Source organism: Neoarius graeffei, chromosome 2, assembly GCF_027579695.1.
Source record: "Neoarius graeffei isolate fNeoGra1 chromosome 2, fNeoGra1.pri, whole genome shotgun sequence".
In the NCBI taxonomy this organism is placed as follows: domain Eukaryota; kingdom Metazoa; phylum Chordata; class Actinopteri; order Siluriformes; family Ariidae; genus Neoarius; species Neoarius graeffei.
Window position 1 is genome coordinate 82,540,315 of NC_083570.1, and position 72,089 is coordinate 82,612,403.

Sequence of the window (72,089 nt, forward strand, 5' to 3'; positions counted from 1 at the left end):
AGAAAATGAAATATTTAGATAGGTTTTGTTATATCAGAAACATGCAAGTAAGCTGTTGTGAAGGACATTTATCCATGTTTAAATTCCCCCCTTCCAAGAGTGGGACACAAATGGCACTCCACTTATACACACAGGGTGGAAGAAAAGGACTCCTACAAGGGCTTTTAGCCTCCTAAATGGATTTGAGTTGGAATCCTGACAGATGGTGAAACCCTTAGGCCCTGTCCACACGGCAACAGATTCAGGTGAATCCGATAAAATTTATCGTTTCGGCCTGGCGTCCACACGGCACCGGTGTTTTGGGTGCCCCAAAACGATATTTTTTGAGAACAGTTTCCAGAGTGGAAAAATCTGGCAACGGCGCCATTGCGAAGTCGTCTGGATGAGTAGAACGCATTTGTTTACGATGACGTCGCAACCACATGACTAGAACAAGCAGCACTCACTCATTCACGCCGGGTAGAGGAAGGGGTTTATGCGCATGTGTCCTACTTCTTCTATTGTTCTGGTGTCTCCGATGGGACCGTCTTACAGCGCACGTAGAGGTGTGGCATGCGTATTGCATCGTTTTCAGCAAGCGTTGCGTTGCCATATGTACCTGATATTTTACTGATCCGTTGCCCATGTGGACACGATATTTTTTTTACCCGCTAAAAAAAAAAAAAATCTCGTTGCCGTTGTCATGTGGATGTAGCCCTAGTTGTATAGTTCTACACTGAACCTTTAAGGGTTCCTCAAATACACAACCAAAGGCCCCATAAACAGGATATCATCCGAAACACTGATCAGGATTAATCAATCCTTTACTTGGTAACACTTATGGGCAGTGCCCATAAGGCTCTAAGACAAAAACATAAACCTGCATAAAATCCTTATACAGCTGTTTTAAAAAAAAAAAAAAAAAAAACCACACATGAAGTTGGGACAAATCTCAAAAGCATGATTGTGCTATGGTGGTGTAGTGGTTAGCACTGTTGCCTCACAGCAAGCCTAACCCGCATGTCTTTGGACTGTGGGGGAAACCGGAGCACCCGGAGGAAACCCACACAGATACGGGGAGAACATGCAAACTCCACACAGAAAAGCCCCCATCAGCCACTGGGCTCAAAGCCAGAACCTTCTTACACTAAGGAAAGTAATTCTTCAGTGGTTCATGTATTCTTTGGAGAGTTAAGTGTTGGACTTTACCAGCAAGACTTAGTTTTTTGCTATAAGGATGTCTGTATCTCAGTAAGGTTCAGCACAGACCTTTAAAAGGTTCCTCCAGACAAAGCTTTAGCATATTAGACTGCACACTAAGAATATTAAAAACCCCATTCAAATGCTCTTTTAAAATGTTAAGCTCTTAAATGTTCTAAAATATGTCGACTTGGAATCCTCTCTGACAAAGAGGCACTTAAGGTTCTGCACTGAAGTTTAATGGTTCCTACAAAGAAACAACCAAAGATCCTTTAAGAGCTGTAGATAAACCTTGATTTAAAATAAGTTTAAGCTTTCTTCTACTCTGAGCCCTTTGTAAGAGAGAAAGTCACCACATGGCTAAAAACATGTTAACCGTACGACTAGTCTGGAATGCATGAGAACACTTTTCTGATGAAACCTTGGCAAAACACAGCAGTATCCATGAAGAACATTCACCTGGCTACAAAGCTGTTAGATTGTGCTGTGCTGAGCTAAAGCACCAGGCCTGCTGACAGCCCATGACCAAAAAGGTGTTGTTTCAAAGCATTGACCAAAACAGCAGCCGTGTTAACCGTGAGGGAATCTTGGCTGCCAGATTAAGCAATTGAGACGCATCTTGAAGAATGTCAGATCACATTCCATCCACACCAGTGGCGAGAAGTTAGAGCAGCCCTCACAGCCACTGTATCAGAGGCCTCAGTGCTGAGATTCTTAACATGCTACAGTATAGCTGGAATCCGGCTTCATGGAAATCTCAAGTACAGTTTTTTTTCCCCTTCATGAAGGGTGCAGACATTCCTCATCACAGAGCGAAGGTCATAGGGAATACAACAAAATGCATACTGTCAAGTTACATTTAAAAAACATCCACACACACGTAGCAAAGTACACACTGGATCACATTACACAATGTTTAATAGAATACTCTTGACTATTTTATACAAATTGAAAACAAATATTGCATTAAAACCCAAGACAATCCCCATAAGGCCATTGCTAGCAGACAGTTAATACTTGGGCAGTGGCTTTAAGATCTGCCCTCTCTCACGCATGAGCAACTTAAAAAAAAAAAAAAAAAAAAAATCTAAGCATGAAAATCACAGAACAAAAGAAACCTCGCTGAAAAGCCAGACCAAAGTAAAAGTGCTTCTTGTTGAAATGTCAGTGTTGTCCAACATGAGTGATCAGCACTTTTTATTTCCCACGCTTTTTTTTTTTGTGAGATCTAACATTGATGTGCAAAAGAAAGCCATGAGGCCAACCGTCGCCTGCTGCTTTTCACCCAAGATCCTGATCGAACAAAATGAAATAAGAAAAAAAAAAAAATCCCATCACTCTGAATACTGTAGCAAAATAGCATTGGCAACCTTTAGGCTTATGTTTAAAGCAAATATAAAAGAAAACAGTGCTAAACCTGAAATTAAGGAGGAAAAACAAACAAACAAAAAAAACCCCACAGTGGCCACATAGACTGAAAATAAGATTAAATGGTAGAAGAGTCAGAGCAGGAGTGATGCTTGTTCTGGGTCAGCAGAGCTAAGATCAATATGTTAAGAAGCATACACCGAGTTTATAAAAGTACCCTCCACACTGGCATCAATGCAGCTCTGCAATCAAGTGATTGCTCCGTTCTGTTGACACTGATCTAAGCCTTGAAGGCAAACCTTCGCTGTTTTCAGTTACACTACTCCATTTCATCTAGCGACATGAGGCTAGACATGGAGACTTCCCAAAATTAACACTGACTTGACTGTGCTGTAACAGAGAGAAAGGTTTTATTATAAGTTACCTATCAGCAGTTTCATGCTTGACAAGAACCACTGTACTGTAACTACTGTTAAATTAAAAACAAACAAACGAACCCTGAGTGATCTACAGTGTGAAAACAGTCAGGGGTGTTTTCATAATTCTGCATGTCACCAACCATGGAACAGTGACAAACAAGTGAGAAAAGGTAACTATTCTTGGGGGGGGGGGGGGGGGGGAAGAGGAAACACACAAACTCTTTGCACAAAACATCCAGTCAAATACATAAGAGTTTACAAAAGAGGCCTTAGATCAAAAAGAGTGGAGTGCAGAACTGCTATACATGGTCACCTATATATATTTTTTTGAATGCTCTATTTTGAACACAGAGGTAACCTCTGTGTGGCGTAAACATAAATGATCATGCATTTCCTACATGGTGTTTGGATTTCTATTGCATTGTTTGAGGGTATATGGCAGGTCCAGCAGGGGACGAGATCACTCCGGGGCCAGCTCTGCTCTCACTGCTGCTTACACTCTTCTGGCTGAGACGCTTTCTACATACACATACAAAAAAAAGTCATTATGAACATCCAACTAACCCCACTGATACCCCTTTTCCACCAAATCAGTTCCAGGGCTGGTTCACAACTCGTTCAACTTGCGAGCCAGCTGAGAACCAGTTTGCTTTTCCATAGCTCACGGTGCTAAGGGAAGCCACGTCATTACGTCGCTGTATACGTCAGTTACGTCGCTACGTTTGCATAAACCTTGGCGCGAATATCGAAGCAAAAACAACGCGGAAGAAGCAGCAGCAGCAACAACAATAATAAAATGACTTCGCGTTTGTACAGCTGCTGCTTCTCGTCGCTTAAAAATGGCGATCTTTCGTGGTCTTCTTATTGTTGTTGGTCTTAACAACTCCGCGCCGCCCCCCCCCGCTGACGTAAGCGGTTCTTTCCTCTGGCCCAGCAGAGAGTTGGTGCTAGCCTGGAACCGGTTTTTCTGGCCCCAGAGCCAGTTCTTTGTCAGTGGAAACAGAAAACCCGGCTCCAAACTAAGCACTGGCCCCGAACCAGCCCTGGAACTGCTTTGGTGGAAAAGGGGCATGAATGGAAGAGTATGATGGAAGAGGAGAGCAGCACATGCAGGGGAGATTATAAGCTTGGGATACTGAAAAACCACAAAGAACTGCAACAGAAATAAGTAGCAGCAGTAAAATGCAGAGTGGATGCAAATTACACTAATGTGATGCTTATTCTGAGGAAGCAAATTAAAAGGTCTGAGGAAAGAGAGGGGGTTACAAACATGGAGCAGACAACGTGCTGAAACTAGCACCCCTTACCTAGGAATGCATGGAAGTGTAAATGATTCATGCCTGCAATGAGGACAAAGGGGATGGGGAACAATCAGATTACGCACCATACATGCATAATTCAGTGTCAATCCAATTATTAACCAATCAGAAGCAGATTAGTCGAGACGCATGCTGGGCTGTTCAACTCGAGACTCCAAAGTCACAAAATCATGAAACAGGAATCATTTCATTTATTTCTTCAATAATGCCCGTAAAGTTTACATAGCACAAAACACTTACGACGGCCAGAAAACGTAAGGGAGTCTATTCATGTATAAATGTGTGACTGGGCCAGATATTAGAACAGGATTCTCAAACTCAATCGCTGTGGGCCACATTACACACCCAACCCCCCACACACCCCAGTTGATTTTTTTTTTTAAATAATGGCACATTCCAAAGTGTTTTACAAGTTGCTGTGGTACAAGTGTAATAAAAAAATTTAAATAAAAAAAAAAATGATTACATACTTTATAATGACTAATGCTGTGCAAGGTCTATGAAACAAGTTAGTTCCTGTTATCACTTGGGTTACAGTAGCTATAAAACAAACAAACAAACAAACAAACAAACATCACGCACACCGCAGCCTCCGTTTTTCCTCTCTTGGGGGGGGGGGGGGAAGCAACTTGTCATGATTCCAAGAAATTTTTGAACCGGCATAAAATTTAGTGACTGTTACGAAGAGCTAATACTTGAAACTCCTTCCATAAATCTTAAAACATCTTACACAAATTGGTATAATTCCTACAGAAAGGTAATAAAAACTACCTAAAACGCTGAAAAATAGCATGTGCTACCTGTCCCCCGCACTCTAACTTTATACTTAACTATGAAATATTATGATTAAAATCCTTCAGAAACAGTATTTCTTTTGCACTGTTGTGTGACTCCATATCCTATCCACGGTTTAAATATATTTTTTTCATAAGAAATCCACAATATCTTAGTTAATACACATTTTAGTCGTGTGCCTGGGTTTTCACTCAGTCCTGTTACCCAAACATTACCCCATCTGACAAATTTGGAACATTCCATAAATCACATGCTCAACAGGAAGTTACATCAGTTGTCTCTTCTGAAGGCCATGGGAAGACCAAAAGTTAGTTCTCTCATTTACTTTTCTGTATATTTGATTTTTTAACTTTGACTGATTAGGTCAATGTCAACATACTGTCCTGTTACTTAAATTATTTCTTAGATGATATTTATTTTAAAAATACAGATTTTTGGTAAAATCACTAGAAATGTGCCAAGTGTGGTCATGCTATTAGTGATGACGCCATGTGGCTTAATTCCATGTATTAGCTAATCCTAGGCTAAAAATGGGGGGTGTTGTTATTTTAAGAATTTTGACTTTTCCATGTTCCCCCCCCCCCAGAAATATGGAGATGGTCCATCTATGTGGGAAAATGTCAAATTTTATTAAATTGAACCTTGCTAAGCCCCCTGTACATACCCTCTGAAAGTTTCCATTCTTACAATATGACAAAATGCATTACAGTGCTGTTTGATATTAGAATGCTGCTTTTTTTAAATGTGTTTTAAAGTTATCAATGAATGCGAACCTCTTCAGGTATGACACTAGGTACGACTACAACATTTTCAGTGCAGATGATCATTATTTTAAGGTAATAAGCTTAGTGGTAAGTAACCTTGCATTCAAGTAAATTAAACACATAGTAATTCTGCTCTTTTTCAGCAAGTTTTAAAAAGTTATTGATGAATGTCACACTCTTCAGTAATACCTCAAATATGAACTATTTTTAAGCACAGAGGATCATTACTTAAGGTTACTAATTTAGTTTTAAGAACCAGGATGCACAAATGATTCATATCTGAATTATATCTCCCAATGTATTAAATAATCATTATTTGTATTCTTGCAGGTAAATAATCACTGACAAATCAGTGCAAACTATGTAATTCTCTACTGATTGTCAAAATGGACATTTCAGACACAATTTCTGCCACATTTCCAGTGCCTTAAACAACTCTTTTTGTGAGAAATGTTATTACTGTGATTTTTGATGTCATATTTAAGAGTTATTTCCGTTAAGGAATGCTTATATTAGTGAAAAAGGCGGTTTTTGACTATTTGGAGGGGTTATTAACTTCAGAGGGATGTACAGGGGGGTTAGCATTTTTCAGTTGGCCAAATATTGGTATTTCCATACTTGGATAGATCATCTCCATATTTTGGAGGGGGTAGAAAATTTTTGGTCTAACACCCCCCCCCACTAAAAACTCAGTCCTGTTACTTTCAGTCCTGTTACTCATATAAAGAGTATGCAGCCATCTTTGACTTCCAAACCTTGTAAAAAAAAACAAAAAAAAAAAACGTAGCCTGAGGTTGACCAATACACATTTTAAATAGTTAAATGTGTGTGTGTTATTATAATTACTGTTGAAAAGATGTAACAAATTAAGTTTAATTTGGGAGTGGTACAACAAGCAAATGGCACCCATTCAGTGGAATGTCCCTTAAGCAATTTCTGCTCATCAGTCAGGTTATCATATTCAGCTTCGTGTTATGTTAAAGGGCTGATGACACGTTTTTGACATCTTTGGCGATGTTTTAACATAAAAAGTAATTCCCGATGATCCATATATTAATTCACGAAGGCGCCTATTTTACAAGTTATGATAAAAAAGGCGGCTATTTGGGCAAATTTGACAGGGCTGCAGCACCCAGGAGACGAAGGAGGAGGAGGAGCTATATGACGTCAGAGAAAGAACCTTCCTCCTAACTTACCAGTTTGTTGTTGATGCGACAGGTGTTCAGTTTGTCATTATTATTATTATTATTATTATTTTATATATATATATATATATATATATATATATATATATATATATATATATATAAAATAAAAGTTATGCCTTCGCATTGTGTTGCCGGCTTTTGCTCCAAAACCTACAAGGATGGGGTAAGTTTATTCAAGTTTCCCAGAGATCCCGAGCTGCATGCGAAGTGGGTGAAGCAAGTCAGGCGCACTCGTGACAAGTGGGAGCCCTCACCAACATCTGTCCTGTGCTCTGAACACTTCGATTTGGATTGTTTTGACACCCTTCCCAGCTTAAAAGAATCTCTTGGGTGTTCAGTTCAGCACAAACGTGTGTTACTACCATCAGCCGTGCCTACACAGTGTTGCCAGATTGGGAGGTTTCCCGCCCAGTTGAGCGGTTTCAAGTGCATTTTGGTGGGTTTTGAACATATTTTGGGCTGGAAAACGTCAGCAGTATCTGTTGCCAGATACTGCTGACGTTTTCCAGCCCAAAATATGTTCAAAACCCACCAAAATGCACTTGAAACCGCCCAACTGGGCGGGATTCCTCCCAATCTGGCAACACTGCCAGTATTCCGGAGGGGGTCTACTAGTAGCTATGCCGGATCCAAACAGTCCTCCTGTCAGAACATGTGTTGTGAAACGACATAAGATAAAGGTACGTAGAGCTATAGATTCTACATGATAATCATAAATGTAATCATAAAGTCGGCGTGATATCAGTCATGTATTTGCTTGTGAAAGCTTGCGGCTTTCATGTAACTGCCGCCTAGCAACGAGAGGCAAAGGGTAAAGAGGGTAGGCTATCAGATTCTATTCGGAAGAGATCAACACAATTCTAGACTCCCAGAGGAGGAAGAGCTAGCACTAGAGTTCACCAGCGTTTTCATGCGCCATTTCCATTGAGTAGAACCAGAGTAGAACAGCCAGTGAACCGCAGCGTGTTCTCCCGCTGACGTCACAACATGGCCGCGAGCCACGGACCCAGTTTTCTTGCGCTGTGCAATTAAAAGTTGGATATTTGCGTAACAACAGCTTCTTTTCACGTATTTATAACAGAAATCTAACATGTTTGCCATGTTGTATAGTTTATTTAAGAAATTGCATAGAGTCATGTTCGTGTCATCAGCCCTTTAAGGTAAAGTCTTTCATGACAGCCATAGCTTAGAAATCTTAGTAGCTCACTGGAGGGTGGAGAGAGCTGCGAGGTCTCAGTGCTGTTTTGCTCCTGTAACTGACAAAAACTTTGTTTTTGGAGACAATTATAATAAGGGAATAGTTCTGTGGCTTTTCCTACATCTACACAGGCCAAATGAAATGATGGCTAATGTGCTGCACTACGTTTGTCTCACAGGCTTGAGTTGTGCACCAGAAACACTTAATAGTTGTGCATTTCTGTCAAATTTGAACTATGGCCTCAGTCTCATGTTTCTTCTTATCACTGTTGAACAGCCCAGACCCACAGTGATCAGTGTGCTTGAGACAGTATCATTCAAAAGTCAATCATTAAGTGCATTTAGTATAAATACACAGGTGATTATAGAAAATCGTGTGCTGATTATCGAGAAATAGTCCCAATTTCTCAACCAATCCCCTCAAGCGACTCAGCAAAATGGCGGCCAATCACCGTGAGGAAGAATTACAAATTATGAAAGAGATGCTGTTCCTAAAAGTACTAAAAGACGCTACAAAGTTTGGTCTAAAACTATTCAAAGGTAAGGTGGTATTGCGATTTATTTTACTGATTTCAAAACAAAAGTATTTTACGTGACTCGCATAGATAAGTGACAAGTCGGCGCCGCGCCATTATTACATGCCACTTTTCACATTTTAAATTAATGATTTTTTTTTCCTAAATACGATTTTTTTTTAAAAATAACCACCTGTGTATTTATACTAAAACAATTATCCACCTCAGGCTCAGTGAATATTGGTGAATAATAACCTCAACTTTGTCTCGGTTATTATTTAAATAACACTAGCTGGTGTTGAGTGGTATATCAGATAGATTCCATTCACTCATCTTTGACTTGTTCAATATCATGCTAGCTGAATTGAATATATATCTGATATACCACAAAAAAAGCCAGCCAACATTATTACACATGCACATTCGATGGAACAATTATAGATTTTACAACAAGTTTATTTACAAATTGTCAGTTGCTCACTAGCACAGAAGTTTTACACGTAATGCGTATCCTATGGTATTTTCAATTCACTGCGATAGTTTACTGCGGGTGCTGCCGGTGAATAAAGGAATGCTTCTGCGCATACGCAGCAGAAAACTCACTGGATATTTGCATCAGCTCTAACGTGATATGTTGTCTTGACAACCATGCAATATACTAAACCATATTCAACGCTCAATCTCCATTTGGTAGAGTGATGTAATACACGTAGGATAAGCGATATGCTAATAATATTGCATGCCATCAAGCCAAATGAATGAAATCTGCTAGAACACGTTCTTATTCCATCGAATAAGTGTCCTGTATGAATAATAAAAATCACCAATATTCACTTCACCTTCAGAGAATAATTGTTAACTGTAGACGGATGCCAAAGAATTCAGTAAAACACAGATATGAACACTAACTGTAGGGTCAGTTTCGCCTTCATCTTCCTCTTCACCCTCTTCATCAAGGTCCTGAAACACACAAAAGCAGCTCAAACCATAGTCATGCAGATCTCTACTGCATTTTACTGATGAATATTTGTTGCGGATTTATACAACTAACCTCCTCTTCGCCTTCTTCAACATCCTCCTCTTCAAACTGCACCCACACAGACAGAAAAAAAAAATACAAGTCAGCAAGAGGAATTAATACAACACTTACATTACACACAATCAGGTCCATAAATATTTGGACACAGTGGTCCATAAATATTTCAGCTGTCTGTAGTGTATTGGAGTTGAAATTAAATAATTAATATGAGCTTAAAGTGCAGAGTTTCAGCTTTAATGGCATTTACATCCAAATTAGTGTAGGAACTACAGCACTTTTTATAGTAAAAGTAATTGGACAATTGACCTCTCAGCCATTCCATGACCAGCTGTGTGTTATTCCTTCATTATTTTAACTACAGGTGAACAAATAAAAAAGGTACAGAGGCCTTTCAGTTGTGGCATTTGGAATCGGTTACTGTTAGCTCTCATTTTGAAGTCCAAAGAGCTGTTGCTGCCCGTGAAGCACACCATGATTAGGCTGAAAAGTCAAAAATGAATCCATCAGAGAGACAGCAAAAATATTAGGTGTGGCCAGATCAACTATCTGGTACATTCTTTAAAAAAAAAAAAAGGCCCTGGTGAGCTCAGTAGCACCAAAAGGCCCTGAAGAGCATGGAAAACACCTGTGGTGGATGACAAAAATTCTTTCCCTGGTGAAGAAACAAAAACCTTTCACAACAGCTGGCCAGATGAGAAACACCCTTGAGGAAATATATACAGTATATAAAAGTACCAGTCAAAAGTCTGACCACACCTCCTCACTCATTCATTCATAGGGTTTTCTGCATTTTAACCATTTCCTACATTGGAGAACAATACTGAAGGCATCAAAACGACGAAATAATTACATATCAGTTCCATATGTTACGTGGTAAACACACAAAAATGTGTTTCATATTTTAAGATTCTTCAAAAGTAACCACCGTTTACCTTGAGGACACTTTGCACACTATTGGCATCATCTTAACCAGCTTCATAAGGTCATCACCTGGAATGCTTTTCAATTAACAACCATGCTTCATCAAAAAAAAAAAAAAAGTTAATTAATACAACTTCTTGCCTTCTTAATGCGTTTGAGATCAAACAGTTTAAAAAAAAAAATAAAAAAAACACCACAGTAAAAAGCCCTATTCCACAACTATAGACCCTTTTCAGGTCACGTGACCTTCGTAAACGCGACCACCATTTTGGACATATAGCAGACTTCGGCTCGAATTGGTTTGAATGAGAAGGCGGCGACAAACGGAGAACATACAAGAAAAAGGAGCGAGATGCAGAAAACACCTTCGCTATCCAGCGACGTAGGGCATTTACAGGGCGAGCAGAGGGAGAGGTATTTTCAAAAATTGAGGTTAGCAGGCTTAGAGAGCGATGTTTACCATCACACTGCCCTGGCACTGTGTACAGTTTACCTCCTATGGTTTGTGCACTCACTATTTGCCATTACTTTCTCCAACCGTTGTTACAGATTACAGGGAACGGCCTGGATTTAAGAGACAAATACATGTTCCTCTTGTTTTGAACACTTATTTGTAGGCAGTGCTTAATTTGTAAAGTGGGAGGTCCCGGAGCGCAGAGGATGAGCGGCTCCGGTGCGGAAAAAAGAGGGGGGGGGGGCGGCGCTGCGCTTCTGGGCATGTTTTGTAATAACACTGCAAATTAAGTTCATCTGCAGATATTTTGTGGATGTCGTTTCATGAGAGAAATCACCAACAAGACAGATATCAAAATCAGACATTAACACTTGCATTTTTTATTTAATTATTTGTTTTTTTGTTACATAGTCAAAAGAGGTGTCGGATCACCGGATCCAGTGTAAATAGCTGCCGGAGCCAACGCCCGAGGTTCCGGAGCGTGCTCCGGCTTGCTCCCCCTCAAATTAAGCGCTGTTTGTAGGACACTGCCTCTGATCTGTCCTACAGTCTACCAACAGCAAAGGAACACAATGCTAGCTAATGTCGTTAGCTAATAACTACTACAGAAGAACAAAGAGGTTACAGTGGGTTATTTTAGCCTATTTGGTTACACACTCGCCGCCACAGAATGTTAACAGCAATGTAATGCCTTTTCTGGCTAATTTTATTCGTCTTATCTCCAACAAAGTGGTCACTACACAAGCGCTGGTATGCCGAGGGCTGCCAATCTTTCCTGTTAATGGCCGCTATCCATCTTCTCCGTCGGGATCCGATAAAATGATAAACCTTGCCTTGTTTGCTGATGGTTACTACATCCAGGTGCACAACAATATAGTGGCATGATGGAAGTCTTGCTGAAAATAAACACTTTCTTTGCTGCCGTTCCTCAATGCTGGCTGTGGTAAACTACTGGTAGTACATGTCCAAAATGGCGGCCGCGTTTGTCGTGACGTCGCGTGAAAAGGGTCCATAGTAATCCATATTACATCAAGAACTGCTCAGCTAAATAAAGAGAAACGGCACCCATCCTTACTTTAAAGTGCATATCACGGGTAAATTCAGGAGCAAGATCAATGTAATTCTCCTATTTTATATTAAACTTTGGTCAAATATCACATTTTGTGCAAATTTTTTTTTACCTTGTGCAATACCAGAAACATTCAGTTGAAATCAAGCCATTTGAGGCGAATTGGTCCGCCTCTGAAAAAATTTGGCATTTGGATTTCCCGGGAAACATTGATTTTCGTGATGTCACGTGCGGGACGCCTCCCTCTGAATCCTACGTCAGCGCTGGTTTGTTTATGAGAAAATGACCTGGTGGTTTCCTGCAAATTTCTTCAACGTTATCATGTAATTATTAAAATGGTTAACAGATGTATCGTAGGAGGGTGTAGCAACACCAATCTTGATGGGATTAGTACTCGTCGTTTCCCACATTGCACTCTGGTGACAATTCCATATTTCAATGCAAAATCGCTAGCTGCTAAACTTGGTCTACACAGGCTGTGCACTGAAACCGTGCAAAGCTCTCACGGCCTGCTGGCGCTTCCGCAGGTGACGTCACAATTCTGGCTCCAGACTCCCTTGGGATTTTTCCAGACGCATTTTGTTTTATTTTTTTCTGCTGTAGACAGATGGCCTTGTGCAAAATTACCCTTCTGGATGAGTGTGTAAAGGGACATACTTTCATATAAATAAAAAATAAAAAAAAAACAACAACCCAATTTGGTCCAGGATATGCACTTTAAGACATGAAGTGACTTAATTAATAAAGAAAAAAAACACTGAATTAGGTGCGTCCAAACTTTTGACTGGTTCTGCATATCCATGTCAAAGTGAACAATCAAGAGACTTAACCAGAATTAAGACAGACAGACAGTTTGCCACAAGATGTAAACCACTGGTAAGCCTCAGAAACAGGAAGATCAGATTAGAGTTTGCCTAAAACAAGCGTAATCGTGCTATAATCCCTTCACTCACCTCGATTTAAAGCGGACAGACTGAACTCGTGTTCAGGATTTAATTTCAAGTCCAGTATACTGTGGTAGACAGCTAGATATTTTTGGATCTGACTGTATATCAAAATGAAATGCATGATCACATTTGAAAATAATTTTTTGCAAGTATGAGCCTCTGAAAGGAAACAAAAGAATGAAAAAGGGGGGGAAAAAAAAAAAAATAATATATATATATATATATATATATATATATATATATATATATATATATATATATATAAATAAATAAAAACGACACTAGATGATTTAAGAGTGTTGACGTACGCTTTCATCATCTTCCAAAGCCTCTCCTGTGAAATACAACACCGCTCTGGGGATGATCCGCTCTCTGAAAAAATGACCGATCTCAAAATCTGTGGCAAGAGTGAAGTCCAAATCCTCATCCTGAAAGGAAAAAAAAAACCCACACACAAAATATAAATTAAAAAAAAAATTCCTCAACACCGCATAGAATGAAAGAATAAATAATGTATAGAATTACAGCATAATGCCTATACGTATAAATTAAATCACCACAATAAATTTAAAAAAATTGCACAAAAGTAAATATTTCAAGTAAATGCACACATTCCATATTAAAAAAAGGTCTTATTCATCCCATTTGTGGAATCTGCTCAGCCCAACTTGAACGGCGCTCTGCTTATTTACTCACTACAGGAAATGCTGACAGGAAAACTGCAGTGACGCACAAAACTACGTTCCAACAATTCTAACGAGAAAAAGAGATAGATGCGCTGTAACAGCTGCGACTGTATGTAGGATGAAAAGACGCAGTTAAAGTGTCTTTACGGTAATGATTGCACAATGCTTGGTTAGTCTGCTGAGCTAATCTCCAAGCATGTTTACAAACAGTGGAGGACGAACACTCAAACAGGACAACTGCAGGGTCAACTCACCATTCCATCTGGAGATACTGGAAGAAAGAAGAAAGGAGAAATATATTAACATATACTTAAACACGCTGATATTTTTAAGCTTTTGAGAAACAAAATTACAGAAATAAAAAAGGAAAATCAGCTGAACGAAGAAAAAAAAAATCTCCCTTTTTTTTTTTTTATCCAGGTGCTTTTATGAACTGAAAATGGCAATCATTCAGTCTGTTAGTTTCTGCTATGATGACTAGTCATGCTCCACCACCACTTAAGGGCAAGTTAAATGCCACACCTATGAAGAAAGTTACTTTTCTTCCCACCAACACACACACACACACACACACACACCCTGTGGCTTTCATCAGAAACATCATAAACCTTTTAACAGGCAGCACTGCATTCTTTCACAACTAATGGCACTTGGGAAATGAGAAGATGAATGAATGAATGAAAATGACAAACGTTAGCTGAGGTGAAAAGGAGGTGGCACAGAAGGAAACGTGTCATGTGTTTCTATTCACGACTAACACCAGGTAATGAATGACTACACTCATCCAGTGATCATTCAAAAGGAAAAAAAAAATTATATACATCACATGACTGCACACCTGACTTCTCCAGTCAAACCTCAGCAAATGAATTATTAATCATCCCCCCCCCCCCAGTACAAGCAAATTCCACCAGCTTTTCTTTAGGCCTCATCAATCTGGGGGAATTTTTTTTTCCTCTTCACATTTCTGGACTACATGATCTATGCATCTGTATCATTTCTACTACAAATATATTATTTAAAATTAATGAACCTCAACAGAGTGTAGCCACAAAGAGAGGTCACATGCCACACTGTTCCGCTGCTAAAAACAAACACATAATGACACAAATATCCAAAGCTCAAAATGCCAGAAGCAAATGGATTTTCCATGTTGGCAAGCAGCCACTTAGGATTAATGGGTGCTTATTTGTAAGACTAAAATATAGCTTGTGGAAATATTTATTGTAACAAAGAAGCATTCTTGCTTTTCTGTTTACAGACTCCTCATAACATAACTCATCTCATCTCATTATCTCTAGCCGCTTTATCCTTCTACAGGGTCGCAGGCAAGCTGGAGCCTATCCCAGCTGACTACGGGCGAAAGGCGGGGTACACCCTGGACAAGTCGCCAGGTCATCACAGGGCTGACACATAGACACAGACAACCATTCACACTCACATTCACACCTACGGCCAATTTAGAGTCACCAGTTAACCTAACCTGCATGTCTTTGGACTGTGGGGGAAACCGGAGCACCCGGAGGAAACCCACGCGGACACGGGGAGAACATGCAAACTCCGCACAGAAAGGCCCTCGCCGGCCACGGGGCTCGAACCCGGACCTTCTTGCTGTGAGGCGACAGCGCTAACCATTACACCATTGTGCCGCCCCATTTTAAACTCATTCAATGCAAAACAACTCAAAAACAAGGTGGTCTATAAATAAAATCAACTTGGATTTAATGCGTTTTATTTAGTGGAAATGTCAGGATCAAAATGCTCTGTGGTAGTGTTTCTCAACCACTGGGCCGCGGCCCACTGCACCCTCTAGTGGGCCATGATCTCCTTTCCCCCCTTCCTAAATTGAATCTAATTTTTACTTGCAGTAGGGTACAATTGCTGGGTTGCATCCGACATCACATCCACCTCATTAAGCTACGGTCACACTACAGCTCACGATGCTTTGTGATGGGTTATCGATGAAAATGAGGCGTTTTGGTGGCAATATACACATGAGCTAGAAGTTGTGGTCACGCAGCACGTGAGCACTTGACTGTCATGCCTTCACGGACTTGAGTCTGGTGCAGCTCGTGTGGCCGCGCAACATTGTGTGCGCGCTTGGGACCCAGTTGTTATGGGAAACACCTGATACCGATTTGAGTGCAATCAGCACGTGCAGATATGGACACTGATTTCACAGAGGCTTTGCAAAGTATTATCAATCACCACTGTCACGTTTGTTTCTCGCTATATTTATAACGCTGTTTTAATATTCTGCTTTATGAGTCTGCTTTCGTTTTTGTCAGTATCATGCCTGCTCATAAACACACTTCCTGCACTTAGAATCCATCTATCTTGTTTTCTGATCCCCAGATCTTTCACCCAGCCACATATAAAAAGTTGTACGTCTCTATGCCCTTCCAGGTTTTCATCTGTGTGTCCGTGTAGAACGATGTCTGCAGCACCAGGTAGTTTGAGATGTCCGGGAACTCAACGGATAGATTATTTTCAAACTCAAAGGAAAAACCCTTCTTTGTTAGCGTGTAAGGATCTAATCCCATTGAGTGGCTTCTATATCCACTTCTTGATTTTAATAACTCGTTTGTTTGCTGTACACAAACATAGCAATAAGTTCTTGTGTTAATGGACCAGACTCCACTTTTGGATCATTAATCCCTTTTGAGTGAGAATGCCCTGCATGCATGGTTTTACATTGGCTTCTGGCACATCCATACAGTTTTAAATACAAAATACCTACAATTAAAAATGGTTTATTTTTACTGATTTAATTCCTGGGCTCCCATCTGTAACAGGGAGTGATGTTGCATCCCATTAATACACTTTACAATGGATTATTAGATTTTAATCGAATAGATGAGCACTACAGCATAACAGGGGATCTTTTTTAATGGGCCTCGACTCGTTATAAGTATGAATAGATGGGCCTCAAAGCAGAAAAGGTTGAGAACCCCTGCCCTATAGCACCAATAAATAGCCAAAGTATTATTCTACATATTTAAATAATAAGCCTAATATTGAAATAGTTGGATAATCATAACCCAGGGTCAAGGAAATTTATTCTACAAATGTTTTAGGCTACGTTCACACTGCAGGCTGAAGTGACTCAAATCCGATCTTTTCGCCCATATGTGACCTGTATCCGATCTTTTATTGACAATATGAACGACACAGATCCGATTTTTTCAAATCCGACCCAGGCTGTTTGGATATGTGGTGCTAATTCCGATTCCTATCCGCTCTTTTCATATGCGACTTCAGTCTGAACCGCCAGGTCGCATTCATCCGACTTACACGTCATCAACAAGCCACAAACGTCACTATTCTGCGCTGAAGTAGGCGGCGCGTCTCTCAAAAAAGTTACAACAACATGGCGCATAATCACGGGCGCAGATAGAGGGTGGGACGAGTCATATTTAAATTCACCTCGTTCGGTCCCCCCTACTTATAGGGAGGAAAAAACGTCTATGCTGTCTTTCTTTGCATAAGGCAAACCTCACGGAAAAATCAAAAGACTAATTACCATTCGGTTTATTGAGGTGCACAGCAGTGTATACATATAGTTGCAACAACTCACATAAAACAAAAAGACTGATATTCGGTTGGTTGAGCTGCGCAGACTGCACAGGTTGCGAGCTCGAGCTTGGTTGCTATGGTTACTAACAACAAGTTTGACAGGCATATCGGGGTTGGGGTTGGTTTGCTGGCAGCTTTGTCCCCCCCCCCCCCCAGTTTTTTGTCCCCCCCAGTTCAAAAAACGTATCTGCGCCCCTGCGCATGACATCAATGCGAGGGACGCTTCGGGCTGTGAAGGTTCTGAATCTTCTCAATGGAAGGACGCAGAGGTTAGGGAGCTGATTTCCATTTGGGGGGATACAGCTATTCAAGCTAGATTTGGTGAGTCATACCGCAACCGGGCGGTTTTACTTCCGTAAACACTGGCCATGCTCACTGCGTGTGACGTCGTCGTATCCTGCAGTGCGCATGCGGAACACTTTTAGGTCGCTTTTCGTTCATACTGAGGATCACATACAAGTCGCATATATTTGTTAATGTGAACGACCTCTTAGTGTTATCTGTAACGGTGACAAAGGCCTTCATCTACATCTGTAACAGCTAAAACTAAATCTCAGATGGATGTGTGCTGCCACCAGCTGTACATCAGAGACACTAACACAATGAAGGCGTCTAATGTAGAAAGTGAAGTTTGACGTTCACAGGGACACTCTGAATGGACGGAAAAACAAAAAGTAATCTTACCTTTGACAGGATTAAAAAAATTAAAGAAGGAATCTTGTGGCACATCCTTGGTGATGGTCCTCACTGTTCCTCTACCTTTGTGCTTCTGCTTTTTCTTAATAGTTTTCACAGTTACGTCCTTGCCTTTCTGCCAGTCTATCTTGCAGCTAGATAAAAACCAAACCCATGTCACAATGTCAGTTTTCAGCGTGTAAACACAGATACAATGGAGACAATCAAAACCAGCGTATTTCACTCTGTTCCTGAAAGCAGTGCACGTGTATTGCAACTGGTTCTCACCCCTCACAGTCCACTATCTCTGGCCCCTCGAATGAGAAAGGGTCTGCTGAATCTGGCTCTGATTTCATCTTGTACGTTTTAGTGAGAACATTATTGCTGAAGTAGCTGTTGGGTTCGAAATGGAACTCCAAAGTGAAGCTCTGGTTTAGGAAAGAAAATTAACAGTGTCAGAAATATCAAGCCTTTACAATACAAATTGTGATAAATTATTACTGGCGCTTTCAGTACAGACCATTGGCTCTCCTGGTGCCGAGAATTTCACTGTGATGTCCTGCAGGTGTTTCAGGATGGGCTCGTCATGCTCCTAAAGGAGAACAAAAAAGTAAAAAGATCATCATGTGATGGTCTGATAACACTTTGTCCTGGTCAGGTTTGCAGTGGATCTCAGAAACACTGGGTGTGAGGTGAGAATACACCCTGCATGGGATGCCAGTTTGTCACAGGACACCATGCATACACTCATTCATTTACCACCTGCATTTTTTAAGGAGGTGAGGGGGAAACTCGCATGGAAACATGGAGAAATTGCAAAACTCTGCAGATGATAACCTGAGTTCAGGATTGAACTGGGGATGAAATGGTTATGTGTTTCATCGTAAACCATGGTAAAATTCCTGATGGTCAGTACTACCGTTTCAAATTTTAATCATTAAAACTGTGGTTGATTACCATAGTTTGAAAAGCTCACGTTAAAAAGTCTGTGTAAAGCAAATTTAGTGAAAATACAGGTTTGAAAATAACTGATGAAAACACTGAACTGCAGTACCAGTCAAAAGTCTGGACACCCCATTCTCATAGGTTTTTCTATATTGTGACCATTTTCTACATTGAACAATACTGAAGACATCAAAACTATGAAATAACATATGGAACATGCATATAGGGCGGCACGGTTGAGGATGTTAAGGTTTGCGATGGGAGGTTGGACAGGATAAGGAACGAGCACATCAGAGGGACAGCATGGGAATTAAGCTAAGAGAGATGAGACTGAGATGGTACGGGCACATCCTGAGAAGAGATGCAGAGCATGTTGGAAGGAGAATGTTGAGGATGGAGCTGCCAGGCACATGAAAACGAGGAAGGCCAAAGAGGAGATACATGGATGTGGTGAGAGAGGACATGAAAGTGGCAGGTGTGGTAGAGAAGGATGCGGAAGACAGCGAGCAATGGAGACGAAAGATCCGCTGGGGCGACCCCTAATCGGGAGCAGCCGAAAGAAGATCTAGGGCGGCACGGTGGTGTAGTGGCTCGCACTGTCGCCTCACAGCAAGAAGGTTCTGGGTTCAAGCCCAGCGGCCTACAGGGGCCTTTCTGTGTGGAGTTTGCATGTTCTCCCAGTGTCTGTGTGGGTTTCCTCCGGGTGCTCCGGTTTCCCCCACAGTCCAAAGACATGCAGGTTAGGTTAACATGGGACGGCCTTGGGCTGAAAGTTGGGCTGAAGTGCCCTTGTGAGCAAGGCACCTAACCCCCAGCTGTTCCCTGGACACTGTAGCATAGCTGCCCGCTGCTCTGGGTATGTGTGTGTGCGCTCATTGCTCACTTTCTGTGCATGCATATGTTCACAGCTTCAGATGGGTTAAATGTAGAGGACAAATATCCCTGTGAATGGTTGTGCATGTGACAAAGGCTTCTTCTTCTGGAATTATGTGGTAAACCAGAAAAAAAAAAAAAAAAGTGTTAAAATGTGTTTCATATTTTAGATTCTTCAAAGTAGCCAGCGTTTATCTTGACGCTTTGCACACTATTGGTATCTTAACCAGCTTCATGAGGGAGTCACCTGGAATGCTTTTTAATGAACAGGTGCCTCATCAAAAGTTAGTTAGTGCAATTTCTTGCCTTCTTAATGTGTTTGAGATCAAACAGTAAATAACTAATAAAAATACAGTAAATAGCCCTATTCCACAACTGTAGTGATCCATATTACAGCAAGAACCGCTCAACTAAGTAAAGAGAAACGACATCCGTCATTACTTTAAGACATGAACATGGTTAAATGCTAAAACAAATTGTACAGATCAAAAGAGCTTGAAAAACCCTTTAAAAATGGCACCAATATCAAGGTTATAGGCTGAGTAATAGCAAAACTCTGGTCATTTAAAATCCGCATGAATTAACATTATTCCGTCCTCATTTTCCAATGAAATTAAACCAAAAGCTGTGAGCTGAAATAAGATTTTTTTTTTTTGAGATATTGGCAAGCCTAATAAACTAAGAAAGTGAAGTTTCATTAGAGGTTTTGGTGGGAAACATTCAGGAATCATATTTAACCATAATCTGTCATGCTTATTTACATACTTTGGCCACAGAACCAAATTTTGCCAGCAATAAAACATGTGGTTGTTATTCAAATTCATCAAAATTTTGTTCACTTAACTTTAACCCAAAAATGAAATGTTGATTAGCTTAACAGTTGCTAAGATAAACAAAAAAAAAATTATATATAAAATAAATACCCGCGCTGAATACCACTGGCCTAAAACTGCGGCTCTGCAGTCTCAAATTATTGAAGGCTGCAACTTTGCCGTGACTGGGCATGGTTTCAGCACCTTCGCCGAGATTGGGCATGGTTTCAGCACCTTCGGTGCACATACCCCCAGCATCTCAGAGCAGAGAGTACTCATTATTTCACAAATCTGTAAAATAGTCAATAGATTAATTGACAGGAGAGAAAAAGTTATTGGTGGCAGCCCTAATAATGTTTTTGCAAACAGAGAGCATGGTGCTGCTAATTTTGTGGTTTTCAAGCTATAACTTGGTGAAATGATTTCAGTTTGCGCATCGGTAATTTCTGAATATTTTAACATGACCGCAATAATACTGATAACCATGATAATACATTTGTACATCATTTCATCTCTACTGGGGACCCTGGAGCTATGAGAGAGTAACGCTACCTTCTGCACCACCATGCTTTTTTAATGCATCCAGTAAACTGTTGGGGTCACAAAAGGACAAAAATTTAGTTAGGTGGTCACGTCTAGGAGGTGTTTCGCATCTAAAAATACATGAATTAATTTGACCACTCTCATTACAGTCATGTGGCCACTTAGGGGATACGTTTCTGATGTAGGAACACGATATTGCAATTTAGGTTTAAAACCAACCAACCAAACAGGGGGAAAAAAATAAAAATAAATAAAAAATCCCAAACACCTTGAATGGACTTCAGTGGAAGGTTAAGGTTAGTTGGTCATCTCAGTCTCCCATGACTGCTAGACATTTCGAATACTCAATTATCCCGTTTATTTCAGACTGACCTCTAGTGGTGGACATTGTGCACTACAACACCACCTCCATACAGAGGAGTGTCTGTATTGTTGACTGTACCATCAAGATCTATAAATATCCCAGTATACCCCAACACCACACAACCCTATTGTGCATACACCTACTCTTTGTAGGTGTGTAAATCCTGGCTGCTGACCCTGCTCATGAAGATCTATTGTGCTGCAGAGTTCCAGTCCTTATCCAACACGCCTGATCCAGCAGAGAAAAGCATTCAAGTCAAGTTTATTTGTATAGCGCTTTTAACAACAGACATTTAATTATGCCGCCATAGTTGGTCTTGCCGGAGTCCCTGCTTGCACTCAGTGCAAAATGTATACTGTTCTTAGTCTAAGTGACACAGCATACCCAACAAGCTGTGCCCCCTCCCCCAAATCTCTACCCTCTGCCTGCCCCTCTGAGCCCATGTTTACATTAGACCGTATCAGCGGATCATCAGATTAACGTTTTTAAAACGATTAGTGTGCACACAGCAACACCAATACACGATTTGCGTGCACACAGCAATACCAATACACGTATACGCTCGGCTCCGCAGGCATCCTGCGCTCCAAATCACTCCGCCCTGAACAGCGAGTGCCCTCTGGAGGGTGCGCACTCCGGCCCTGCGCAGCTAACAGAGCACGCGAGTGAAGTGAACAAGCTGTGATTCGGGACTGAGCCGCTGTGTGTGTGATCCCAGCGCATATCACTTACCACTTGCAAGTGGAAGGATGGCAAGCCTAAAGACAATCATAACTACACAATGGGCAGTATTTGCATCAGTATTTGCAGTATTTTCATACTTTTATACTCTTTAATGAAAGGTGATACAAGGCGGAAGTCCGCGCCGTTTTTCAGCAGTCGCGTCACATGACCAACGCCAGCGAATCAGGAAGGTGGATGTCACAGTGACGTTGTCCAATGAGACGCCAGCTAGAGCTCAGCACAGCGTATCCGCGTATTCTGAATGTTTACACAGCACCGGAGCTGACACGATCTGGATTGAATACGTGGACGCTGGCGAATTCCCGTTTCCCGGCGTTTCCAGGCGGTTTAATGTAAACGGACAATGCATCCGCAAAGAAAACGAGACAGATACGGTCTAATGTAAACGTAGCCCGAGTTACATGTCAATCCTGAGACACCAGTGGTGCGGACCTCTTCTGCTCCTCAGACCTGCCTGATCCATCCTGATGCCCTACGTCTGGCTGGAGTCTCATCACATCACTCCTGTGGAGGACGGCCCCATACGGACAGTTGAAAGTCATGCTTGGAAGACGCTCTGGACACTTACAGTTATACATTTATGCCTGAGGACTACAGTTAACTTGCTCATTTTAGGACTGCAGTGTCAAACAGTTTTGCACGCAAGTTTCCATCAATGAACAGTTTATAATTCAATAAAACAGACTTCATGTTAAAACTATAATGAATTTCCTGGTTTCACAGTTCTACTTCATGACTCTACAGGACACTGTTATAGAAGCGAGTTATTTATAATCACGTTATCTGTTATCACCCAAATGAGGATGGGTTCCCTTCTGAGTCTTGCTCGTTGGGGAACAAAATTAGCTCATGTTTAAAGTCTTTAATTTTCTGTAAAGCTGCTTTGCAACAATGTCTGTTGTTAAAAGCGCTATACAAATAAACTTGACCTGACACTGTCACAAAGCAACTTTACAGAAAACTATACCAGAGCCAGATGTGTTAGAGCCAAGCTCTAGAGCAAGTGTGTAAAATTCAGGTCATTCATAGGATAAAATTAGTGTTAGAATGTCATGCGAGTAAGCAGACAAGTTGATGTGTGTTAAAGAAGGGAAAGGGTAAACACTGCAGGACTTCCATATTTGCTTTAGAGGGTTGTCGCTCTCTAAGAAGGACATCTGAATGTGAAAAAAAGTGGCCTGCGGTTTCTTCCACCTTACTTTTTTGATCACAGTTCATCAAAAGGCACGATCTTTAATAATATACACTACCATTCAAAAGTTTGGGGTCACCCAGACAATTTTGTGTTTTCCATGAAAAGTCACACTTTTATTTACCACCATAAGTTGTAAAATGAATAGAAAATATAGTCAAGACATTTTTCTGGCCATTTTGAGCATTTAATCGACCCCACAAATGTGATGCTCCAGAAACTCAATCTGCTCAAAGGAAGGTCAGTTTTATAGCTTCTCTAAAGAGCTCAACTGTTTTCAGCTGTGCTAACATGATTGTACAAGGGTTTTCTAATCATCCATTAGCCTTCTGAGGCAATGAGCAAACACATTGTACCATTAGAACACTGGAGTGAGAGTTGCTGGAAATGGGCCTCTATACACCTATGGAGATATTGCACCAAAAACCACACATTTGCAGCTAGAATAGTCATTTACCACATTAGCAATGTATAGAGTGTATTTCTGATTAGTTTAAAGTGATCTTCATTGAAAGAACAGTGCTTTTCTTTCAAAAATAAGGACATTTCAAAGTGACCCCAAACTTTTGAACGGTAGTGTATCCAAGGAAGCACACAGGGTTTTACAGGGATAAAATGTTTAAACGTATTTTTTGCATACTCTTCCTGTTTACCTCTCGCTCTGGCTGACTGGTTTGCTTATTTGCATTGGCAGAGAGCCTGGTCTGTCCAATCCCAAAAATAAATACACTACTCAAAATTGTAACACAAACACTCTTCCCCCCCCCCAAAAAAAAGTCAACTATAGACGACTTAATAAAAAGGTCTGATTTAAAAATACTCAATCTCAGGCCAATAACCTCAAAATTAATCCAAGATATGTTGTTCTATGAAACCATCTAAAAAGATTGTTTATTAGCTAGATTAGATGAAAATTTGCACATCAGCCAAGAACTTCCCTTTTTAAAAACCTCTCTGTTACAAGTTCAACCACATTTAGATACTATGTCTAAACCCAAGTGTGAACCTATTGTGCTGTGAGTTTTCTAACTCATCTGCTAGGGAGAGATAATGGATTTTTTTTTTTAAATATATATATATATATATATATATATATATATATATATATATATATATATATATATATATATATATGGACTAAGAAGTTTCACCTGTAGCATTTCCCCCAGCATGTCCACATGCTTGAAGATGGTGAGCCAGAACTCTGGGATGCCTTTAGCGTCCTCAGCAGCGGCTGAATCTTCGGCTTTCTTCTCTTCCAGAGCAGCCTTCTTCTTCATATCCTCCTGTGAGAGCAAAACACATCAGCAATCACTGGGTCTTTTTAATTAATTAGTCGACTATAGATGACTGACCACCAGACAAGGGGGGGGGTGAGAACTTAGGGCGCTTTCACACCGCTAGTTTGATCATTTGGTCCGCACCAGGCAGTACAATTGTTACATTGTAGCATACAGACTGCGTGTGGGCCGCGTTCACAGATGCAAACGAACCAGATTAGTCTGAATGACGTTTCGTCATCTTCCGGTGGAAATAAGCGCCAATTTGGACTTTCACAATGGAGCGACACGTTCGCACACTGTTTCTTGCGCTGGTCCTTGCTTTTTATATCGTCAACATTACCCATTTCTGGCAAAACATCCAGTTCCGGAATGAGTCGGGGCTGCAGCTGGAGAACAATCTTCGGATATACTGGATTCGCCGAAGGAGTATAGCGCGTCATTTCAGGCAGAGGAGACGCGCTATTTTCACCAATGCTGTCCTGCTGATGATGAGAGAAGCACCTTTCCAAAGACCCACAAGGTAGGCTATAGTCTGTTAGCCTGCTCTCCCGTGTTTGCATCTGTAAGTGCCTGCACCCTGACACAGCTGAAACATCTGCACTGTTGTAATGTCAATTTAATTGAAACTCCTGAGTTGGTCCAGGTTCGCGTTCTCAACAGAGGGACCGCACTAGAGGTTGACATTTGGTGCGGAATCAAGCGGCCCAAGACCACCCCTTTTTGGAGGTCTCGGTCTGCTTGATTTAGTGCGCACCCGAGTGCGACTGATGCGGTCACACCGACGAAAACGAACCGAACTAAGAGCTTTTGGTTTGAATGGACTGTTTAGTGCGCACCAACTGCTGTTGGCGTGAAAGCACCCTTAATTTCAAAAAGTCAAATCAAAGTCAACTTTACTGTCAATACTGCAATATGTACAGGACATACAGAAGATTGAAATTGCGTTACTCTCAAACCTATGATGCAGCAATAAACATTAAGCGTAAAATATAGGACTAATACACACCAATCGTAAAGATTATTACGAGATATATAAAATATGACAAGTCCCTGATGTTGACATCAGAACAATAAAGTGACACAGGCACCTAACAGATAAAAGTCTGTGGATATGGCTAGTGCAATTATAAACAGTAGTGCAAATTGGAGGAGCTTATAGACTGCCTAAAGTGATGTGTGCGTAACCAGTTCTCCGAAAAGAAATATCATTTTGCAATTAGATTTATTTTCGGAGCATATCTGCATTACTAAACTAGGTATTAAGTCAAGTGAACTAGATTCGTGGACCCATAAAGTCCAAGTGGATGCTCATGAGCAATCGCTTCTTTGCACATTATATTACAGGCACATTTCTACTCCAATAACTTGTATCCAGAGTAAAAATAACCCCCATGTAGGCATGTCCTCCCAAAGCTAACATCACACTGGACACTATATAATAAGTACAATAAAAAAAATCCTATATATTCATTACATTTACTTAGTCATTGTTTAGTCACAGGGAATTTATTATTTAGTACATAATATTCAGGGGGCACGGTGGTGTAGTGGTTAGCGCTGTCGTCTCACAGCAAGAAGGTCCTGGGTTCGAGCCCCGTGGCCGGCGAGGGCCTTTCTGTGCGGAGTTTGCATGTTCTCCCTGTGTCCGCGTGGGTTTCCTCCGGGTGCTCCGGTTTCCCCCACAGTCCAAAGACATGCAGGTTAGGTTAACTGGTGACTCTAAATTGACCGTAGGTGTGAATGTGAGTGTGAATGGTTGTCTGTGTCTGTGTGTCAGCCCTGTGATGACCTGGCGACTTGTCCAGGGTGTACCCCGCCTTTCGCCTGTAGTCAGCTGGGATAGGCTCCAGCTTGCCTGAGACCCTGTAGAACAGGATAAAGCGGCTAGAGATAATGAGATGAGATAATATTCACTCATGGATTACCTTTCCAATGTTTGTTTCTCCCTTTCCACTTGAGGTCATGTGACATCAATAGCCACTGGTCAGTCAACAAGGAAGAATAGTGACACAGGCCATCATGTACGAAATGAACGCATGACAGAAAACCGGGATCCAAGCATATGCAGCCACATGTTCATCATTTAAACATACTTTGCCAAAGGCAACTAACCGATTCGCAATTTTTGTTATAAGGCTAGATGCTTATTCAGTCACCTATTTAAACAAAAGCTTTGCCAGTCATCAATTTTCAGCAATGGTGCATCTGAATGCATTCTGTCACCAAGCCAGAACACGTGTTGGGTGTTTTTTTTTTTTTCCTTTGATGCCATATTATGCATCTCTGTCTCATAAATTCTTCAGGCAAGTCACATAAACCGAGAATATTTAGGGGTGCAATACTTAAATGATGATTTTTCAGTCCGCCGCATTTATCAACTCCTGATTGTTTTTACCCCGTGACTGGTGAGATACTAATTTTTCGTGAAATCACATGTGAACCCTATTGTATGATGATTTCTACACTTGCGCAGTTTTCTACATTAGCTTGATAAATGAGGGTCATCGTGTTTTATACAATTGTTGCCCAAATGCAGAATTGATGCCTTTCTTCAATCAAATTGCAATAATAAGAAAAAAAAATCTCATTTTGTTCATATAAAAAAAAAAAGTGTTATATACCATTGAGTAAAGTAGTAGACAAGTCAGAACATCTGCTTTTCCCCCCCTTTATAAACAGATATAGACTTCAACTTTCCTTCAGCTATGGAGAGTTATATTATTTCCTAAGTGTGCATCTTGGCCATCAGCTGTCCGTGTTCCAGTGTATTTAATACAACTTTGCACAGAGCATGTGATGGTCAGGGAGCTTTTTGCTTTATCAGTTTGGTGTCTCTTGCTCCATATATCAGGCCAAGATGCAATGCTCACCAAAATGCCAGCAGATATGTAGTAAGCAGATACTCACAGACAGCTCTTCCTCTTCACCTTCACTGTGCCACTCGCATTCATCGTCTGTGGGCTCCACTTCTCCAGACAACACTGCCCGCCTCTGAACAAACACACACTAGACTAGTTCATGTGCTTGTATAAAGCAAGGCAAGGCAAGTTTATTTATATAGCGCATTTCATACACAGTGGCAGTTCAATGTGCTTTACAGAGGTAAAAGCAAAACAGTAAACAATAGAAAATAAAATTACATAAAATAAAGGGGGAAGAAGAGAGAAAAAATAAGAATTAAACAATAGTAGAAATAAAATGAAGTAAAAGTTCAGTAAAAAACAGCAGAATAAAATAGAATAAAAGTTAAGTTTAAAACATGTAAAGATGATGATCTTTATCAGTTAGCAGAAAGCATCTGAGAACAGCTTGGTCCTTAGTCTAGATTTGAAGCTGCCAACAGCAGGAGCATTTTTGATGTCCTCTGGCAGTTGGTTCCATAGCTGTACTGCATAGTAGCTAAAAGCTGCTTCACCACACTTTGTTTTAACAACAGGTTTTAACAGTAAATTTTGCTGCTGCGATCTGGTAGATCTGATTGGGTTCGGCCGCTGCAACATATCAGAGAGGTAATTGGACCCTGTACCATTTAGAGATTTGTACACCAGCAGCAATGCTTTAAAGTCAATTCTGTAGCTTACTGGAAGCCAGTGAAGGGACCTTAGGCTACATCCACACGACAACGGCAACGAGATGTTATTTAAAAATATATCGCGTCCAAATGGGCAACGATCAGTAAAATATCAGGTCCATATGGCAACGCAACGCTTGCTGAAAACGATGCAATACACATGCCACACCTCTAGGGGCGCTGTAAGACGGTCCCTTCGGAGACACCAGAACAACAGAAGTAGTAAGGACGCATGTGCATAAACTATTATGCGCGAGACTTCATATTAGCCACAAAGTCAGGAAAATCTGTTCGTAAAATTACATTATAATGACCAAATACAATGAAAATTATTTTTCCAGTCTCACCTGTGAAAGGTAATCCCATGTGATCTCGTTTGGACGGCAAACCTGTTGGTACAGTTAAACGCAGCTAATCTTTATTCTCCGCTTTGACCCATCCAATATGGCGGCGAGGATGACGTATGGTTCTACGCGGAAGGCGGCGTCTTTAATGGTCCGGAATAAATTGAATGCTACACGTTGATGGATTAATTTGCTCTTCTACGCCCTTTTTGAGGAATGTATTGTAGGACTTAAACCAACATATGAAGAGGTGAGATCGCTCCTTTTTTTCCCCCCATTTTTGCTGGCGGGATTGACTCTGCCCTAAGGGCTATTCTCTCTCTCTCTCACTTTGCACCATTACACAAATATTCACAGTGAAAATATTTTGTAAGCGCGTTTCATGAACCAAGTTATAGGATTTGTTGACAACTCGCATCGAGTTCGTTACACTTCTACCCGGCGTGAAGCACTCACAGTCATGTGGTTGTGACGTCATCGTAAACAAATCCGTTCTACTCATCCAGACGACTTCGCAACGGCAACGTTGCCAGATCTTTCCACTCTGGAACCCGTTCTCAAAAAGATTGCGTTTTGGGCACCCAAAACGCCGGTGCCGTGTGGACGCCAGGCCTAAACGATAAGCAATTGTATCGGAGTCACCTGAATCCGTTGCCGTGTGGACAGGGCCTTAGAATTGGAGTAATGTGCTCTGTTCTTTTTGTTCGTGTGAGAACCCTAGCCGCTGCATTTTGAACCAGCTGAAGTCGTTTGATGGTCTTTTTTGGCAGGCCTGTGAAAAGGCCATTGCAGTAATCAATCCTACTAGAGATGAAGGCATGTAATAATGGCCCTTTTCCACTACCCTTTTTCAGCTCACTTCAGCCCGACACAGCTCGCGTTTCGACTACCTCAGAGCAGCACGACTCGGCTCGCTTCAGCCCTGCTCAGCACCCAAAACTCGCACGGTTTTGGAGTGGGGCTCAAGCAAGCCAAACTGAGCCGAGTGAGGCTAGGGGCGTGAGGAGACACTCCCCTGTGCACTGATTGGTGAGGAGGAGTGTCCTCACATGCCCACACACGCCCCGCGAGCGCGCTGGGATCTGTAAACACCGTAAACCCGGAAGAAGAATAATTACGAGAATTTCTGAAGCCTTATGCGCCTCGCCTCATCTATACGCTCTTGCCAGTATCTGTTGGCGTTGTCGGTGACAACAAGCCACAGCACCAAGACCAGCAACACTAACGACTCCATGTCCTCCATGTTTATTGTTTACTATCCGGGTCGTGAGACTACCGCTTAAAAGGTCACTGATGTCACTGTTTGCGCCGCCTAACGACATCACGTGACGTCCACCCACTTTCGCTAACTCCACCCAATGTGTCCACCCACTTCCAGCCAGCACGGTTCAGCGCGGTTGTAGTCGAAATGCAACTCCAACAGCCCCACTCAGCCGCGTTGGTAGTGGAAAAGCGGCATTAGTTTTTCCAGATCATTTTTTGAAAGCAGGTTCCTGGAAGTCCACATTCACTTGCAATGAAATAGCCCAGTGTTCACTGAGATACAATGGTCTCCAGCTCACGTTTTACACAAAGGAAAACCCAAGAGCTCATTACAAAAAGCCTTCTAAACAAACACTGATAGCTCAACAAAACAACACCCTTCAGTGCAGGTTGAATAAACCTCTCTGAACCCATCTCAGGAGTGAGCACCTTCATCTAGAAGGCAATGTAACATTTTATTCACAGAAGGAAAGTTATTTCGTATTAGAGATGATATTTTAAACGTGATTCAGCTGTCCCCAGCCTTGGAAACAGCCAGACACGGGTGAGATCAGTTGGCTACTCGTTTGGGTGGGGGGGGAAGAATTTAGCACCGAGACAGTGAGCTCACAGGCCACCAAGACAAGCCTGAACTGCAACCACTGTGTGCACACGCACGTAGGTCAAAATGCACTGCTGGGATTATTGCAATTACCATACAATAGTCAAAAATTGCAGAAGCAACAGCACACACCCTTCACTGTGTACTTCTTTAGAGATTTTGTTAATCTAAATTGTATGACATAGTTGTGTTACTACATTTAATAAAGCTTGTGCTGCTACATTTAGCTTGATTTCCCATAAAATATGAGCAACATAATAGGAAGAAAAGGTTAACCTTGTCAAAGATGGGCCGATATAGACCAGCATATTTCCTCTCTAGCTCATGGACTTCCTCATAGAACTTGGCCTCTATATGAGCGCTCTGGACCTGCAGTCTCTTCAGTGCGTACACTCTCCTCTTCACTGCTTTGGGCAGGGCACTGACATTCGGTATCCTGCAGAGAATTTGCTTTGTTATTTACTGTAGTGCAGATGTCTGCATGAAAAGTGAAGAAGCTGCCAAGAGTTGATAATCATGTTACAGCAAGCAATAAGCAAAGCTATGCAGGATGACAAACACACAACACCTCCTGAACAAGGACGTGTCAGCTACCCATTTTCTCCCTGCTTACCTAAAAAGTTATTCAAACTACTTTTTAAATGTATTTTTGATACAGACAGACAACCATTTGAATTGCTCTGCAGGACTCCTACCTTTCTACTTGAGAGATGATCTCTGCTCGGTCACCCTGGGAGCCTTTACTTCCTCCCTTACCTGTTTGGGGGGGGGGGGGGGGGTTGGAGAAGTACTTGCCATCAAATAAAAATAACAGTTCTGCATTTCACTGGCTTTGTACCAGTACTCTGCACAATGACAAAGTTGTAGCTAATCTAATCTAATCTGATCTCATAAAGGATAAATCACAGAATCTGAAAAACACCATCCATCTATTTCCTCTAGCGCTCATTTCCTCCTTTGTAGGTCACAGATGAGCTGGAGCCAATCCCAGCTGACATCGGGCAAGAAGTGGGGTACACCCTGGACAGGCTACCGGTCTATCATGGGGTGAAAAACACTAGCATACTCCAAAAAGATCACTGTTTTGGCCACAGAAAACATTGTCAATACGCTAATATTACTGTAAGTTATTACTCTACAAGATGAGAACAGAACATACATAAATATTCAGTTTAAGTGATAATTAAAAATAAAATACTGCATTTACTTTTTTTTTTTACTACTAGGGGAAGAAAAAAAAAAAAAAAGTGCCCATGACACTATTAAAACCATCACCAACCATACCTTTAGCTTCATTCTTTTCATTTTTTCGTGCCTCCATCACAGATGCCCTTTAGCTGTAATGAAAACAATAAGCAAGTATTTGGTTGATGTTTAGAACCTTGTTTTCAATTCATTTCAATCAGCAGATTAAATCAGAGCTGTAACTATCCACGCTGATAAAGTTATTTAAAAGATAACAGTCCCTTTAAAGGAGAACTGAAGTCATTTTTAAACTTGCTTTATTTTCTTAATTAACGTGTTGTTCAATAACGTTTTCGGTTTTAGTAACCTTATATATCGGCAACTAATTGCAATTAAATATGATACTTATCGGCCTATTCGGTTTTTAGCCATGTTGAATTTAGTTCATTTGGTCCACGGCAGGCGTCACTTATCCGCGCGATCTTCACGAGACTTGTGAGCGACTTCGAAACGTGAAGTGTCAGCGCTGCCATTTTGAAATCTGTTTTCCCAAACGAAGTATTGCACAAAAATGAGTTTAAATGACGATTACTGCCTACTTTTTTCAAACTTTCCAGATTGCTATTAAAACAAACAAAACTTCCAGCTTGATTACATCAGCATTCGAAAGAGGGTGCGCGCATCTTTTGACAACGTTGGCCACTTTGATTTCCGCTGTACGTTTTACTTCCGTCCTACGATGTCTCGCACAGGTCTCAACGAATCTTGTTTACCGCCATTGCTTTGACATATGGACTGATATTACAGAGCATATTTCAAACACTCATAAGTTGCTATAGTAGTGACAAAATAGCATTTCTATATTTAATAAAATGAGATAAATAGAATTTTGATGATTAAAAAAAAAATGTGCCTTCAGTTCCCCTTTAAGTTTCATATTTACAACAACATGAATAACTGAAAGGGCAAAGGTCTGCATTCGTTCACACTCCTACATGGGAATTCTGACACCATGATATGGAAAAACGACTTAATCTACTAGTCCAGCAGGTTCATCCAGCATCTCAATAGATTTGTCTGGGAAACATAGTTCACTTTCTAACATGGAACCTGGTCTACCTGTTAGCACATGGAATAAATAATACACAGGAAATCCATTTTAATTACAGACACTAGTTCGTGAAACTGTGATACTGCCTAATGTTTATAAATCAAATTTATCACTGATAAATAGAGCTGTAAAATGAATTGTGTGCAGACAGACAATGTTACTTGGCAAGATTAGCCTTCAAATTTAACAATTAGTACGTCCGATCAAGAAAGTGACACGATTTGTGATTTCCTATATTATAGACTCAGGCAATAGAAAAGAACAATGATGTTCATTATTCCACCACTTTTAATATTGGATTCACTTAAAACGTTATTCACGGACAATATAGACGTGTACGTATAGTAATTTCTTCTTTAGGCATCTACTACACAGATAAGGTTGGTTTGTCTGTTATGAACAGAAGAGGAGATAACAATTACACTGTTGGTGAAAGAATAATGTACAGAGGAGAATTAGTCTATATAAATAATCCATACAGAAATTATTGATCCCAAACTTTTGAATGGCATTGTACTTGTAAAATCTATCAGAAAGGATTTTGCTTTTTTTAAATAAAGCATAATGTTTTTTCATTTACAGACTGGCCAACAAGATCAAAGCCACCAACAGCAAAAGGAGCCGTCAATCAAAACCACAGGCCACGTGGCCCTGTTAAAAATCTTCTATAAGAATCCTAAATGGAAATCCTGTAGAATTTTAGTTCATGCAGAACTCAAATGCTATAGGAAAACAGTTCTATATGCACATTCTATTGAAAAAATTCCTATTGACCAGTTCTATAGACCCAGCAATTCCACAGCTACTATTGCTACAGGCTCTTTTGGCATTCTTCAGTGCAAACTGCACTGTTGACCAGTCCCTAACATTTGTCACCTCGATATACAGATATTTGCAAATACTTGCAGTTTATTTTGGAGTAAAAATTATTAAATATTTTAAGATAGATCATTGTGCATCCTGCTAATGGATTTATACTCAAAGATATGTCTTTGAATTGTGGGGAAAACCCACGCAGACACAGGGAGAACATACAAACTCCACACTCCTCGCCAGCCGCTGGGTTCGAACCCAAGGCAAGGCAAGTTTATTTATATAGCACATTTCATACACAATGGCAGTTCAATGTGCTTTACAGAAGCAAAAACAAAAACAGTAAACAATAGAGAAATAAAATTACATAAAATAATTTTATTTTTAATCTAAAACAATTAATTAAAAGAATTAAAAGAAAATAAGAATTAAACAACAGTAGAACTAAAATAATAAAATGCCAAAAAGAAAAAAGGAGAAAAAGAAACCAGCGGAATAAAATAGAATAAAATTAAAGTAAATTTAAAACATGCAGAGAAAGTAAAGATTATAAAAAATGTAAAAATATTAATTATTTAACAGAAAGCATCTGAAAACAGCTTGGTCTTTAACCTAGATTTGAAGCTGCCAACCCAGAACCTTCTTGCTGTGAGGCGACCGAATGGGCGGCACGGTGGTGTAGTGGTTAGCACGGTCACCTCACAGCAAGAAGGTTCTGCGTTCGAGGCCAGCAGCTGGCGGAGGCCTTTCTGTGTGGAGTTTGCATGTTCTCCCCATACCCTAAAGTCCAAAGACATGCAGTTAGGTTAATGTGGGACGGCCTTGGGCTGAGGTGCCCTTGAGTGAGGCACCTAACCCCCAACTGCTCCCCGGGCGCTGTTAGCATGGCTGCCCACTGCTCTGGGTATGTGTGTGCGTGCGCGTTCACTGCTTCAGATGGGTTAAATGCAGAGAGGAATTTCACAAGTGCCTCATGCCTGTGTTACCTTCTGGCTCTCCCCTTTTATTTATGCCGTTATAGTTAGTTGCCGGAGTCCCTGCTTGTACTCTGTGCAATATGTATACTGTTCCTACTTACTCAGGTAACACTGCGCATACCTAACAACCTGTTTTTGTTCCCCCCCAAATCTGTCCCTCTGAGTTACATGTCGGTCCTGGGATCGAGATGCGGACCTCTTCTGCTCTTCGGACCTGCCTGATCCATCCTGGTGCCCTGTGTCTGGTTGGAGTCTCATCGCATCGCTCCTGTAGAGGGCGGCCCCTTGTGGACAGTTAGGGGTTGCGCCTGGAGGACACTCTGGACTCTTGCAGTGGTGCTTTTGTGGCTGGGGACCGCGGTTGTTGTGAACGGTTTTGCGCTCGGGTTTGCGTCGGTGGGGGGTTTATAGCATCAACGAAGCTGATTTTATGTTAGGACTGTTAATGTTATAGTCATGTTGTTGCCCAAATGAGGATGGGTTCCCTTTTGAGTCTGGTTCCTCTCGAGGTTTCTTCCTCATGTCGTCTGAGGGAGTTTTTCCTTGCCACCGTCACCACAGGCTGCTCATTGGGGATAGATTAGGGATAAAATTAGCTCACGTTTTAAGTCGTTCAAATTCTGTAAAGCTGCTTTGCGACAATGCTTATTGTTAAAAGCGCTGTACAAATAAACTTGACTTGACAAGTGTGTGATGAATAAAGTTGTCCTTTCTTTCTAAATTCAGTCTTTTACAGAACCATGCTGAAATCCTATAAAACACCAGAGTTCGGCACAGTCGCCTCACAGCAAGAAGGTTCTGGGTTCGAACCCAGCGGCCAACGAGGGCCTTTCTGTGTGAACTTTACTGATCCCTTTGGGAGGGTTCCCTCAGGGAAATTAAGATTCCAGCAGCATCATTACAGCTAAACAGAGAAAAGAAATAGAGAAAAACTTCTAGATTAATTAAAAAATATATACATATACAAATATAAAAAGAATAAGATATGGGGAAGAGAGGAAGGAGGGGCGGTGGCAGCAGGAGAGATATTGCACTTTATATTGCACATTGTCCGGTATTGCTTTTTGTCAGGCTAGGCTACTGCTCCTTCCCGTCCTCTGTCCTCCTGTTCCCCCTCCTGCCCCCCAGAGAGGAGTTGTACAGTCTGATGGCGTGAGGGACAAAGGAGTTTTTAAGTCTGTTCGTCCTGCACTTGGGAAGGAGCATTCTGTCACTGAACAGGCTCCTCTGGTTGCTGATGACGGTGTGCAGAGGGTGACTGGCACCGTCCATGATGTTCAATAGTTTGTCCATAGTCCTCTTCTCTGCCACCGTCACCAGCCCACCTGATCAGTTTGTCATGTTCTCCCCGTGTCTGCGTGGGTTTCCTCCGGGTGCTCTGGTTTCCCCCACAGTCCAAACACATGTAGGTTAGGTTAATATGGGAAAGCGAGGCACCTAACTCCCAACAGCTCCCCGGGCGCTGTTAGTGTGGCTGCCCACTGCTCTGGGTATGTGTGTGTGCTCATTGCTCACTGCTTCAGATGGGTTAAATGCAGAGAGGAAATTTCACAAGTGTGTGATGAATAAAGTTGTCCTTTCTTTCTTTTCTACAGAAAGTCCTATAGGACATTTTTTTTTTGCGGGGGGGATTCTATAATGTGCACTTTAGCACACCTGACAGCACCAGTGATCACATGAGCTACACAACCACAAGGAGTGATCATTAGAGATGAACACAACATGGCGAGGATCATGACAGAGCACTGTCCGGTGGCAGGACCGACATGGACTGGTTCTGTTTATTTACTTGGAACATGAAGGAAAGTTTTCTAGAGTGAAGTTATTTCAGCAGGACAGATACACCAGAGTCCTCTTTCATTCTCCTTTTGTTTTGTTTTGAGAGAGAGAGGGAGGGGGAGAGAGAGAGACCCACATGGAACACACACCAACCGCCTGAACGCGTGACAGCCTGTGAAAGACAAACCTCGTACTCTCCCTCTACCGTGAAACCCAACACTTTAAATAACACATATTTTACATACAATAAAAGCTCAGGAACGGAGAAACTAAAAATAACGGCCTCCTACTTACCTCAGCCTTCAGGCCGTCCTCACGCTCTTAACAAACTGACAAGGTGCAAAAACTGGCCTCACAACATCCTCGTCTCCAATTGGATGAAAAGTCGTCACGCACTCCATGAGCCAGCAAATCAGCGACGAGCTTCTGTGCGGCTCAAGCTCATTGGGTGTGGGCGTGTCCGAATCACACCAGCTCCCTACTCTATCTAGTGCACTCCATTAGGCATGAAATTATTGCTCTTCTACAAAGATTTTGGATTGATTTTCAGGCTTGGCTACAGTCTAGGGGGATTCAGTTTGCCCCTTTATCCATTAAATAAATTAAATTTGGAGTGTTTTTAAATAATAACAAAATTGAATATGGTATTTATAATTTACTACTTTTAGGTAAACACTTTTTTCACAAATGTCGTTTTTTTAAAAACTAAACCTTATGTTACACACTGGAAGAATGACCTCAAGCTTTTTGCCAAATATTTAAAGTTAGTTGAAAATAAGGATGTTGGTTATTTTATATCCTTTTTGGATGACTTTGATTTACTCGATTAACAGATGTAAAGAGGGGCGGCACGGTGGTGTAGTGGTTAGTGCTGTCGCCTCACAGCAAGAAGGTCCTGGGTTCGAGCCCCAGGGCCGGCGAGGGCCTTTCTGTGCGGAGTTTGCATGTTCTCCGCGTGGGTTTCCTCCGGGTGCTCCAGTTTCCCCCACAGTCCAAAGACATGCAGGTTAGGTTAACTGGTGACTCTAAATTGACCGTGAGTGTGAATGGTTGTCTGTGTCTATGTGTCAGCCCTGTGATGACCTGGCGACTTGTCCAGGGTGTACCCCGCCTTTCGCCCGCAGTCAGCTGGGATAGGCTCCAGCTTGCCTGCAACCCTGTAGAAGGATAAAGCGGCTAGAGATAATGAGATGAGATGAGACATATGTAAAGATAGTTAAGTAGCCCCTTTCTTGTTCATATTTTTTACTTTATTGCTATGTGTGTGTTTTACTACTTTGATGTTTTTGGATCTGTATATATATGGTGCTCTATTTGTTTGTATTTTGAATGTTTTGGGAAATAAAAGGAAAAAAAAAGTTAATGGTTTTATGGCGGTCGGCAACTAGCTTCAATGGTGCATTACCGCCACCAGCTGGACTGGGGTGTGGTACTTGGGTTTAACCCGGGGTGGGCAATTATTTTTTCCATGGGGCCACATGAGAAAAGGCCGGACCAAAAGGCTGAACTAAATTCTACATAATATTAATTGTATTTCTTTATATAAAGCAGTAAATAACATTGTTTTTACAAGCTGCTAAGACTGGTAAGAGTATGGAAAAAACGAGGTTGCCTTAAAAAAAAAAAAAAGTCATTTATTCAATCAAATTTCCCAAAACAATGGTTAACAAAATGTGAACGTTTGTACCATTTTTTTTTCAGTCACATTCACCCCAAAACACAATAAAGACATCACAATATTGTCTTTCTACTCCAAATATCAAGCAAGATACATCATATTATAATAATGATGCCCACATGGGTAGTTTAATCACCTCATTTGGTGTTTTTCGCCAGAGATCGGCTCCGGCGCCTGCTGGTGACGTCACACTATGTGATTGGCTGGACCGTTTGAAGGATGACGTACAAGTTTGTGGTTGGTCTGGATAAATTACGGAAGTAGTTATCGCGGGATTAGGTTTCGTGGGATTTCATGTCATGTTCATGTTGCGCGTGTTCCGTTTTTGTTGAACACAACTTCAAAATAAAAGCAATGCACATTCAGTCCTAGCCTGGGCTCGCCCATCCTAAGCGTGACGCAACACGAGGGCCTGTTCCGAGCTTAGTCTGGCCAGGCAGGCTATCTACAGCATTTCCAAGCTCCTGAAAAATCGGGAGCTAATCAACTTTGAGCATCTCCAACAGCCCTGGGTAGAGGCGTGTTCAAGGCAGTGACGTAGTAGAACTGCGACCGGAAGCCATAGATTGTTTACAGAATCTATGCCGGAAGCGCTTCATTCACTAGAAACATTACGAACATGGAGCAAGTTCTCATTGAAAACGGAGCAAAGAGCAGCCCTGGAGGTATTTATTGAAAGGAAGGACGTTTTCGCCTTGCTCCCGACCGGCTTCGGTAAGAGTTTAATCTACCAGTTAGCCCCGTCGTGTCACATACGTCAGAGGAAAGAGTGATGTGATTGGTTTAAGCTTCGTCACAGCCTTTTCTGGCTTCGACCAGCAAACTGAGGCATTTCAGGGAGGCGGGTCAACCACAGGCTCTGGGAAACGGTTTGGCTTAATAGCTTGGCCAGACCAAATGCTCGGAGAGCTTTGAAGTCACGTTAGCAAGGCTAATTCAGTCCATGCATGAGGTAAAATTAGAAAATACGTTTATTTTGTAATTTCTCATTAACCTTACGCGGGCCGGTCAGAATGAACCAAAGGGCCGGATGCGGCCCGCGGGCCGTAAAATGCCCAGGTCTGGTTTAACCTTTCCAAGTCTCATCTCATCTCATTATCTGTAGCCGCTTTATCCTGTTCTACAGGGTCGCAGGCAAGCTGGAGCCTATCCCAGCTGACTACGGGCGAAAGGCGGGGTACACCCTGGACAAGTCGCCAGGTCATCACAGGGCTGACACATAGACACAGACAACCATTCACACTCACATTTACACCTACGGTCAATTTAGAGTCACCAGTTAACCTAACCTGCATGTCTTTGGACTGTGGGGGAAACTGGAGCACCCGGAGGAAACCCACGCGGACATGGGGAGAACATGCAAACTCCACACAGAAAGGCCCTTGCCGGCCACGGGGCTCGAACCCGGACCTTCTTGCTGTGAGGCAACAGTGCTATCCACTACACCACCATGCCGCCCTTAATTAGACCTGTGTTCCTTAAAGAAGCTAAATACATAGTTGAAGCAGATTTCACCTGAACTTCTTTGCAGAATGTCCTCCAAGTTTAACATTAATTGTTTCCCTTGCAACTGTAAAATTAGTCTTTGTCTTTCTTCCTGATATTTAGGACATTGCAAAATAACATGCTCTATAGACTCTGGGCTGCCACAGAACTCGCAGTTTCCATCTGCATGCTTCTTTATTATCAACAAAGAGCATGAAATTATTGTTCTCACACCCTTATATAGTGCACAACTTATCCATCACGGGACTATTTGGGATTCAGACAGCATCAGAAAATGAAAAGTTCGCAATTTGTGAACGTTACTCGGAGGTAATTAACCCAAATACGTGCAGCCTGCAGGGCGGCACGGTGGTTAGCGCTGTCGCCTCACAGCAAGAAGGTCCGGGTTCAAGCCCCGTAGCCGGCGAGGGCCTTTCTGTGCGGAGTTTGCATGTTCTCCCTGTGTCTGCGTTTCCCCCACAGTCCAAAGACATGCAGGTTAGGTTAACTGGTGACTCTAAATTGACCGTAGGTGTGAATGTGAGTGTGAATGGTTGTCTGTGTCTATGTGTCAGCCCTGTGATGACCTGGCGACTTGTCCAGGGTGTACCCCGCCTTTCACCTGTAGTCAGCTGGGATAGGCTCCAGCTTGCCTGCGACCCTGTAGAACAGGATAAAGCGGCTACAGATAATGAGATGAGATGTGCAGCCTGCCTTTATTTTTTTAAACCTTTATTTGTCACATGTACATTTCAAGCACAGTGAGATTCATCCTCTGCATTTAACCCATCTGAAGCAGTGAACACACACCACACACACACACACACACACCCAGAGCAGTGGGCAGCTATACTACAGTGCCCGGGGAGCAGTCAGGGGTTAGGTACTTTGCTCAAGGGCACTTCGGCCCAAGGCTGCCCCATGTTAACCTAACAGGATGTCTTTGGACTGTGGGGGAAACCAGAGCACCCACAGGAAACCCATGCAGACACGGGGAGAACATGCAAACTCTACACAGAAAGGCCCTCGTCGGTCACTGGGCTCGAACCCAGGACCTTCTTGCTGTGAGGCGACAGTGCTAACCACTACAGCACCATGCCACCCTTTTTTTATTATTAATAACACTATCGAAAAAGTACAAGTGTACAACAACAAAAAAAAAGGTTGTTGCTAAAACCCGTGACATGGAACGCGACGTGACCTCTCCATAATACGGGATGGGACACCTACCTTATTGTCTGTGATGGGATATAATTTGCTAATTAATAAATAATACATTGAAAAATTTTTGTGTTGACTTGTCATTTCTTCTTCTCATGTCATAGTCATGTAATCTGAGTCATCCTGCCATTGTAATACCGGGATGTGAAGCCCAAAGAAGACCAAAGAAGAAATAAATATTAACACATACACACTAATTTCTTTTCTTTTGATTATTCTTAACTAATTAGAGTATGTTATCCAAACTATACAGTGACAATGAAAACTATAGTATGTTATCCAAATTATACCATGACACGTGACAGGACAGCTAAGGTAAGATCCCCTGGGACGTGACGGGACAGCTAAGGTAAGATCCGCCAGGACGTGATAGGACAGCTAAGGTAAGATCCCCCGGGATGTGACGGGACAGCTAAGGTAAGATCCCCCAGGATGGGACAGGACAGATAAGGTAAGATCCCACAGGACAGGACTGAACAGCTCAGATAAGATCCCTGGGATGTGACAGGACAGCTAAGGTAAGATCTCCCGGGACGGGACAGCTAAGGTAAGATCCCCCAGGACAGGATGGGACAGCTAAGGTAAGATCCCACGGGACAGAACAGATAACGTAAGATCCCCCGGGATGTGACAGGATAGCTAAGGTAAGATCTCCCGGGACGGGACAGCTAAGGTAAGATCCCCCGAGAGGGGACAGGACAGACAAGGTATGACCCCCCAGGATGGGACGGGACAGCTAAGGTAAGATCCCACAGGACAGGACAGATAACGTACAACCCCGATTCCAAAGAAGTTGGGACAAACTACAAATTGTAAATAAAAACGGAATGCAGTGATGTGGAAGTTTCAAAATTCCATATTTTATTCAGAATAGAATATAGATGACATATCAAATGTTTAAACTGAGAAAATGTATCATTTAAAGAGAAAAATTAGGTGATTTTAAATTTCATGACAACAACACATCTCAAAAAAGTTGGGACAAGGCCATGTTTGCCACTGTGAGACATCCCCTTTTCTCTTTACAACAGTCTGTAAACGTCTGGGGACTGAGGAGACAAGTTGCTCAAGTTTAGGGATAGGAATGTTAACCCATTCTTGTCTAATGTAGGATTCTAGTTGCTCAACTGTCTTAGGTCTTTTTTGTCGTATCTTCCGTTTTATGATGCGCCAAATGTTTTCTATGGGTGAAAGATCTGGACTGCAGGCTGGCCAGTTCAGTACCTGGACCCTTCTTCTATGCAGCCATGATGCTGTAATTGATGCAGTATGTGGTTTGGCATTGTCATGTTGGAAAATGGAAGGTCTTCCCTGAAAGAGACGTCGTCTGGATAGGAGCATATGTTGCTCTAGAACCTGGATATACCTTTCAGCATTGATGGTGTCTTTCCAGATGTGTAAGCTGCCCATGCCACACGCACTAATGCAACCCCATACCATCAGAGATGCAGGCTTCTGAACTGAGTGCTGATAACAACTTGGGTCGTCCTTCTCCTCTTTAGTCCGAATGACACGGCGTCCCTGATTTCCATAAAGAACTTCAAATTTTGATTCGTCTGACCACAGAACAGTTTTCCACTTTGCCGCAGTCCATTTTAAATGAGCCTTGGCCCAGAGAAGACGTCTGTGGTTCTGGATCATGTTTAGATACAGCTTCTTCTTTGAACTATAGAGTTTTAGCTGGCAACGGCGGATGGCACGGTGAATTGTCTCATCTCATTATCTCTAGCTGCTTTATCCTGTTCTACAGGGTCGCAGGCAAGCTGGAGCCTATCCCAGCTGACTATGCTCCTCCTACTCAAGCGAGTAGGACGCTTCTTTGCTTTGCTCCTGCTTTCTTGATCTTTATTTCTATACTTTACTTTCTCATTTAATTTCCACTATTTTTTCATTTTATTTTTCATCTTTATCAGCTTTTAATTTAATTTTAATTTAATTTCCACTATTTTTTCATTTTATTTTTCATCTTTATAAGATAAGTTCGCTTTTAAAACAAAATGCTAGGGGGCAAAAAATCCTGCAGAAAATGCATAGAACTAGAACAGAGGATTTCTATCCTGGAATCAAAGATTGATGCTCTGCCAAAGACGGACGAATTAAAAGCGATATCTCAGGAAAGGAGTACAGAAACAGTGGCTGAGAATGCAGAGATTGCACTCCGACAGACCGATGGCATTGCAGATCGAGTGGATGAATTCATTGATCAAGCTGGGCAAAATGTGAGTACAGAAAACTGGCAAATGATGGGTGGCAAGCCCAAAAATAAAAACAGAAGAGTAATTACCTCAACACCAGCTCGTTCTACAAATTACAATAGGATTTACAATCCTATGGAAAATTCACAGCCTATAAGGCTTCAGAACAAATCTGAATGCCTCAGGGATGTGGAAGAGGATTTTTCAAGCGGACAAATACATCGTAAAAAGAGATCGCACCAAGATCGAAGAGCTGTGGGAAGAGGCAAAAAGCAGCTCGTAACACCACCTGATCCCACAACCCTTGTTCTTGGTGATTCCACTGTAAGAAATTTAAAAGGTCATGGGATGATTATTTGCTGCCTTCCAAATGCATCCATCTCTGACACCAAAGACAGCATTTTGAAACTCATGTCCGAGTATAAAACTATCAAACGTATTGTTGTGCATGTGGGAGCAAATGATGTTTTCAGAGAACAGCTGTTTGTCCAAGATGATTTCAGAAAACTTTTTTCTGATCTCTATAAGACTGGAATACAATCTTTTATTAGTGGCCCACTCCCAGCGAGAGGAAGTTTTGCATTTTCTCGACTCTTCAGTCTTAACACCTGGCTTGGAAAAACTTGTTTTTCATTTGGTATGAACTTCATAGACAATTTTAACCTTTTCTGGAATCGCAGAGAATTCTTCAAGCCAAATAGCACTGAACTCAGCTGGATTGGAGCCAAGGTCTTAGTAGACCATTACAGACTTGCAATCTTTTCTCAGCCAGCATTGAGGAAAACAGTTGATAAGATGTCGCAGACGGACATAGTTACAAAAAACAATACCTCTGCAAAGCCAAAACAATCATCTTTGCAAGTCGTCATCAAGGACACACAGACATCTGACCTGCCAGACTGCCAAGATTCAAAGACAGACTGCCAAAAATCAGAGACAAACTGCCATACAAAGAACTCACCAATTTCTCTCTCTTCTGACTTCACTGCGCCATCACCATCTCCCACACGCATGGATTTCCCTAATAGTATGCAAAGATTGCTCCAAATGGCTACACTCTCTTTTTCCAGCCCAAATCTGTCGCGATAAGCAGTGTACCCAGTTCATCAAAACTGTGTTTGCCCAGGACTTTCAGCTGGCTCACCATCTAAAAGATACATGTCATCTCCAATCCTTTCACCCTCAAACCAAATGAAACATTTAGAAAGTCTTGTTTGATGTACTCTGGGTCCCTGCAAATGGGTGTAGTTTTGAAAACCAGCTGGGACCCTATATGCCTATGCCATTCTCTATCCCTGTGTTGATAAGAAATAGAAAACATAGAGCACATTTAACCCAGGGGGTAAACCAATCTAATCTCCTTCCTGTTTTAAAACAATATCAGAGTGCACAAGCAGATATTACTTCTAGACTTTCTGTAAAGCTAGCTCTTCTGAACGTTAGATCACTTTTAAACAAGTCATTTTTAATTAATGATCTTATCTGCAAACACAATCTTGATTTTTTGCTTCTAACTGAAACTTGGCTGGATCAAGCAAATAGTGCTACCACCCTTATTGAAGCAGCTCCCCCAAATTTTAATTTTTTGAATGTTACCCGACAAGGGAAAGGTGGAGGGATCGCAAATATATTCAAAGTCTCTTTTCAATGTAAACAATCCTCACTTGGTGATTTTACATCCTTTGAACACTTATGTGCACTTGTTACATGCTCTCCTAACATATTATTATTAACTATTTATAGGCCTCTGAGACATTCAGCCAAAGTCTTTCTTGAAGAGTTTGGTGAACTGTTGTCAGTCATTTGCTTAGAGTTTGATTGTCTTATTATATCTGGGGATTTTAACTTGCATGTAGATAATACTGAAAACACTTATGCCAAAGAACTACTTGCACTTATTGACAACTTCAACCTTGTACAACATGTACAGGGGCCGACCCACTCTCGTGGTCATACCCTTGACCTTGTCATCACAAAGGGTCTTACTGTTTCTACTACTGTTGTTGACCTGGCCTTATCTGATCATTTTTGTGTTTTCTCTGATGTTTCTATGTCTCCTCACATTCAGAACAGCTCAACGACTATGGGTAGGAGAGTCATAAAAGACAACACGTGCTCTCTTTGAGCAAGCTCTCTCTCAGAACTCAACCAAAATGTCAGACTCTGTACATGATTTACTGGAAATTTTTAATTTAAATATGACCCAAATTATGGATGATATTGCTCCATTCAAAATCAAAAGAGTCAATGATAAGCAGAAAGCACCATGGAAGCAGTACCCGGCTGTTAAACTGCTAAAGAGAGAATGTAGAAAGACTGAAAGAAAATGGCGCAAATCTAAACTTCACATCCATTATCAAATCCATAAAGAGATGCTTTGTAATTATAATTATGAAATTCGTAAAGCAAGACAGTCTTTCTTCTCCAACATCATCAACAGGAATATGAACAATGCCCGTGTGCTATTTTCAACAGTAGAGAAGCTAACTAATCCCCCACCACAATTAGCACCTGAACTTCTCTCAGTTAATAAATGCAATGAGTTTGCATCCTTCTTCAAAGGTAAAATTGATAAAATACGGCAGAATATTGCTCATAATATATCTCAGCTGCAAAACATTGAAAAACTGCAATCACCAATGACACAAATAGATAACTTCAACACAATGTCAGAATTTTGTTTAATTGATTATGAGACTCTTGAAAAAACTGTACAAAATCTCAGTTCCTCAACATCTGAATTGGACATTCTGCCCACCAACTTTTTTAAGTCTGTTCTTCATCTTATAATTACAGATGTGCTTCAAATTATAAATACAGTACATCCCTAGAGACTGGCGTTGTTCCTGTGTCCCTGAAAAAAGCCGTTGTAAAGCCCCTACTTAAAAAAATAATCTGGATCCTTCAGTATTAAATAACTACAGGCCAATATCAAATCTACCATTCATTGGGAAAATCCTTGAAAAAATTGTCTTCAATCAATTAACTGCCTTCTTGATATCAAACAGCCGTTTTGATAATTTTCAGTCAGGATTTCGTGCCAATCATAGTACTGAAACAGCGCTGATTAAAGTTATAAATGACATACGTCTTAATACTGATGCAGGCAAAACATTGGTCCTGGTATTACTGGACCTCAGTGCAGTTTTTGATACTGTTGGTCACAACATACTGCTATATCGACTTGAACACTGGGTTGGATTGACTGGTAAAGTTATCAATTGCTTAAATTCATACTTAAAAGTTAGAAGCTTTTTTGTTACCATGGGAAATTGTTCCTCAACGTCAATGTCCTTGACCTGTGGTGTCCCCCAGGGGTCGATTCTTGGACCATTACTTTTCAACCTTTATATGCTCCCACTTGGGCAAATTATCAATAACAATTCAATTTTGTATCACTGCTATGCAGATGACACCCAAATTTATTTTGCTTTATCACCTAATGATTATGCCCCCCTTGAATGTCTTTACCATTGTATCGATCAAATTAAAAACTGGATGTCACAAAGTTTTCTTCAGCTGAACTCAGATAAAACAGAAGTAATTCTATTTGGAAAAAAAGATGAAAGACTCAGGATTACCAGTATTCTTGACACAAAAGGGATTAAAACTAAAGAAATGGTTAAAAATCTTGGTGTTTTCATTGACAGCGAGCTAAACTTTGACAGTCACATGAAAGCAATCACTAAAACGGCATTCTATCACCTAAAAAACATTTCCAAACTAAGAGGACTTATGTCAAAAAATGATCTGGAAAAACTGATACATGCCTTCATCTCTAGTAGGGTTGATTACTGCAATGGCCTTTTCACAGGCCTGCCAAAAAAGACCATCAAACGACTTCAGCTGGTGTAAAATGCAGCGGCTAGGGTTCTCACACGAACAAAAAGAACAGAGCACATTACTCCAATTCAAAGGTCCCTTCACTGGCTTCCAGTAAGCTACAGAATTGACTTTAAAGCTGCTGGTGTACAAATCTCTAAATGGTACAGGGCCCAATTACCTCTCTGATATGTTGCAGCGGCCTAACCCAATCAGATCTACCAGATCGCAGCAGCAAAATTTACTGTTAAAACCTGTTGTTAAAACAAAGTGTGGTGAAGCAGCTTTTAGCTACTATGCAGTCCAGCTATGGAACCAACTGCCAGAGGACATCAAAAATGCTCCTGCTGTTGGCAGCTTCAAATCTAGATTAAAGACCAAGCTGTTTTCAGATGCTTTCTGTTAAATAATTAATATTGTCTTCCTTACATGTTTTTATAATCTGTACTTTTACAGTTTCTGCATGTTTCAAATTTTACTTAACTTTTATTCTATTTTATTCTGCTGTTTTTTTCTCTCCCCCTATTTGAACTTCTACTTCATTTTTTTTTTATTTCTACTATTGTTTAATTCTTATTATATTTTTCCCATGTATTTTATGTAATTTTATGCTCTATTGTTTACTGTTTTGCTTTTAGTTCTGTAAAGCACATTGAACTGCCACTGTGTATGAAATGTGCTATATAAATAAACTTGCCTTGCCTTGACCTCAGTGCATCTCCTAGAGGCAAAATAAAACACTTTCTTTGTTCATTGCACCTGCATGATGGATATGAATAAAACTCTTGAACTTGAACTAAATAATTGTTTCCAAAATATAGGATCACTAAAAAAATAAATATGCCATCACAGAATGCAACCACGGTGGTGTAGTGGTTAGCACTATCGCCTCACAGCAAGAAGGTTCTGGGTTCGAGCCCCGTGGCCGGCGAGGGCCTTTCTGTGCAGAGTTTGCATGTTCTCCCCATGTCTGTGTGGGTTTCCTCTGGGTGCTCCGGTTTCCCCCACAGTCTAAAGACATGCAGGTTAGGCTAATTGGTGGCTCTAAATTGACCGTAGGTGTGAATGTGAGTGTGCATGGTTGTTTGTCTCTATGTGTCAGCCCTGTGATGATCTTGTCCAGGGTGTACCCCGCCTTTCGCCCGTAGTCAGCTGGGATAGACTCCAGCTTGCCTGCGACCCTGTACAGGATAAGCAGTTACGGATAATGGATGGATGGAAAATGCAACCAATGAGAACAATTCAAGATAGAACTATGCAGAAAAGGCTTATTGCCTTAGTGCTTACAGGTTTTCGGAAAGAAACACCAGTCTGTCAACATTTTCTGGCTTGAGGGATGAGCAAAGGTAGGTCACCACATTTCCCCCTTGTGGGAAAAATGACGTTTGCAAGCATTGACTCTTCATTGCAAAATCATCATCGATGTAATGAATCGTCATGCTCATGTGCAGTTTTACTGTTCTGCTTGATTTATAAGTCAGTGGTAGTAGCAAAATAGCTGACAGCTGCGAGATCCCTCTCTATTTCCCCTCAAAGTTTTGCATAGAATGCAGGTAATGCCAGTTTGGAAAAATACCGTAATTATGCGAGGGGATGACATATCTTTTGTCCAGTGTGTTTACCATTTTCCTGAAGCCTTCATTATTCATGGTGTTTATAGGACACATATTTTTGGCCAAATGAAATGCAGTGGCATTGGTGATTTCGGTGTGTCTTTACGAACTGGATGGATACGGTGACGCACTGTACAGACTGCTTTGTACGGACATCTGAGTTGATGTTTGACAATTCACGTTAGCAACAGTTGCAATGTTTTTCTTGGCCTTCATGCATTCATCATACTGCAGTTTGTGATGTGTTTTCAGGTGGTTGAATAAGTTAGTTGTGTTGCTTTGCGGCGCAGACACAGGTCTACAGCACTCTTTGCATATGATCTGTTCTTGTTTAAAATCACTTGCCCTAAATCCGAAATATTTCCAAACAACGGATGATGATCCACTTTGAGGCACAAGCTCCTCATTTTCTGCTGCACTAGACATTTGATTCGATTTTGTTTCGACCGTCTGTTATCTGTTGTAGGCCTATTATTTTCCAAGCATCCAAGGAACTTCAGGCTGCTTGGTGCTGGGAACAGCTGTGATTGGCTCATGGCAGGCACATGGTCAGACAGTGGTTTATGGAGCACTTGATTTGCTTTGCAGCAGAAAAAAATACTTTGAAGCAGAACATAGTATGGGCTGAGGATGCGTGTTAAATATCGTTTGACCATGTTAATTTAATTGTGGGAAGCTAAACTCCTGATCGCAATTAAAACTTTATACAGTGCCTTGAAAAAGTATTCATACCCCTTGAACTTTTTCACATTTTTCCACCTTACAACCACGAACTTAAAAGTTTTTTATTGAGATTTTATGTGATAGACCAACACAGAGTAGCACATAATTGTGAAGTGAAACAAAAATGATAAATGGTCTTCAAAATTTTAAACAAATAAAAATCTGAAAAATGTGGTGCGCATTAGTATTCAGCCCCCCTGCGTCAATACTTTGTAGAGCCACCTTTTGCTGCAATTACAGCTGCAAGTCTTTTGTGGTATGTCTCTACCAGCTTTGCACATCTAGACACTGAAATTTTTGCCCATTCTTCTTTGCAAAATAGCTCAAGCTCAGCCAGATTGAATGGAGAGCGTCTATGAACAGCAATTTTAAAGTCTTGCCACAGATGCTCAATGGGATTTAGGTCTGGACTTTGACTGGGCCATTCTAACACATGAATATTCTTTGATCTAAACCATTCCATTGTAGCTCTGGCTGTATGTTTAGGGTCATTGTCTTAGTGGAAGGTGAATCTCCTTCCCAGTCTCAAGTCTTTTGCAGCCTCCAACAGGTTTTCTTCCAGGATTGCCCTGTATTTAGCTCCATCCCTCTTCCCATCAACTCTGACCAGCTTCCCTGTCCCTGCTGAAGAAAAGCATCCCCATAGCATGATGCTGCCACCACCATGTTTCACAGTGGGGATGGTGTGTCCAGGGTGATGAGCAGTGTTAGTTTTCCGCCGCACATAGCGCTTTGCATTTAGGCCAAAAAGTTCAACTTTGGTCTCATCTGACCAAAGCACCTTGTTCCACATGTTTGCTGTGTCCCCTACATGGCTTCTGGCAAACCGCAAATGGGACTTCTTATGCCTGTCTTTCAACAATGGCTTTCTTCTTGCCACTCTTCCAAAAAGGCCAGATTTGTGGAGTGTACGACTTATAGTTGTCCTGTGCACAGATTCTCCCACCTGAGCTGTGGATTTCTGCAGCTCCTCCAGAGTGATCATGGGCCTCTTGGCTGCTTCTCTGACCAGTGCTCTCCTTGCTCGCTCTGTCAGTTTAGGTGGACGGCCATGTCTTGGTAGGTTTGCAGTTGTGCCATACTTTTTCCATTTTTGAATGATGGATTGAACAGTGCTTCTTGAGATGTTCAGAGCTTGGGATATTTTTTTATAACCTAACCCTGCTTTAAACTTCTCCAGAACTTTATCCCTGACCTGTCTGGTGAGTTCTTTGGTCTTCATGATGCTGTTTGTTCTTCAGTATTCTCTAACAAACCACTGAGGCCTTCACAGAACAAGTGTATTTATGCTGAGAGTAAATTACACACAGTAGGACTCTATTAACTAGATGACTTCTGAAGGCAATTGATTGCAATGGATTGTATTTAGAGGTATCAGAGTACAGGGGGCTGAATACTAATGCACACCACATTTTTCAGATTTTTATTTGTTTAAAATTTTGAAGACCATTTGTCATTTTCGTTTCACTTCACAATTATGTGCTACTCTGTGTTGGTCTATCACATAAAATCTCAATAAAAAAAACTTTTAAGTTCGTGGTTGTAAGGTGGACAAATGTGAAAAAGTTCAAGGGGTATAAATACTTTTTCAAGGCACTGTAATTGTGCAGCCCTACTTGATGTATGTGATGAGGTCAGGTAGTGGTCGCTTGGAGCAACTCAGCTGTTTACATTCTCTGTTTACATCATAGTTTTGCTAGTTTTACATAGTATTTTATTGAATTTATCAGTTTTTAAATAAGTATGCCTCATTGTCAAGCAAATAAATGCCACAATGATGCTAAAAAGAAAGCACAAGCTGGAACTCTACTGCATTTCCGCAGAGAAAATGCAAAGTGTGCTTGTTCAGCTGTGGCAGAGGGTCACCGACAGAAACTGGATCAGTCATGAGACCTCGTTCTGCAAAAAAAAAATTTTTCACATGATCTACAGAAAGTGTGTGCGGCAAAGGGTGTGTGTGTGTAGTGTGTATGGCTGCGTGCTCTAAAATCTTGGTTTAAAATGGCTCAATTCACAGCACGACATGACACTTCACGCTCTAAAATCTCTATTTTAAACCATGCCACACACTCTTTGTTAATCTCCTGAATGGATCAATGCCTGATCCAGTTTCTGTTGGTGACACTTGCCCCCCACACACACACTTTGCCACACACACTTTCTATAGATCATGTACAAAAAAAAGATTTTAGAGCATGAGGTCTCATGCCTGATCAAGTTTCTGTTGGTGACACTTTGCTACACACACTTTCTGTAGATGATGTGGAAAAAAAAAAAGACTTTGTAGCATGAGGTCTCATGTCTGATCCAGTTCCTGTCGGTGACCCTCTGCCACAGGTGGACAAGCACACTTTGCATTTTCTCTGCGGAAATGCAGTCAAGTTCCAGCTTGCACTTTCTTTTTAGCATTATTGTGGCATTTATTTGCTTGACAATGAGGCATACTTATTTAAAAACTGGATCAGACATGAGACCTCGCGCTACAAAGTCTTTTTTTCACATCATCTACAGAAAGTGTGTGTAGCAACGTGTCACCAACAGAAACTTGATCAGGCATGAGACCTCATGCTCTAAAATCTTTTTTTTTTGTACATGATCTATAGAAAGTGTGTGTGGCAAAGTGTGTGTGTGGGGGCAAGTGTCACCAACAGAAACTGGATCAGGCATTGATCCATTCAGGAGATTAACAAAGAGTGTGTGGCATGGTTTAAAATAGAGATTTTAGAGCGTGAAGTGTCATGTCGTGCTGTGAGTTGAGCCATTTTAAACCAAGATTTTAGAGCACGCAGCCATACACACTACACACACATTACACACATCACACACTATACACACTACACACACACTTTCTGTAGATCATGTGAAAAAAATATTTTTTTTGCAGAATGAGGTCTCATGAGGGGCGGCACGGTGGTGTAGTGGTTAGCGCTGTCGCCTCACAGCAAGAAGGTCCTGGGTTCGAGCCCCGGGGCCGGCGAGGGCCTTTCTGTGTGGAGTTTGCATGCTCTCCCCGTGTCCGCGTGGGTTTCCTCCGGGTGCTCCGGTTTCCCCCACAGTCCAAAGACATGCAGGTTAGGTTAACTGGTGACTCTAAATTGACCGTAGGTGTGAGTGTGAATGGTTGTCTGTGTCTATGTGTCAGCCCTGTGATGACCTGGCGACTTGTCCAGGGTGTACCCCGCCTTTCGCCCGTAGTCAGCTGGGATAGGCTCCAGCTTGCCTGCGACCCTGTAGAAGGATAAAGCGGCTAGAGATAATGAGATGAGATGAGGTCTCATGAGTGATCCAGTTCCTGTCGGTGACCCTCTGCCACAGCTGAACAAGCACACTTTGCATTTTCTCTGCGGAAATGCAGTAGAGTTCCAGCTTGTGCTTTCTTTTTAGCATCATTGTGGCATTTATTTGCTTGACAATGAGGCATACTTATTTAAAAACTGATAAATTCAGTAAAATACTTGTAAAACTAGCAAAACTACAATGTAAACAGAGAATATAAACAGTTGAGTTGCTCCAAACGACCACTACCTGACCTCATCACATACGTGAAGCCCATCTGGCATTTTAAAGAAAATTCATTTTTCTCGAACGCTATTTGGTCTCCAAAAATGAAAGTTTGATTTTTTAAAATCTGCGACTAATTTTACTTAAAATAAGTTTGAGAATAAATCTGCTGGAGGATACCTTTAAGGGCCCGTTTACACGAGGACGCTGTCGGGTAAAAACGACTAAATATTTTATCGGAAGTGCCTTTCGTCTACACGGGGACGGCGTTTCCGAGGCTGAAAAACGGAAAAAATTGAAAACGCCTTCCAAAGTGGATAAGTTAAAAACAGCCCCCGTTGCATATCCGTCTAAACTACCCAATACGCGAAACTCTGCTCGGATCTGCTCACGTCGGGTACGCGTTTACGTCATACATATGTCATATACTGTACATGCCAGCCCGGGAAGTAAGAAAGTAAGTAAAAAAGTAAGAGCATGATTACATCGATCCAACGGACCTTCAAGCTGCTCTGGCAGCTTTAATAAACATCCAGGAGTCCTTCGAACATCTATACCGAATCTGCACATATACCGTTAATGAACAGAGGCGGGTATAGTATGATCTTACTTTTTTACTTACTTTCTTACTTACCATAGCCAGAGTAGTCAAAGTTTTCGCGGCGCAGATGTGCAGATCAGACAAGACGGAAGACGTTGCGCATGCGTGCAGACATAGCGGATGTCTTTCACAGTACCACCTAGCCGCCTGGCACGCACATCCAATTGAATTCCACACATTTATGCGTCACCGTATAGACGCAGATTTCCTCCTTGAAAACGGTCGTGTAGACGCGGAAAAAAGTGAGAACGAAAACGGACTTTTGCGTTTTTGTTTCAGACCGTCCCCGTGTAAAGTGGGCCTAAGTGATGCCACTCTTTGTTATGCCTATTCACTCAAAACCTTTTCATTACAGCATCATAATTTATGAAGCACAGAGGAAAATTTAATGAAAGGTTAAAGAACCCTAATGTGCATTGTGGAAGTAAAACACTGTACTTACAATGAAATACTTACCGTATCATGGCTTCCAATATTCTTTAAAATATCTCAATGTACTTTTCTGCATTAATGCTGCATCACAGAAGTATAAGTTACATTTTCCAAGGGCACTGACACAACCCCATACCATGACAGACTCTGGCTTTTGGACTTGTTGCTGGTAACAGTTTGGATGGTCCTTTTCCTCTTTCGTCCGGAGCACACGGTGTCCATTTCTTACAAAAAAAGATCTGGAATACTGATTCATCTGACCACAATACACATTTCCACTGTGTGATGGTTCATCCCAGATGACTCCGAGCCCAGAGAAGTCGATGGTGCTTCTGGACACAATTAACATAAGATTTCCTTTTTGCACAGTAAAGTTTTAACTGACATTTGTGAACGTAACTCCATATTGTAGTGTTTGACAAAGGTTTGCAAAAAATAATCTTGAGCTTATGTGGTTATGTCAGCTATAGATGATGGTTCTTGATGCAGTGCCATCTGAAGGATTGGAAATCACAGGTGTTCAGCTTAGGCTTGTGCCCTTGCCCTTTATGCACTGAAATTCCCCCAGATTCCTTGAATCATTTTATGATATTATGCATTGTTTATTACATATTGTTTATTATTTACTAATCTTTACAAGGGGTGCCAATAATTATGGAAGTTACTGTGTATTAACAAATAAAATGAAGTTGATCAGACAAAACATGAAATATCTTGGGTTCATACTGTCTGCAATGAAATACAAGTCAAAGTAAACTTAGAAATCACTGCTTTCTTTTTTTTATTTGCATTTCCATACTGTCCCAAGTTTTTCTAATTTGGAGTTGAAGTTACAGTGCCCTCCATTATTATTGGCACCCCTTGTAATGATTAGTAAAAATGATTAGAAAAAAATTCCCCTTTTGTTGAAGTCACTTCATCTCACACTGGGGAAAAAAAAGAAAAATCCAAACTTTAATTGAAATAAATTTATTCAGAGAAAAAACAAATCCTTAATCAAGAAATAATTATTTTCATTAAAAACACATGTGCCATATTATTGGCACCCCCACACAGCAAAATCCACAGTGTTGAATTAACACCCAGAATGTTTATATATGTCCAACTGGTCACAAATTAACTCTGAAACACTTTCAGAGTTAATTTGTGACCAGTTGGACATATATAAACACTCTGGCTGTTAATTCAATACTGGGGATTTTGCTGTGTGGAAATTATAGTGAAGACAATGTCACTGAAGCTTGGTTCCCATTTAAATTATACATTTTTGAGTTGATTGGAGTGTGTAGGAACTTTTCGAGCTGTAATCCATGATTTCCTGATTCACTGGGGTACAAATATGAGGTGACCCAGAGGCCAATTTCCCTGAATAATCTATCAACATGAGAAAGAGAACAGAACACACAAAGCAAATGAGGGAGAAGTGTATTGACCTTCATAAGTCAGGGAATGGTTATCTCATCTCATTATCTGTAGCCACTTTATCCTGTTCTACAGGGTCGCAGGCAAGCTGGAGCCTATCCCAGCTGACTATGGGCGAAAGGCGGGGTACACCCTGGACAAGTCGCCAGGTCATCACAGGGCTGACACATAGACACAGACAACCATTCACACTCACATTCACACCTACGGTCAATTTAGAGTCACCAGTTAACCTAACCTGCATGTCTTTGGACTGTGGGGGAAACCGGAGCACCCGGAGGAAACCCACGCGGACACAGGGAGAACATGCAAACTCCGCACAGAAAGGCCCTCGCTGGCCACGGGGCTCGAATCCGGACCTTCTTGCTGTGAGGCGACAGCGCTAACCACTACACCACCGTGCTGCCCCGGGAATGGATATATAAGCTAATCGCCTGAAAATGCCCATTTCTACTGTTAGGGCAATAATAATAATTTAAAAAAAGTGGACACCAACTGGAACTGTTATAAACTTGCCAGGAAGAGGACCCAAGCTTATTTTTCCCCCATGTACAGTAAGGAGGATGGTAAGAGAGGGAAAAAAACAAGGATCATTGTTGAAGTACAAGAAAAAGCAAAATCTTACGGTTTCCAAAAGTCTCCAAAACCACCATCAGACATCACCTCCATGCCAACAGATTATTTGGAAGGGTTGCCAGAAAAAAAGCCTTTTCTGTCAGTTAACCACAAACATAAGCACCTGAAGTTTGTGAAACGCTGCTACAACTTTGACTGGAACCATGTTCCATGGTCTGATGTAACAAAAATGGAGCTTTTTGGTAATAAACATTCAAGGCAAGTTTGGTGTAAAAAGAAGGATGGCTATAATGAAAAGAACCTGATCCCAACTGTAAAATATGGTGGAAGTTCTGTGATGTTTTGGGGCTGATTTTCCTCCAAAGGTCCTGGAAACTGTGTTAGAATACATGGTATCATGGACTCCATGAAATCCCAGGACATTTTAAATCAAAATCCGGCTGCTTCTGCCAGGAAACTAAAACTGGGTCGTCATTGAATCTTCCAGCAGGACAGTAATCCAGAGCATATGTCCAAATCAACACACAAATGGTTCGCTGACCACAAAATCAAACTTCTGTTCTGGCTATCTCAGTCCCCTGACCTGAACCCCATTGAAAACCTGTAAGGTGAGCTGAAGAGAGAGCACAAGAGAGGGCCTCGGACCCTGGATGGTCTGGAGAGATTATGTAAAGAGGAATGGTCTCATATGTCCTGCCATGTATCTCCAACCTTATAAAATGTTATAGGAGAAACCTCAGTGCAATTTTACTGACAAAGGGAGGTTGTCGGTAAAATAGTTGTTGAGTTGGCGCATGCACATTCTGTGTTATGCACTTCCTGGTTTCCGAGTTGTTTGCAACAAGTCTTTTTTTCCGCGAGTGTTGACGTTAATCACAAATCTTAATTTTTTTTCTCCAAATAATTTTCCAGTATCCTCTTCAATTTTTATTGTACTTTCGCTTTCCTTTTTCTGTTTTTTTTCTTTCTTTTTTTTTTGGAAGAACACCAAGACCAGAAGTTTTCTTTTTTTCTCCTCCTGCGTAAAGACCACAAGCAGAGGCCATCCACATTGGATCTGCTTTAATGTCTACAGATCTTCGATTAAGGTATGTGAATCTTTTCATCATGGCACACCTTCAGCTTGTTCAGTGTGCTGAGTGCAGGATATTTAGTCATTCTTCCTCCGTCACTAGTGAGAGCTTTATTTATGAAAAGTGCAGATTAGTTAGCTCTCTGATGGAGAAGATTGCAGTTTTAGAGGTGTGTATCCAGGCTTTAGAGAAGACCAGTGAGAATGAGAACAGTGTAGTTTCTGTAGGGGAAAGTCTGGATGCTCGAGGTGGAGTTAGTAATCCCCCAATTCCGGCATTAGGGCCCTTACAGTGGGGCGACTGGGTGATGACTCGGCAGCATAAGCATAGAGCCAAAGCTACTGCTGAGGCTCGCCCACGGGAGCACCACTCCTCTCCATTTCACGTGTCAAACAGGTTTTCTCTCCTTAGTGATGCACCCACTAAGAAACCTGAAAAAGCTCTGGTTATAGGGGACTCTATCATACGGCATGTGAAATGAGCTCAGCCTTTAGGGGCACCAGCAGCTTTAGTCAGGTGTATACTGGGAGCCAGGGTGTCGGATATAGCAGGTAATCTTAGGGTCTTAGGCAAGCACAGGTTCTCAAAGATAGTTATCCATGCAGGAGCTAATGATATACACCTTTATCAGTCTGAGGTTACTAAGAATAACTTTGTAGAGGTGTTTAAATTAGCAAAGGCAATGTCCGATGCTGTAGTATGCTCTGACCCCATCCCAATGTGGTGTGGTGATATAGCTTACAGCAGGTTATGGTCGCTAAACTGCTGGCTGTCCAGGTGGTGCTCTGAAAACAGTGTGGGCTTTATAGATAATTGGGCTAATTTTGAGGGCATTGCTGGCCTGTTAGGGCGGGACGGTATCCATCCCACTCGGGAAGGTGCTGCTCTCTTTTCTTGCAGCATAGGTCATAGTCTCAGAACAGGTCTAGTTAACTTCTGACAATCCAGAGCCAAGGCCAGGGAGCAGACGAACAGGCTAAACCGACTGTCTGCTAGCTACACAGAGTTGTCACTCAGGATCCACTACATCGACACTGTGTCTGTTCCCTGAGCTAAACAAAAAAGTAGAACTACTCGGAGAGTTTGTTCCAGTAACCTAATCAATATAAAATTAGGTCATACTAACTGTACAGCCGCTGCCAGCACCTTTGATCTAAAGGTGGGGCTATTAAATATTAGATCTCTTACATCTAAAGCGCTAATGGTTAATGAACTTATTACTGATCAGGAGTTTAATGTACTTTGTTTAACTGAAACATGGATTAAGCCAAATGAATATATAGCATTAAATGAAGCGAGTCCTCCTGGATACAGTTATATAATCAAGTCAAGTTTATTTGTATAGCGCTTTTAACAATAAACATTGTTGCAAAACAGCTTTACAGAATTTGAACGAATTAAAATATGAGCTAATTTTATCCCTAATCTATCCCCAATGAGCAAGCCTGTGGCAATGGTGGCAAGGAAAAACTCCCTCAGACGACATGAGGAAGAAACCTTGAGAGGAACCAGACTCAAAAGGGAACCCATCCTCATTTGGGCAACAACAGACAACATGACTATAACAGTCCCAACATAAAGTCAGCTTCGTTGATGCTATAAACCCCCCACTGACGGAAACCCGAGCGCAAAACCGTTCACGACAACTGCAGTCCTAAAGTCAGCAAGTCAACTGCAGTCCTAAAGTCAGCAAGTCAACTGCAGTCCCCAGCCACAAAAGCACCACTGCAAGAGTCCAGAGCGTCCTCCAGGCACGACCCCCAACTGTCCACATGGAGCCGTCCTCCACAGGAGCGATGCGATGAGACTCCAACCAGACACAGGGCACCAGGATGGATCAGGCAGGTCCGAGGATCAGGCAGGTCTGAGGAGCAGACAAAAAGAGAGGAAAAAAAACCCACAGGTTGTTAGGTATGCCCAATGTCACCTGAATAAGTAGGAACCGTATACATATTGCACCGAGTACAAGCAGGGACTCCGGCAACTAACTATGACAGCATAACTAAAAGGGGAGAGCCAAAAGGTAACACAGGCATGAGGGAGCCCCAGGACATAAAGCAGCCAGCCACTACACTGTCAACAAACTCGAGTGAGCAAGCAAGTGGGGGACTGACAGCATCCATACATCCCAGTTTACCAAAACACTCTTATGTCTGAGGACCCTCCAGATCTACACCTTTACCTCATAAACACCATTAACAAAAGGCTTGACTAAACAGATACGTTTTCAGCCTAGACTTAAACGCTGAGACTGTGTCTGATTCCCGAACACTACTTGGAAGGCTGTTCCATAACTGTGGGGCTTTGTAAGAAAAGGCTCTGCCCCCTGATGTAGCCTTCACTATATGAGGTACCAGCAGGTAGCCTGCACCTTTTGATCTAAGTAGGCGTGGCGGGTCATAGAGGACCAGAAGTTCACTCAGGTACTGTGGTACACCAGCCTTGTCTAACTGGCAGAGGAGGAGGCATTGCAGTTATTTATAATGATTATCTAGGTGTAACACAAAAACCTGGTTATAAATTTAATACATTTGAAGTTCTTCATACTAATATATAATGTATGTAGCCTCGAAAAATAAGTCTACCCAGTTAATTCCGTTACTTATTATTTATAGGCCCCTGGGGCCATATTCTGAGTTTCTTTCTGAATTTGCAGATTTTATCTCAGACCTGGTTATTTCCTTAGACAAAGCTTTAGTTGTCAGAGGTTTTAATATTCACTTCGATAACCCAGAAGACCCTTTGAAAACAGTGTTTGTGTCCATTTTAGATTCAGTAGGGATTAATCAGAATGTCATAGGACCGACCCATAATGGTGGTCACACCCTCGATCTAATACTAACATTCGGGTTAAACGTAAACAATATAGTCATACTTCCACAGTCTGAAGTTATCTCAGATCATTATCTTATCTCATTCAAAATATGTCTGAGTAATAATATATGCACCTCACCACGCTACTGTATTAAACGTACATTCACGTCAGCTACTGCACAGAGCTTTATAAATGATCTCCCAGAGCTGTCAACTTTGATTGGGTCACTGTCAGCCCCCGCAGAACTTGATCAAGCAACTGAATGCTTAGAGTCAACGCTCCGCTATACTTTAGATAATGTAGCTCCTCTTAAAAGGAAAATAATCAGAGAGAAAAAATTAGCACCCTCGTATAATGAAACTCACACATTAAAACAGACTACTTGAAAATTGGAACGTAAATGGCATCAAACAAAATTAGTAGCATTCAAATTAGCTTGGAAGGAGAGCTTCCTGAAGTATAGAAAACTCTTCATGCTGCTAGATCAACATATCTCTCCTCCCTAATAGAAGATAACAAAAATAATCCTAGATTCCTATTTAATACTGTAGCAAAATTAACCAGGAATAAGTCCACTATACACACACACACACCTGCAGTATGTAGTAGCAACGACTTCATGAATTTTTTTAATGACAAAATTGAAAATATCCAGCAAAAAAATTCAAACTACTAATTTAAGGTCAGACAATGTAGGTGACCCTGTAGTTAAGAATATAACTGTATCAGATCAGCAATTAAAATGTTTTACTCCCCTTAGAGAAATTGAATTACTTTCATTAATCTCAGCATCAAAAGCCTCAACTTGTGTACTAGATCCCTTACCTACACGTCTATTCAAACAGATAATACCTGAAGTAATTGAACCGCTTCTAAAAATAATAAATTCTTCTCTTAGGATCGGCTATGTACCCAAATCCTTTAAACTAGCAGTTATCAAACCCCTGATTAAAAAACCTGACCTTGATCCCTGTCAGCTGTCCAATTATCAGCCAATATCAAACCTTCCCTTTATCTCCAAGATCCTTGAAAAAGCTGTGGCACAGCAGTTACGCTCATATTTACATAGGAATAACATCCATGAAATGTATCAGTCAGGATTTAGACCTCATCATAGCAGAGAGACAGCTCTGGTTAAAGTAAACTGATTTTTCTAGACATACTGAGGTAATGTTTGGTGTTCCACAAGGTTCTGTCTTAGGCCCACTGCTTTTTCCTTTATATATGTTACCTCTGGGTGATATTATTCATAAACATTGTATTCGTTTCCACTGTTATGCTGATGACACACAGTTGTATGTTTCTGCAAAACCAGATGAGAGACACCAGCTTAATAGAAATGAGGAATGTGTGAATGACATTAGACACTGGATGTTTATGAACTTCCTTCTGCTTAACTCTGACAAGACTGAAGTACTTGTACTAGGACCACATGCAGCGAGAAGTCTCCTCTCATCTCATCTCATCATCTCTAGCCGCTTTATCCTTCTACAGGGTCGCAGGCAAGCTGGAGCCTATCCCAGCTGACTACGGGCGAAAGGCGGGGTACACCCTGGAGAAGTCGCCAGGTCATCACAGGGCTGGCAGCGAGAAGTAAGTTTTCTAATTACATAACTTTGGATGGCCTTTCTGTTTCTTCACGTGCAGCAGTAAAAGACCTTGGGGTGATTATTAACCCCAGTCTTTCATCTGAAACTCACATTGATAACATCACCCGGATAGCTTTCTTTCATCTCAGAAATATTGCTAAGGTAAGAAATGTAATGTTACTACATGACGCAAAAAACTGCACATGCTTTTGTTACCTCCAGGTTGGATTATTGTAATGCCTTACTGTCTGGATGTTCCAATAAGTGCATAAACAAGCTCCAGTTAGTTCAAAATGCAGCAGCAAGTGTGCTTACTAGAACTAAAAAATATGACCACATCACCCCTGTCTTATCCACACTACATTGGCTCCCAATCAAATTTTGTATTGATTATAAAATACTACTATTGACCTTTAAAGCACTGAATGGTCTCGCACCACAGTACCTGAGTGAACTTCTGGTCCTTCATGACCCAACACACCTACTTAGATCAAAAGGTGCAGGCTATCTGCTGGTACCTCTTATAGTGAAGGCTACATCAGGGGGCAGAGCCTTTTCTTACAAAGCCCCACAGTTATGGAACAGCCTTCCAAGTAGTGTTCAGGAATCAGACACAGTCTCAGTGTTTAAGTCTAGGCTGAAAACATATCTGTTTATTCAAGCCTTTTGTTAATGGTGTTTATGAGGTAAAGGTGTAGATCTGGAGGATCCTCAGGCATAGAGTGTTTTGGTAAACTGGGATGTATGGATGCTGTCAGTCCCCCACTCACTTGCTCACTCGAGTTTGTTGACGGTGTAGTGGCTGCTGCTTTATGTCCAGGGGCTCCCTCATGCCTGTGTTACCTTCTGGTGCTCCCCTTTAAGTCATGCTGTCATAGTTAGTTTTGCCGGAGTCCCTGCTTGTACTCAGCACAAAGTGTATACTATTCCTACTTATTCAGGTGACATTGGGCATACCTAACGACCTGTGTTTTCTCCCCCCGAGTTACATGTCAATCCTGAGATCGAGATGCTGACCTCTTCTGCTCCTCGGACCTGCCTGATCCATCCTGGTGCCCTACGTGTGATTGGAGTCTCATCACATCGCTCCTGTGGAGGACGACCCCATGTGGACAGTTGAAAGTCACACTTGGAAGACGCTCTGGACACTTACAGTAATGCTTTTATGGCTGTACATTTATATTTGTATGTTATTTACTGCTGTGCACTTCTGGTTAGATGCAATCTGCATTTTGTTGCCTTGTACCTGTGACATGTGCAATGACAAAGTTGAATCTAATTATATTATATTATTGATTGATTGTAGTGTTTATTTCAAATATGAAAACCAAAATAATAAAAAGAAAAATAAAACCCAACATTTAAACATAATACATAGAAATACATATTCGAAAAGGAGTGAGAAGTAAAACTTATAAACTCCCACCCCTTCTCCTTAAATAATGAATAACAATAACAAGCTTCCTTGTTACCTGTCTAGATGCTCATGCCTGATACTTATAGATAAATAAAATGTATTTCTGACTTTGTATTGAGAAAACCTAAATATAATTTACATATATCCATATACATACATTAGATTAGATAAAACTTTATTGATCCCTTTGGGAGGGTTCCCTCAGGGAAATTAAAATTCCAGCAGCATCATTACAGATAAACCAAGAAAAGAAATAGAGGAAAACTTCTAGATAAATTAAAATAAATTAAGTATTTACATATACAAATATAAAAAGAATAAGATAGGGGGTGTCGTGGCTCAGGTGGATAAGGCGCCATACCATAAATCTGGGGACCTGGGTTCGATTCCAACCCAAGGTCATTTCCTGATCCCTCCCTGTCTCTCTCTCCCACTCATTTCCTGTCTCTACACTGTCCTATCCAATAAAGGTGAAAAAAGCCCCCCCCCAAAAAAAAAAAATTAAAAAAGAATAAGATGTGGAGGCAGGAGAGATATTGCACATTGTCTGGTATTGCTTAGTGCTAGGCTACTGCTCCTTCCTGTCCTCTGTTACCCCTCCAGAGGGGAGTTGTACAGAGGGGAGTCTGATGGTGTGAGGGACAAAGGAGTTTTTAAGTCTGTTCGTCCTGCACTTGGGAAGGAGCATTCTGTCACTGAACAGGCTCCTCTGGTTGCTGATGACGGTGTGCAGAGGGTGACTGGCATTGTCCATGATGTTCAATAGTTTGTCCATAGTCCTCTTCTCTGCCACCGTCACCAGAGAGTCCAGCTTCATGCCGGCCCGCCTGATCAGTTTGTCCAGCCTGGATGTGTCTTTCTTGGCACATCCCAGCACACCATGGTGTAAAACAGGACACTGGCGACCACGGACTGATAGAACATCCACAGGAGTTTCCCGCAGATGTAAAAGGACCACAGCTTCCTCAGGAAGTATAGCCTGCTCTGTCCCTTCCTGTATAAGTGTTTGGTGTTACAAGTCCAATACATATATACACACACATACATACATATATACATACACACATACATCCCTATATACACACACCTCCCCATACATACATATATACCCATATAAAATATATCTATTATAAGCATACACCTTCACATACAGTACACACTCACACAGACACGAAAAGTGTTCTCATAACACTTAGTGCTACCCATCACCTCCCTCATCCCTGTACCTCTTGAAAATAGTGTCTTTGAACCTCATTTTAAACTGTTTCATGTTTGGACACTGCTTCAACTCCATGGTGAACCTGTTCCATAGTCTCACCCGGCTAACTGAAACACAAAAACTTTTCCTGTTTGTATGAAATAAAGTTAAACTAGACTGCATTTCCGCAGAGAAAATGCAAAGTGTGCTTACTGAGCTGTAGCAGAACAGCTATCATGCTAAAAGCTAACATGCTAATGCCAACATGCTAACAGTTAGCATACTAACATGCTAACAGCATACTAACATGCTAAAAGCTAGCATGTTAACATGTTAATGCTAACATGCTAATAGATAACATGCTAACAGCTAGCATTCTAACATGCTAATGATTAACATGTTATTTGTTAAAATTCTAACACTTTCAGGCTAATATGCTGACAGCTATCATGCTAACAGCTAACAGGCTAACATGCTAATGGCTAGTATGTTAACTTTTAGCATGCTAACATGCTGAGGGTGACATGTTAACAGCTAACATGCTAACAGTTAACATGCTAACATGCGCAGGTGAACTTGCTAACAGCAAACATGCGAACTCTGCATGCTACCATGCTAATCCTAACGTTAACAGCTCTCATAATAACATGCTAATGGTGAACATGCTAACAACTTGCGAGCTAACAGCAGGCATGATATCGTAATGGGTAACATGCTAACAGCTAGCATGGTAACACGTGAATGCTTATATGCTAATTGCTATCGTATGTGCGTGTAAGTATTTCTAATAAAGTGGCCATTGAGTTGAAGTTGATTTGCTGTCAAAGTCTCAAATGAGCAGATCCTTGCCAAATGCATTATCACCTATGGGGGAAGGGAGGAATGACTCAGTCAAGCTTCCACTGATTAGCGGCAAAATGGAGAAAAAATGGATGGATGAAATAGGGCGACCAGATGTCCCGGATTTACCGGGACAGTCCCGATTTGGGGTTGTGTGTCCTGAGTCCCGACAAAAGTCTGTCGGGACACGGATATGTCCCCGTTTTCGCCACTCGCGATGTTTGCGACTGAGCAGCGTGGGAATCATTAGCGGAGAAATGTCTGCACTTACTATTTTGATTAATTGACAGGAATCGCAGACTTTCCTGGTTACTGCCCCCTGGCCCTGTGGCATGGGTGTTTATTTAGCCGCATTATTCCAGACAACAGAACGGGTTGCCATGCAACAATAAAATAAACATTAACTGGCGCGAATGTTCTTTGTCTAGCAGCTAGCAGCAGTAATGCCGCAGCAATTATGCCGAAAAGAAAATTTACCTTTTCCAAAGATTTACAGGGCACCTACCCCTTCCTCCGAGAGGTGCAGAACAATGCGCATGAAGCCGACTGCACACAAAGTAAGTGCTTTGTTCTTGTACTGAGTTGGGTAGCCTGTGTTGCAAATGCTGTGCGCTCCTGTGGGGGCTTTCCTCGGGCTGTTGCCCCTCTCCTCCTTTACTGCTGTTTTGTTTGAGTGTATATTTACGGAAGCTGCGAGAGGCCCTTCATATAATCTTTTTTTATTCACCTTGTTATCCCAAGATAATGACATAATTAATTCAGGATCTCGAGAAAACAACACAACTAATTCGAGATCTCGAGAAAATAAAACTGTTATTTCATGATCTCAGCTGGATCACTGTATCTCCGTCGGTAGAGACAAAGCCGGGCCAGTCTTCTGCGGAGGTGCCGCGGACTAATTTTGAAATTATCCCTTATTAAAATACTTAATGCAATCTCTCCCTGTGTCAACCCCTGATCAAAATATTGCCTTATTAGGTGATCGATTATTCCAGACATTCTAATGACCAAAGTTGCGTCTATACAGAATGAGAAATGGCCCCAAAGTCAGCATATCACAAGTCTCTTGGCGCACCTGAATGAACCATTTCTCAGCTGTTCACTCGAGATCATGAAATAATTGTTTTGTTTTCTCGAGATCTCGGAATAATTGTTTTGTTTTCTCGAGATCTCGGAATAACGGTTTTGTTTTCTCGAGATCTCGAATTAGTTGTGTTGTTTTCTCAAGATCCTGAATTAATTATGTCGTTATCTCGGGATAACAAGGTGAATAAAAAAAAAGGATTATATGAAGGGCCTCTCTCGGCTTCCGTAGTATATATTCTCAAATCAATTGTCTTGTTTTGTTTCTGTTTAACATACCATTCTGAGAGTTTGGCCATACTGCTGTGTTGAACAGCTTGTTGCACCTTCCATTAAAGTGTTCACTTTTGTACACATCATCTTGCTTTATTCATTCAGTTGTGGGGAATGGTTAGTAAGGTTGATTCTGACCTAGGCTATGTTGAGGTCACATATCTACTTTTTAAGTTCATGCTATAGTGCATACAATTTTAGAGATATAGCCTACATGTGCATATGCATTCTTCTTGGTGTTCTCACAAACAGGTGAAATAAATCAGTTTAAATTTGGCCTATGAACATAGCCTGGCCTATTCTCAGCCATTACAAAATCTGTTGTCTGACCATAATTTAACTGATCTGTATACCACTATGCTACTAGATAACAAAATGCCTGTTTGTTTTATTTCATGTGAGATGTTGATAAATGTGAGCTTCAACAAAATGATAAGAGCACCTCTCTGAGTGTCACGTTTACGTAAAAAAAAGGTGTGCGTGCACGAGCATGGTCGTGCGCAAAAGTGTCCCGGTTTCAGACTAGGGAAATCTGGTCACCCTAGGATGAAAGGCAAGACAAAGACGAGTGCGGGTCAGAACCGATATCATGTGTGTGATGGGTGATTGGACCTGAGGTGCCATATGAAGTTTGGCGGATGTGTGGTGAAGCGTTACTGAGCAAAACTCCATTCATTTGAATGGGGCCAAAAATCAATGGAAGCCTATGGAGGTAAAAAGAGATGCATGAAAACCAAGGAAAAGACGAGTGCAGGTCTCAGATGAGGGGATGGATCTGTGCGGGGACTTGGCCTGAGGCATCAAGTGAAGTTTCTTGAAGTTTGGTCACTTGGTTAAAAAAATTGATGGAGAGTGAAAGTTTTTCTCCAGAAACACCATTCATTTTCAATGGGGCCAAAAATTAATGCAAGCCTATGGAGGAAAAAGGGATGAGCAAAAAGAAAGGAAAATTAAAGCCGCTAGCAGCCTTGACGGGCCCTCGCACGTGTGGTTCCGCAACCCAGGACATCCCACCACCCAACAAAACAGTCACATGTCATATATTCATCAAATGTTCAAAGGTGATGTGCATGTTGCAAATGCCATGACTGCTTGACAGATGAGAGATAGACAAAGACTGTGTGTGTGTGTGTGTGTGTGTGTGTGTGTGTGTGTGTGTGTGTGTGTGTGTTTCTGTGGTGTGAAAATGTACATTTATATATGTACAAAACTATACATGTGTCTCCTCATCTCTATCTCACGCTGTAATCTTAAGTCATCTTAGCTTTCCTGTGTCTGCAGTGTGTGTGTACATGCAGAGTTTACATATGTCTGCAACAAAATGCACAATGATGGCAGGTCACTAATATATAGATTTAGGCACTGCCTAAAAGCGGAGCTCCCATCTGTTTCTGGGTTGTAGAATTTTCTTATATCCTAGCCAGTCTCTTTTGTTTTATTTCTTTACTGACTAGCACTGGCCACTAGGCGGTGTGTATGACTGGTAATTACTAACACTTGCCACTAGGCGGTGTGTATGGCTGGTAATTACTAGCACTGGCCACTAGGCGGTGTGTATGACTGGTAATTACTAACTGGCCACTAGGCGGTGTGTATGGCTGGTAATTACTAACACTGGCCACTAGGCGGTGTGTATGACTGGTAATTACTAACTGGCCACTAGGCGGTGTGTATGGCTGGTAATTACTAACACTGACCACTAGGCGGTGTGTATGACTGGTAATTACTAACACTGGCCACTAGGCGGTGTGTATGACTGGTAATTGCTAACACTGGCCACTAGGTGGTGTGTATGACTGGTAATTACTAACACTGGCCACTAGGCGGTGTGTCTCATCTCATTATCTCTAGCCGCTTTATCCTTCTACAGGGTCGCAGGCAAGCTGGAGCCTATCCCAGCTGACTACGGGCGAAAGGCGGGGTACACCCTGGACAAGTCGCCAGGTCATCACAGGGCTGACACATAGACACAGACAACCATTCACACTCACATTCACACCTACGGTCAATTTAGAGTCACCAGTTAACTTAACCTGCATGTCTTTGGACTGTGGGGGAAACCGGAGCACCTGGAGGAAACCCACGCGGACACGGGGAGAACATGCAAACTCTGCACAGAAAGGCCCTCGCCGGCCACGGGGCTCGAACCCGGACCTTCTTGCTGTGAGGCGACAGCGCTAACCACTACACCACCGTGTAGGCGGTGTGTATGACTGGTAATTACTAACTGGCCACTAGGCGGTGTGTATGGCTGGTAATTACTAACACTGGCCACTAGGCGGTGTGTATGACTGGTAATTACTAACTGGCCACTAGGCGGTGTGTATGGCTGGTAATTACTAACACTGACCACTAGGCGGTGTGTATGACTGGTAATTACTAACACTGGCCACTAGGCGGTGTGTATGACTGGTAATTGCTAACACTGGCCACTAGGCGGTGTGTATGACTGGTAATTACTAACACTGGCCACTAGGCGGTGTGTATGACTGGTAATTGCTAACTGGCCACTAGGCGGTGTGTATGGCTGGTAATTACTAACACTGGCCACTAGGCGGTGTGTATGACTGGTAATTACTAACACTGGCCACTAGGCGGTGTGTATGACTGGTAATTACTAACACTGGCCACTAGGTGGTGTGTATGGCTGGTAATTACTAACACTGGCCACTAGGCGGTGTGTATGACTGGTAATTACTAACACTGGCCACTAGGCAGTGTGTATGGCTGGTAATTACTAACACTGGCCACTAGGTGGTGTGTATGGCTGGTAATTACTAACACTGGCCACTAGGTGGTGTGTATGACTGGTAATTACTAACACTGGCCACTAGGCGGTGTGTATGACTGGTAATTACTAACACTGGCCACTAGGCGGTGTGTATGACTGGTGGTACACGGACAAACCACAAAAAATCGACTCGATGGGTTTACCATTTTGTCTTAGGTATGGTGCTCCACTGGAGCTCCGCTATTATTGTGTGTGCGTGTGTGTATGTTTGTCAGAGGGAGAGAGAGTGTGTGTGTGTGTGTGAGAGAGTGTGCTCATAGATGTTGCGTGTGCATGTGAGTGCATACTTGTGAGCGACTGTATGTGTGTATGCATAAATATGCATATGACTGTGTGTGTATGAGTGTGCACAGAATTGTATATATCATCAGACTCATGATATCCAATATTTTGTAAAGTTTCAAATCAATCCATCAATGAATTAAACATTTTTCCCCATTTCCTGCTTGGCCAGATGGTGGCACTGTGCTAGGCATCTGAATTACACATGTGAATATCATCACAATCATAATACATAATATTTTGTAAAGTGTCAGATCAATCAGTTAAGGCATTGCCAATTTCTGGCACATTTCCTGCTTGGCCAGGTGGTGGCGCTATAACAGGCAGGCCCATTGGGCATCAGGTTATCATCATAATCATAATATCTATTCAAGTAAGAAGTGTCCGACCATACAATCAATGCACTGTGGCTTTCTGACACGTTTCCTGTTTAGGTGGCAAGATATTAAAATCATAAGGTCATTTCAACATATTACAAGATATCAAAAATCCCTTCGCAATTTAATATCAGCGACATCTTGGCATCACGTATAACAAATTTCACATGAATCTCATGAACCGTCTAGGAGGAGCATGTTAAAATTCATCATGTGTCAAAACACACATATTCAAAACCCTATTCTTTCCTTGGCCAGTTGGTGGCGCTATAGACCTCTTGCAGTCACGTGACCGGAATGTAAACAGCCGCCATCTTGTCGGTCAACAACACAGCTGAATACTGCTGAACTCGTGTACAAAATGGATCAATTTCAATCGACGGACTACACGGCTCATTTTTCTAATGAACAGATAACTAGATATATGTCTAAAATAAACGACCTACAGATTAGTGACCCTTATCGATTACCGGGTGTAGTTTTCACAACCGTGTCAGTGGTTATTGAACTGCCGGAGGTGGAATACCCAGATGTGTATAATTACCTCATTAACTTTCCCTCGCTGTTCAGTGGTGAAGCACTACGTGCTTATAAATCTCTGGACAGTTATCTTTACAGAAATTCAGGATTTGTCAGCCGCCCTCAGATGTGGCATCTCGTAAACAAGAAAATAACAATCCTCATTGGACGGGTAAGTCACTTAAGTATTGAGTACTAGTACTGATACTAGATATATCAGTAGTATCTAGTATAGCACTGACCAGCCGATTATAGAATCTCATCTCATTATCTCTAGCCGCTTTATCCTTCTACAGGGTCGCAGGCAAGCTGGAGCCTATCCCAGCTGACTACGGGCGAAAGGCGGGGTACACCCTGGACAAGTCGCCAGGTCATCACAGGGCTGACACATAGACACAGACAACCATTCACACTCACATTCACACCTACGGTCAATTTAGAGTCACCAGTTAACCTAACCTGCATGTCTTTGGACTGTGGGGGAAACCGGAGCACCCGGAGGAAACCCACACGGACACGGGGAGAACATGCAAACTCCACACAGAAAGGCCCTCGCCGGCCCCGGGGCTCGAACCCAGGACCTTCTTGCTGTGAGGCGACAGCGCTAACCACTACACCACCGTGCCGCCCGATTATAGAATAGAATAAGGTAATTCCAGCTGTAATTCCAAATCCTCCGTCTTGTTTACCATGGATCTGACGTTGGAGGGGTAGAGGCTTGGCAGTGGAGGTTTGAGTGGCTGTTTTCTGAGCTTAGTCAACAGGCCGGCTCTTCAGCCTCGCTTTTGCTTCCTCTCCCGACACCGCCTTCTTCGCCTGCCAGACCCGATAACAATTCACGGAGACCCCGCTGGTCTCGCTATCTCGTCCGGAATGTTGTGCATGCGATGGAAATCGCTACAAACCGTCATTTTCTGCTGGAAACCAATGTCCAGTAAGTCCATACAGTTGTAGTGGATACTGAAGTCCGGTATAGACGAACAACATGCAAAAATACACACAAAAAACATAAAAAACGTGCACAGGTAGGGAGAGCTTGTAGTCGCAGCATCCCCATCATGCGCTGCCATATCCACTATTATGGTTGAATATTTTATATTATCAGTTAGATCAAGTATCAGTAGTCTATCACTATTACTGTATACAGTGGGGCAAAAAAGTATTTAGTCAGCCACCAATTGTTTAAGTTCTCCCACTTAAAAAGATGAGAGGCCTGTAATTTTCATCATAGGTACACTTCCACTATGAGAGACAGAATGGGGGGAAAGAATCCAGGAAATCACATTGTAAGATTTTTAATGAATTAATTGGTAAATTCCTTGGTAAAATAAGTATTTGGTCACCTACAAACAAGCAAGATTTCTGGCTCTCACAGACCTGTAACTTCTTCTTTAAGAGGCTCCTCTGTCCTCCACTCGTTACCTGTATTAATGGCACCTGTTTGAACTCGTTATCAGTATAAAAGACACGTGTCCACAACCTCAAACAGTCACACTCCAAACTCCACTATGGCCAAGACCAAAGAGCTGTCAAAGGACACCAGAAACAAAATTGTAGACCTGCACCAGGCTGGGAAGACTGAATCTGCAATAGGTAAGCAGCTTGGTGTGAAGAAATCAACTGTGGGAGCAATTATTAGAAAATGGAAGACATACAAGACCACTGATAATCTCCCTCAATCTGGGGCTCCACGCAAGATCTCACCCTGTGGGGTCAAAATGATCACAAGAACGGTGAGCAAAAATCCCAGAACCACACGGGGGGACCTAGTGAATGACCTGCAGAGAGCTGGGACCAAAGTAACAAAGGCTACCATCAGTAACACACTACGCTGCCAGGGACTCAAATCCTGCAGTGCCAGACGTGTCCCCCTGCTTAAGCCAGTACACGTCTAGGCCCGTCTGAAGTTTGCTAGAGAGCATTTGGATGATCCAGAAGAGGATTGGGAGAATGTCATATGGTCAGATGAAACCCAAATAGAACTTTTTTGTAAAAAAAAGTCGTGTTTGGAGGAGAAAGAATGCTGAGTTGC

General features: G+C 41.7%; 1 protein-coding gene across 2 annotated transcripts; it reads right to left on the reverse strand.

Annotated features, from left to right (window-relative positions):
* Nucleotides 1-2,079: 2,079 nt before the first annotated feature.
* Nucleotides 2,080-36,906, reverse strand: nap1l4a (nucleosome assembly protein 1-like 4a). Of its 2 annotated transcripts, XM_060915071.1 has the most exons (15): nt 36,826-36,906; nt 31,951-32,003; nt 31,362-31,422; nt 30,943-31,102; nt 27,795-27,878; nt 24,756-24,890; nt 18,652-18,723; nt 18,420-18,559; nt 18,141-18,286; nt 14,135-14,151; nt 13,503-13,622; nt 9,816-9,851; nt 9,674-9,724; nt 4,274-4,306; nt 3,428-3,485 (listed from the first exon to the last, which is right to left on the reverse strand). In XM_060915071.1, the coding sequence occupies exons 2-14, from the start codon at nt 31,985-31,987 to the stop codon at nt 4,301-4,303; spliced, it is 1,065 nt and encodes a 354-aa protein (XP_060771054.1). In that variant the 5' UTR covers nt 31,988-32,003; nt 36,826-36,906; the 3' UTR covers nt 3,428-3,485; nt 4,274-4,300. The 2 variants fall into 2 exon arrangements, with proteins under 2 accessions (XP_060771053.1, XP_060771054.1); XM_060915070.1 differs by lacking the exon at nt 4,274-4,306 and having other exon boundaries at nt 2,080-3,485.
* Nucleotides 36,907-72,089: the final 35,183 nt, after the last annotated feature.

Coding starts and splice junctions, on each gene's coding strand:
- nap1l4a (XM_060915070.1), bottom strand. CDS start 31,987: ATGGAGGCACGAAAAAATGAAAAGAATGAAGCTAAAG. Junction 9,852..13,502: donor CTTTGGAAGATGATGAAAGC/GTACGTCAACAC, acceptor GTGTGGGTGCAG/TTTGAAGAGGAGGATGTTGA. Junction 3,486..9,673: donor AAGGCGAAACTGACCCTACA/GTTAGTGTTCAT, acceptor ATGTGTATGTAG/AAAGCGTCTCAGCCAGAAGA.